The sequence below is a fragment of the Vidua macroura genome, chromosome 13 (genome assembly GCF_024509145.1).
Source record: "Vidua macroura isolate BioBank_ID:100142 chromosome 13, ASM2450914v1, whole genome shotgun sequence".
Taxonomy (NCBI): domain Eukaryota; kingdom Metazoa; phylum Chordata; class Aves; order Passeriformes; family Viduidae; genus Vidua; species Vidua macroura.
This window is the reverse complement of record NC_071583.1, coordinates 4138617-4210705: the sequence shown is the minus strand read 5'-3', so window position 1 is coordinate 4210705 and position 72089 is coordinate 4138617. Positions and strand designations below refer to the sequence as shown.

General features: G+C 42.2%; 1 protein-coding gene across 1 annotated transcript; it reads left to right on the top strand.

The window, feature by feature from the left end:
• Positions 1 to 30021: 30021 nt before the first annotated feature.
• Positions 30022 to 36054, top strand: LOC128814177 (uncharacterized). Its single transcript, XM_053989777.1, has 2 exons — positions 30022 to 34462; positions 34587 to 36054. The coding sequence occupies exons 1-2, from the start codon at positions 34410 to 34412 to the stop codon at positions 35500 to 35502; spliced, it is 969 nt and encodes a 322-aa protein (XP_053845752.1). The 5' UTR covers positions 30022 to 34409; the 3' UTR covers positions 35503 to 36054.
• The last annotated feature ends 36035 nt before the right edge of the window (positions 36055 to 72089 follow it).

Below are 72089 nucleotides of genomic sequence, written 5' to 3'. Positions count from 1 at the left end.
CTGTCTTTAAGATAAACACAAAGTACCATCAACACTGTAAGTGTGTGTGTGGAGCAAACAAAGAAAAAAATCCCATCCTACCAAAGCAAGACATTTCGCTACACTCATATTTTCCCCCCAAGGAGATGATTAAAATAGAAACCAAACCACAAACAAAAATCCACTTTGCAAGCAAGCAGCAGTGGTCCTGCTGCCTGATGAGCAGAGAGAAGGTCTCAACGCACCCTCAGTGCCACCTCCAAGGCTCAACTGATCCCACACATGAGGAAGAGTCTATGCAAAACTCTGTGCCCTGAACAGATTTTACCAGACTGTCCTGAAAATGTCAGGGCCATTCATTACGCGCCTCAGTTTACCCAGTAGCGAGATAGGTAATTGCAACAGAGTTTGAAATCCTTGGATATTAAGATACTTTTCAAAACAGTGTTTGGGCAGGATTTTGGAAAGACATCATCTCAACCCGAGCCAGCGCCATAACCTCTTCCAACAGAAAGGCCCACCCTTGTCCTGGATCAGGCCCTACCTATTTCCCTGGTACCAAGGGACCAGGCAAAGATCAGAAGCTTTGCCACTACACCTGCTGTTGGGCTGGACCTTGTAACTCTTCTGATCCCACAACATTTATTCAATTTAGTGATCTCCTCCTCCAGGGCAGCGAGGTCATTCCAGGGAGGCTGCAGGATGGAGCCCTAACTCCAAGGGATCACTGCAAAGCCAAATTTAACCAATAATACAGAGAGTACTCAGAAACAGAGACCATTGCAGAATGAAAGTCTACTTGAAACTCTAACATTTTTACTAATATCTAAATGAGAGCAGCCTTGGGTATAGCCAAAAATAGATTAACAAGGACCTTGATCCCACACAAACTGGCTCTGAGTAATTTTACACAGGAAAGTAGAACACCAGTTGAGCTGCTCCTCTGCTCAGAATTACGCATGTACATTTTTTTGTCAGTGTCCCAGCCCTCAGAAGCCTACTATTTATTACAGGAAACCTAAAGCAGCAAAGGAATCTCCCCTTCACTACCTAGAAAGCACACTTAAAAAAAATATATATATAAAAGGATAAAACTGACACATGCACCTGATAGCAGAAGAAAAATGATGGGTTTGAAAATATATTTTGATTTATTTTTCTTATGTAAGACCAGCTGAAATATATTTAATGTGTCTGATTAAAATATTTACTAAAAAGCTTCCTGAAAGTTTTAAAATACCAAAACCTGATCACCAAAATAAGCACTTCAGTGCAGTAATTTCTTCTAAATAAAGTGAACTGTAACCACCTAATACAGCTGTTCTTTCCCCTCAAAAGTCCCTGAGTCACATTCAACTGCACACAGGCTGAAATATTAAATAAGTACTATTTATAATATGTCCTATTATTATAATCATTATTTTCTTGTCCTATGCAGGACAAGACACAATCTGTGATTTTATCAACTGCATATTTGTAAGAGAAAAACAAAAATATTTTTTATTTGGTACTTTGCCGATTCTGAAAATACAGAATGTACACTGATTGAGGAGAAAACATCTGGCACCAAGCACTCATGGGCCAATCCTGCACACAGGTTATTTCCTCACCCAGTACACTCAACTGGGTTACTTGCACTAACACAAATCATGTGCAGAACTGTTTTAAGGACGGTCAGTAGTTGTCTCTTCAGCTTTGTTGTACTCATTTTATTTTTAAAGAGCTATCTAGCAACCTGAAAAAAAAAAATTATATATGAAACTAAATACTTCAAATAATCTGGGAGAGATTTTTTTTTTTCTGACCACTGTCAAGCTGGCCACTTTTTATTGTGCAGCATATATAAAATGTCAGGAGGCATGGCACAGGAGACTTTTTATACCAGGAGTCCTTACCACCTCCTCAGAAAGTGAAATGCAGGTGAACAGTGAAACTGTGAGAGACTAAGTGCACTTCTTCCACCTCTCTTTGAAGAGGGGGAAGTGGATTTGGTACAGGCCAAAACACAGGGATATCAATGCTCACTACCTTGCTGCTTCTCAGTGGAAGGAGGGAGCAAATCATACTGTATTTTCCTTTTCAGTCATTAGCAGGCTGTTCAGAATCTCTGGCTGGTGCTTATTATTTATTCCAAACAGAAATAAAATAAAATAAAAATAAATAACAGCACGAGGACAAAGCTATGCACAGCACATTCGCTCTTTCAAAATAATATTACCTTTCAAGTCCACCGTAACCTTGGAAAAGAAAAACTCGGTGTAAGCCAAATCTACAAAACTAATCACGATCCGTTCCTCCCCCGCTTTTTAACAGCTCTTGCAGGGAACACACGGGTGCAGTTCGCAGGCAAGTTGGGAACAGCTCGCTTCCAACACGGGATCTGCACCGCGATCGCTCAGTCCTGCATCTCTGACTGATGGATTGCTTGTTTGCCTCTCACGTGTGACAGCGCTGGCCCTCACCGAATCCATCCCAGGTGAAGGGAACGCGCTCCCGGGAGCCACCCAGGCTGCCAGGTGAGGAGAGGCCATCCCCGAGCCAGACCCCTCTCCCTCGGCCAGATCCCACCTCCCCCAGCCAGGGGCCACCATCTCCCGGAGCCAGAGCCAGCCATCAAACGCCGCCGCCTGGCTCCTATCGCCAGATCTTCCCCGTTTCTTAAAATAACTCCCCGTGCCTCAGTACCAGCCTTAACCATTTTATGCCTATGCTACAACTCTCCTCCCGAAGCTTGACCTCTCCGGGCGGCAGCCGGCGGAGGATGCCCGTGCCCAGCGGCGGCACCGCCGCGGCTGCGGGCACCGGGGCCAGTCCCACCGCGGGGCCCCGGGCAAGGCTGGCGCTGTCCCCAGCGCCACTTTCCGCACACACACACACACACACACACACACGGGCACGGGGACACATCGCCCCTCCTGGTGCCGTGACCCCGGCGCTGCTCGGGGACACTTCCCCGCCGCAGCCCCCCCGCCCCCGCCGCCCCTGTCCCGTCCCTTACCTGGCAGGCGAGTGACACTCCTGGTCGTGGTCATGTGAAAATATTTTCGAGGTATCCTTTAACAGCCTTTAAATATTGAAGCCTAAAAACAATATTTGCTGTTTTACCTTTTGAAGCTTTAACAAAAGCTTTGTTTTAGCATTTACCTCGGTGTGCAATAAGAGTTAATAATCAAATCCGTCCCAACCCCCACAAATGTTAAACAAAAAGATAAAAGAAATGCAAATAGCTATTGTCATGGAAAGTTAAAGTACCTGTCTGTATTTTTAAGTGAAAACTATTATCTCTATCAATCAAAATTTAAGAATACAATAGCACTAATCACACGAGGTGCTTTGACTGAGGTACTTTTCCTCATAAAAAGTTTTTTGTTTTTTTTTTTTTTTTTAACTGGTGCATAAAAGTAATACACTTACAATTAGACACGGTATTTGTAATTTTGTTATTAAAAAACCTCAGCAGTCTTATTGTTAATAAATGCCTCTGAGTCTGTAGGCTGATTCGTACCCAAGAAGACCAAAGTCCCTACATATTTTAATAAGGTTGATGAAATTTTATTCAGATTCTCACACTTTCCAACATGTGGTGGAACAGCACACTCTTCTGTTTGAGAGGAGTTACTCAAACGAAGGAAATAGTTAATTGGGAACCAAAACTACTACTTCTGGCCTCGCCGCACATTTTCCACATTTCTCCAAGCGCTGTCTGTGCTTCAACCCTCAGCCTCCAAGACATGCCCTTTGTCGTCTTTTCTTTAATTTTTGATGCCAATTCCCTCCCGTCGGACCCCGGCGCTCTCCCAGCCCAGCACACATTACGTATACGCTGTGTACATTGTGCAGGCACGCCACACGGATTCTCTCCAAAGTCATTTTTAAAACTAATTTGTCCAGACGGAATCAGAAACCGAGCTGCGCAGTTAATAAGTGCAGGAGCGAGCGGCAGTAATTACGCCTGTACTAAAAGAAAGAGCCCGAGATTAAAATACCTATAAGTAAATAGTTGAGGCAGGATGCCATTATGCAAACTCTGCTCTCGGGGAGGGATGTCTCCCACACTGAGGAGCAATAGGACTGTCATTTTTTTCCCCCCTGCAATATCAGGTTTCCTACTCCACAGCTCTGGTACTCTGCATCATGGCTAACATCTCTAGTGTGCTATTAATATCAATGAAGAGACGATTCAATTTCCACATAAGAAAAACCTCCCTATTACAGCGCAGACATTCGAGTGAGGACCCTTGCAAAGGAAACAATAAAGACCAGAGGGTTGCTTTTTTTTTTTTCCTCCCCCCCTCCTCCTCCATGGTTTCTTGTTTTTTTTTGGTTTTTTTTTTTTTTTTTTTGCTGCTTCTTTTGCAGTTCTGCGTTGCTCACTGTTTGAAAGCTTTTAGCTAACAATGGAAGCATTATCTTCAGGACAGTTACAAAACAGGATTTGTTAGTACAAAGAATAATAACACCAAACTCATTCCCCCCCCCCCACTTCCCTGCCCCACAAATACCTGCCTATTGCAATATGGCATTTAATACTTGATTCAGAAGTATATGCCAGGAACACCTGTATTCTTGATCTAATTCCCTGCAACAAACTCCCTCACCAGACCAGTTTTGTGCAAGGAGGTTTGGACAACTACAAACAAATATTTTGTGCATTTATAAAATGGAACAGAAAAAAAGTATCTTATTCTACCGAGTGCAAACTTACCCATTAAGGAGGAAGAAAAAGGCTTAGAGCTGTACAGTAATTCCCAACCAACTGCAGAAAGTTGAGAGTTTGAAAACACTAAAGCACTTTTGACTATCAAGCCTTTCTGTGCTTCAACACTGGCTGCAGTGTAAGGAAGGACTGAAGGTATGTGGTCTAAACACAACAAAAGCCACTGCCTTACTCTAGATTAAATATGCAGGAAGAGGCCCCTTTGCATAAACACAAACACTCAGCAAATGAGTAACTGGCTCAAATCAGACGCCTGCTGTGCATTCTACCTGTCCTGATCTCTGACAAGCTACACAGCTTGTTTAAGGGGATAGGAGCTGCAAAATCAAATCAAATCATAGCGCTAAACGCTCTGCTTCTCTGATAGTAAATAACAACAGCACCAACAACTCCCCGCCAAACGCTCATTCCTAATCTAAGCATTGCTCTGGCACAGAGCTGAATCGTGTGCTGTGCCCACTTTGGCTCAGCCACCCATCTCACCACAGCAGAAGAAACACAACCAAACACCACCTGTAAAATTAATTTTCATTAGCTGTACTGAAATCCAATATATTCCTGGCCCGGCCTTTTCTTAACAAGGATTTAAAATTAATACAGAGACTTTTGGTTGAGTTGATAGATTAAATCTGGATTTGCTCTTACTGTCCCTGTTTTGTTTACTATATAAAAGACATTCCAGACACAGACCTATTTTAGCTGTTATGAATCACCACATAATGCACACCTATTTACTAGTTTATTTGTGAAAAAGGAAGAAACTTCTGAAGTGTTCCTTAAAAACATTATTTTCAAAATACTGCTCTCATGAAACAAGCCCTCCAAACTATATTTACTTCAAAAACCAACTAAATTAGAGACTGTGATAACCACCAAACATATCTAAACATTTATTATTATAATTGAATATACATAATTATATACTGTGATTTACTCTTCCTTCTAGAGAAATAAATTATTTTTCAGTCTCGTTTATCCTTCCAGTCCAGAAATAGAATGAAGCAGCACGATTTTAAAGCAATTGGAATTCACCAGTGTCCCTTCCTAACTTAAGGAGTCAAATCACATTGACCTTTTATTGTAAGTCCTAGCTACATGTTGGTTTTGGTAATTTAATTATTTTTTAATAACTTGCAGTATTAAATGATTGCCATTGAAACACAAATAAGATTATACTCCTCTGCCTTACTCCCTGGTGCTCCAGACTACAGCGTAACGCGGACAACACGACTGCGTCCGGCCCCGAAATTTCATTCTGAAAGAGCACTTACACACAGGCAGGCACAGGAAAATTCAGCCTTTCAAGATGCAACACACATTTACTGGATTCTCAAGCATGTGTCACAGATTATTTCAAAGGACACTGGATATAACTCACAGTTTTAATAGGCATGTAGCACATTCAGTTCCACTGAGCACTCGTATGGTATGGAGGGAGTTTTTACACCTCCTTGGATAAACTCACCAGGTTAAAGCACAAAAACATTGATAACGTGAGCTAGTCAAGCCTAACAGGATAAAAATCCTCCAAGAAAGAATCCCGCGAGAAATTGTAGAGCCCCTGTGTGGTTCACCATTTTTGCATTGAAATGACCTTCCAAATAAGGCGTCAGATAGTATGGTTCACATAGATGATACTGATCTAACCTTGATGCAAATAAACCATAGAACAAAATTTAATCAGTATATCACTGTGTAAAAGCCTTTGTCCATCCCAATGGACCTTCTAATGACTGTTTTGGCAGTTCTGGCTGGTAGTTATGCCTCCCTGCTCATATATATCTCATACTGGTTGAGCAAGCTAATGGAACTGCTGTTAGTGGAATCCAATATTAATACCCTGCATTGTGCAAAACTGGATGCAACTGAATATATTACATGATTACAGGTAGTATCTAATTCCATAGGTATTAGATACTGGTCTCTAAATTAATATTTTAATAGAGAAAGTGATATAAATAGTACATTTCAGGTAAGATATCTATGAACTCTGGATCTGCCACTCTTCCTGCTGTAAGCCTGCTCTACACTCACACAGCAGACACAGGACCCTGACAAAAATTGGCAGGCAAGCTTTAGATAGTGAGTGACACATACTGATGCACAGAGTCAAAGATGTCATCTTCATACAAGCTCCACTAGTTATGAGCTTGAGAGAAAAATGAAACAAAAAAAAAAAAAAAAAAAAACCCAAAATAAAATAAACAAAAAAAAAAAAAAAAAGAAGGCAAAAAAAAGCAGGGGGGGAGAGTGGAGCAAGACCTCCAGAAAATAAACAGGGTGTACAGTTTCAAAGGCTACAGACACAGACATTTCATTGTTCAAGCCAATTATCAGTGGAAAATAATAACAACAGATGGATTCAGAGTCACTGACTTTTCATATGCACTTCATCTCTGCACAACAGATGATGAAATGCGAGAGCTATCTCGGAAAGGCAAAACATCTTTCAGTAAAAGAACTCTATACTCCAGATGGGGACCTTCTAAGGCAGCTGATTATCTTCTTATAGTGTTGTAAGATAGACTTACTAAAACATTTGCAGAACTGATCAGATTGGATGAGCACAATGGCAGCATTATGAGGAGTAAGTTGCTCCGGTCTCAGACTTGTGACTGGACTACTCAGAGATTTCAATGGGCTTAGAGCTGCCCATCCCCATTTCCACATCAAGTACTGGTTCTAAAAAATGGGCCCAAAGCTGCTGCTCCCAGTCTGGGCAAAACATGGGGCTCGGCTTTGTGTGGAGAGGGGATGAAGACATGGGGCCACAGAATCAGTGTCAGCATGAATTGGTCTCCAATAAAAGTCCCACCACCACGAGCAAGGTGAGTCTCCTCACCTTCTGCAAACAGACATTTCACACAGGGACACAGGCAGAAGACAAAACATGTTTACACGTAGGACTGTTTCCACTATAATTGCCAGATGTAGAGGGAACTCATCATCCAGGAGCCTACAGCACTGCAAGCTGGGAGTAACCTCATCCAAGTCAATGGAGTAACAACACCCACAAAAACTGGTGCGAGGCACAAGAAAGACATAAATTCTTTCTTACAAAGCCTTTACAAAAACCCATCTTTTTATGGGAAATAAAAAATTGCTTTCAAAGGGAAATAACAAACACATGTAAATTTTGGTGGTTCCGGTGATAAGCAGTTCCAACAAATGTCACAAACACCTACCTAGCACAACCTTCTCCCACTCAACCTGAATACCACAAAGTATGTGTTTTTGATCACATGAATCAGGTATGCCACAATCTCAAAACTTAAAATAAAAAAGGAGTAGTGGAAAAATTAGCTCATTAATCTTTAAGACAACATTTCTTTAATGGAAGAACTCTACATAAGTAGTGCATTAAACTGAACTGGTTGCCATTTCCACAGTTTCTTCTTCACAACACCGCAAGGAAAATCTAAAAAATGGCATTCTCTGTAAATCAATACCGCACACCGAGGGGGAGCAATACCAAACACACACACACTCTGAACTTGCACCTACTGCTAATTTATTTCACAAGTTACAAAATATTTCTGAAGTAGGGGGCTGTTGGCTTCACAAACGTGAAGGGAAGAGATAGGTTTGCGGGCACAGCGTTTCCCCTCTTTGTGAACTACTTTGTCAAAAGTAAATTCACAGGGGAACATACGAGCAAAGAGTAAATTTTGCCCAGGGCAAAATTCTGCAACTGCTTTAAGAAGCAAACAAGAACACAAAAGATGTGTAATACAACCATCTGGCTCTACTCATGCTATATCAATAATCCCCAAAATTTATCCCCACCCCCTTAATCAACCCACACTGATGCCACAAAACCAAATGGCATCACTTATGCTTCCTGCCCATCACATTTTGAAAAGATATTTAATATGCATACAGTACATATTTGCATGTTAATCAATTTCTTTAAGAAAAAAATATTTTTGCTTCTTTAGCTATTAGTTCTGCTTTTTTCTACTTATTCACACTGGGATCTCTAAAACCACCAAGAAAGTCCTTGTGGTAAAGATACTCTCATATCAACACAGCATCTCAGGTATCAGGATAACGTACCGGTCAAAATTTCAATCTCTTCCTCTCTCTAGTTTTGTGTCACAGTTTGAAAATAGCAGAGGGTGAATAATAACATGCCAGCAAAATTAGCTGTGCAAGAAACACGGGTAAGCAATCCGTTTTGAACTCGGGGTTGGATGCATTTCTAAGCATTACCCTATTTGGGATGCAGGGAAGGAGTGACAGAGGGAAAGCGGGGTATCCTATGTGTCTTTTATTTTGAATATTTGCACGAATTTTTCAGGCCTCCCCCATCCAGAAGCCAGCCTGCTCATGAAGGAGGAAAATGGGAAACTCCTGGCCACAGAGGGAGGACGAGCCTCTGCCGTGCTTTGGTTGAGCGCTGCTCTCCCTTCCCACCCCAAGCCTGAAGTGGAAGACCACCTCAGGACAGACAGACAGAAAGCCATACATGCAAAGTGTCCAAAAGGGTGGCTCCACGATTGTTTGGGGGAGGGATTGTTTTCTTGAGGGAAAATCACCCCTGTAACCATCGTGATTCATACCAGGAGTGCGCAACGTGAAACCGGTACCAAAAACAACACTACAAAGACGGTCTCTCTCTGGCGCTCCACCGACCGACGGCCACGGCCCCGGGGCTGACTCAGAGCTCTTCTTCTTAATCGACTTTTCTGAAACAACATACCCCGGCCCAAGCCCTGCCTCTCCCCGTGTCTGGCTGGCACACTCCCCGTGCCTGGTGCTGCCCGGGGGACGCGGCACGGCGGGGACGGTGCCCCACGGCCCTGCCGTAACACGAACAGATGGCTGTTACACAGAGCAGGAGAAATACAAGCCCTGAGCACTCATGGCATAGGTGGAAATGTTTTGCAGTTATTTTCTTTGGAAATAAGCATACGTATAGCGGTTATGTCTGCTCCCTCATCCAGACTACCAAGCTGAGATCACAAACACTTTGTTAATTTTTTTTTTTTAATCCACTTTTGGATTGCTTCTGTTGGTTGTATGGCTGGACTTGTACAGCCTCTTTGTAAGAATTGAAAACAGTCTCCCACAAACACGGGAATGGGAAAATGGTTTAGAGAGCTAATCCACACCTGGGCTACGTGAAAGGGGCTCATATTTTCCAAACAGAAACACAACTCCTTTTATATATGAACCAGATTTGGATCCAAATGCTAAACCCTTCACCACGTCCTACGTGGGGCCGTGTGATGGTCACAGGCAGTGGTGGTGGGTGGTGGCTGTGCTGATGGCAGCCACGGGCGAGGAGTCGCCGTGCACTTGGACTTGGATGCAAAGGGCAGACCCATGCTTGGTTACACCACGGTGAATGCAGGGTAATCCCCATCCTGCACACGCCTCTTACAGAAGAATCTGGCCCTGTCTCGTTACTCTTGTTAGAAAAATGAAGGCTGTGACAAAAAATAGCTGAGAACTACATCTTGCCGATGCCAAAATACAATAATAACATGTTCAAAGATTTAATTTAGAAGACTACAAAGTCTAGCTCATACATCATAACACCTTGAAATAACACTTTAAGGTCAAATCCTGTGCATTTTTGGAAACCACCAAAACATAATGAAGTTTTACTTAAACACAGCATTTACATTTATAACGCATTTCAGATTCTTCAAGTAAGCTAGACCACATGCTAGGAAAATGTACTTCCCACAACATACAAATTAAGTCATGTACAGCCTTCCCTCCGCAGGCTGAACAGCCACCGGCACAAATGGAAGTCCTGTGTATGGATCAAAGGCAGCATGTGGACCTCAGAACATGATTTTTTATATTTTGTTTTTAATTGGCAAAACATCAAATCCCACTAGCAGTTTATTTTTGTTGCCTTCCTTGCCCCTTTTCTACCTCTCCCACTTATTTCACAACGGAACATTTTTAAACCACCAGAAGTCTTTGTGGCAAAGATGATGTCATACTGACACAAGATCAGGTGTGAGGTATGGTATGAATAAATACTTATCCGCAAACACATTTAATTTTCAATGGTTGGGCATTGAGAGACAAAGAAGTTCTTATGCAGACATATTAGCTGAGGATTTCATTTCGAATGGTCTGGATTTAAAAGAGCAGAACAACAGAACATAGTGTAAGCCCAGAAGAAAAAGGAGAAAAAAAGAACCAAAACCCCTTGTACCTTCCTTTTTGTTTTTGGGAAAGCAATGCACAGCTCTGCTCTTCACTGTAATAAATATATGGTGCTTGATTATTTTGCCTTTTAAGTCACCGATACCATACAGGACAATTGTCCTTTATACACCGGCAATAAAAACTCTCCCTAGGAAAATAAATATGTATTTTAGAGTAATCAAGCAGGAACTAATTTTGTACTTTTTCACAAGTAGCCATTTACTTTGGCACCGAATGGTAATGTGTAGCAGAGAATGCAGTATATGCTTTAACCCAAGAAAAATTAGACTTGAAAATTAATACACAGTGAAAGACAAATTTAAAGCAGCTTTCTTGTGTTCTGACATAAGAATATAAAAATGACATGAGCAACTAAAGATTAGTTTACATACTTTTCAATCACAGCTGCCGCTCAGTAACCACAATACCTTTAAAATGACATTCCACCGAAACAGATACAGTTTGGCTGCAACAGCAGCAAGACACAGTTAACATGGAATTAAAAGGGCATTTTTTTATTTACACACATCGTACAGCGCTGAGCCCCAGCACAATTACAATGGAGAGATTTTTAGCGTGATTAATTTGGAAATAATCTAGTGATAAATAGAGTGCATTGCAAGTGATTCTGCCCAGCAAATTTTTATCACCAGCCTTAGATGTCAAAACACAGTTTCAGGGACAGAGAAAGAACAAGTCACATCTTCTTGGTTAATATTTAATTGGGTGCTAAAGATTCCTCCTAAGGACCTCTGAACCATCACTGACAGCCCCACAAGATGTCCCTGTCTGTGAAATAGATACCAACCCTTTCTGTATAAACTAAAATAACATTAAATTTAATCAAACCATTCAATTAATAAATCACTTCAGTGGACATTGCAGCCCAATCCCTGTTTAATTACATAATTTTAAAAATATTTGCACACTGCAACCACTAAGATTGGCTCCGAGGTTTCATAATACACACTTAACACTTGAGTTGGAGAACAAATTTATTTAATAAATGCAGAGCTAAGTACAATAATGCCACTCCACTCAAACTGCAAAAATCACTTAGCATCTCCTGCGAGAAAAAGCAAATAAACTTTTTCCCTATTTAAATGCATGTCCCTGCTATCACCAGCTCTGCCAGAAGTCACCTCCTTTCTGCCCTTGTCCCTGCAGTCAGTGGGATGCCCAAGCACGGGAAGAGGTGGCAGAGCTGGTGTCCCCCCCAAGGCACAGAGCATCCCTCTGCTTCACTGTCACATGGACTCTCTGGACTCCTTCCCTCCTTGCCCTCTGCCTCCATCCTTTCCTCCTCACTTTTCCCTCTATTTCTCCCCATGTTGCTTGTCTGCTCCCTGTTCTCTGCTGTTTATTGGTGTTCCAGCTCCCCCCATTTCCATCTCAAGCTCCTGCCCTGAGTTTCCTACACCTGCTCTCTTCCTCGCTGCCATCTGAAATAGCTGAGGTGAAAAAAGCTAGGTGGGAAAAAACCCACAACAAATAGGACAGAGGGAAGAGGCTGGGGAGGAGAGCAGGGAAAGAAAACAGTTTAGTAAGGCCAAGCAGAACTGCACAATTTCCAACAATAGCAAGAGATGCTCCAGAGCACTGGGATGAAAAATAGAAAGCCATGGACCAAGTGTGTATTATGTGAAGCAGGATTCAGGTTCTGGGATGGGTGTAACGCCTGTATTCACAGAAAAGCTCCGTGTCTCCCAAGAAACCTGTGTTACTGCCATATATAACTAGGTGTGACAACTTGGGAGAGGTTGAAATACATATGGACCAAGCAGTGGCCTTAAATGAAGGGGAAAAAACGCAAAGCTAAGGGTTTGTCACAGCTTGGAGGCACAGCTGTGTGCACTCATACAGACTTTGCATTCATTCATATAGAGCACAGCTTTCAGGTCCTGTGGTTCCAGCACGATTTTTGGACGAAAGTTGAGACTCAAAAATAAATAAGTCTATATTTGGCCTGCCCTGGATTCAAGACACTCTCAACAGTACTTTGCATAGAAACAATCTGAATTAATACAGACTAAGTTCTCCAGATTATAATATTCTTTACCAAGCCAATGGATGCACCTCTAAAATTCACTGCCCTGACAAATAGTAGAGCTCTTGAAAGTCTGCTTGTATTAGTTTTATGGATCTATTCTACTGCTTAAATCAGGTCTCATTAAAATTACCATCCACACAAGTTCTCCCACTGGGAAATCTACATGCCAGAGCTACTCCAGTTCCGCAGGCAGTGCTCGGAGGGGGTTGCATATTGCAAAATAACTGCGGACACGGCGGGGGGAGGACAAGGCAGGGGAAGAACAGGAGGACTTCAGGACAGCAAACAAGTGACTCCTTACCCTCCTCTGATTTTAACCACTGCAGCTTTTGCTCAGGTGGTGCAACTTCATCCACAAAAAGCAATGCTATTGCCAGAAATGAAACCAGGACAGGGTGGTGTAAAAAGTGCCCCTCGGAAAGCCAGATGCGGCCTCAAACGTCCGTTTCAGTGCTGGAATGGCAGGCTAAATATGCAAACACTGCACCTGACACTTACACTAAGGCATATGATCTGCACACTGCCCCTCCAGTTTAATTTTTAATAGTAACAGTACTTAAATCTCAGCATTAATGTATTAATGCTCAAATGAATACAATTAAAAGCATCTCTCTTTTCTTCAGTGCTAACGACCTGGAAGATCTTTCTCCCCTTCATATTTGCGGGGATTATTACAAATACATTCTGTAGCGGTTGTTTTGGCAAAGAAGCAAAAACCTTTGCCTTTTAAATATGAAGTAACAGGAATAATGAATAATATATCTTCTGATCCTTGTTCTGCCATGATATATATATAATGATATATAAAATGTTCATTTATTATTATCACACATCCTAGAGAGCAGACATGCAAAATTACTTTTTTTTTTTGTCTTATAAGGTCATTTATCATACAGAACATCCTCCAAATAGGTAGTCCTAAAATCTCAATTTACAAAGACATTTTTTAAAGCTGAATTCTTCAAACAGGGCTTCTCTCCTGATGGTTAAAATAAAAACTTTGTGATATTAACATAGCTGGATTTCTGGAGGTAGAAATGCTCTGCATTTTGTTTTAGAATATTCTGCCCCAACAAATCAACGTCTGCCTATTTTTTTTTACCTAAATTCTGCCACATTTATTAGTAACAAAAGCACTGCATGACCCTCTTAAGGTCAAATTCAGAAAAGAACAGCATTTATTAAGAGAGCACTAATTTTTATCATAGCATCTGTGATCTTTGGGTGGGGAAAGGAAACACCAAAAAGAATGAAGTCTGTATATACAAACTATCAGTCAGATTTTAACACTTATGCAGAATAATGCAAAGCTTTATTTCTTTTTGATGTTAGCAAGCTTTTCCTTTTTCTTTTTGCATTCCATTTTTCAATATGTAAAATGACAAAATGCAAAAAAAAACCAACAAAAACACAAAAATGTGCTTGTTAGGGCTGGCCTAGTTTTTTGAAACATGCACAAAAAGAAAACCCACTCATACGATCTTATTTTAATATGTAATAGAGGAATCTGGCAAACATTAGCCAGAATAAGTCTAGCCAGCAAATGCAGACTAACATACCAGTCTGCTGCTGCAAGGCAAAAGGAAAATTTGATCTTGTTCTTCCAACACAGAAGAACAGCATCTTCCACATGAAGAGCATCAGTGCAGGAGCACAAGCAAGCATCAGCTCCTTGCTGCTCACACCAACACCTCACCTCCTTCTTGGCTGGCAATTTCCAAGCACACCCATCTCAGCTGTCCCATCTCCAGTCTCTCCTCGAGAGTAAATCAGTGTCTTCCCCCCAGAGCAATGTGCTCAGTCCAGCACTAGCCATTGTCATTTTGGGAAGCAAGACCCAGCAAAACCCCAAGCAAAGAACGCTCTCTTTGCAAAATTTCTTTGTGCCCAAAAATCTGCTCCAAGCCATGCAGCTTTGAAGCGGTACCCAGAGAAAGAGCCAGACATAAAACTACCTCCAGGGGAAGAGAAAAGAAATAAAAAGATAATCAAGAAAGAAAAAGGGAAGGGGAGAGCTGGAGTCAGCACAGCTAAAGACTCCGATGAGGAGGGAGGTGGAGGTGGAGAACAACTACAAAGCGCTTAATTATAAACCTAAAAGTGTTTGAAAACCAATCTCACGCTAACAATTTGCGTATTTTGGGATTACCTACGGATGAGGAAGGTTCAGCTTAATCAGCTATCTGTGCAAATGGATCCCCAATGTGCCAGAGCTGAACTCAGTGGACAATCCCGTTAGAGTGGAAAGAGCACATGAAACGCCCTTGAGAAACGTGGCTAATGCCACAAACACTGAGGAAACAACCGTTAATAAATTCTTCCATTTTCAGGCTTAGAAAGCAAAGGGCAAATGCTGAAAAGAGTAGAAGATGGGAAAGGCATGGCTAGGCTTCATAAGAAGTCCATTTCATGTGTGACATATTCCTGAGGCAGGTCTCACTCCTCAGATTAAAACCAGTATTTTTAAGCCACTAAAAAAAACACCATCCAAGAGAGAAACAACTACATCTCTTCTTTAAGTCACCTAAATTTAAGATGTTTCTCCATCTTCTATGATAGGAGAAAACAGAAGAAAAGTCTATAAATACAGAGAATAGAGAGTCTTCATAGAAAGAAAAATAGTGCAGAAAGTATCTATTAAAAAAAAAGTGTGAATTCAGGCATCAGAGGCACTCTGTAAAATACAAGTTAGGACTTTCCCTTTCTGATCAACGCCATCCCACGGACAAAAGCTTCTCCCATGTCAAACCACATAATGCTGGAGATTCACTTGCTCTCTCTGTAAACTGTGTTTACCCAGGAAACACACTGAGGACCACTGTGTATGGGAAGTCACTAGCAGAAGTAAACTGGGGGTGGAGAATTCCCCGAACCCTCAGGTTACACACTGAGACACACGTGAGTTTGACAACTGCTGTAAGACCAGATCTCATCCTGCCACCTGTTAGGCACAGCCCACCCTGGGCACTGCTGGGATGCAGGGTCAGGGCAAGGTCCACGTGGTGGGACCAGACTTGAGGAGCTCTGCACTGCTGCCATTTTCAGCTCTAAGCAGCTACTGAGACTTCAAAGACCCGCCAATGACACTTCAGGGCCCAACCAATCCTAACAGCATCTTATCCATCCTTCCCACCACTGGCAGAGGACTCTGGTGCATCCCCACTGTCCCCCAAGGACCATGCCTGGCTTCAGGGACCACCCTGCACCAACTCCTCTCCTGCTTGGGTCTGATCCAGGCGCTCACACAGCGCACTCATACATTTTATTCTCTCTCCCCGAAGCTTTGGCAACTGAAATCTATTATGATATCAAAAGGTAGCTGACAACATAAAATGTATCCCGCTGAGTTGATGCCGCACGCTGCTAAATTTACAACAACATAAGTATCATAAAAATTATAAGAACTGCAAATTAACCACTGATTTTTTAGTTCAGTGACATAAATAACAGTAAAAATCTGGAAAACTTCCAAACATCTTTACAACTGTTTAATTTGTCAAAATCTATCAAGTGTATTTCAACCACAAACCTGTCCTCTGCAGTGCATTAGTTTTCATGTACTTATGCTAGCATCAAAGGCAGCAAAAAGAAAGCTTCTGTAATTACTGTATTCTGATCCACCTTTCCAGTCACACTTTTATTTCTGCTTTTCTTCCTCTGTACTTCTCTGTTGACACTGACAGTCAGCAATGTTTTAAAAACATTCACACTAAAACAGACAAAAAATCACTCCTGCCTTCCACTCCCCCCAGGTTTGCCCGGGATACTCAAGGCAGCACATCGCTTTGTTTGCCCATTGGAGTGGTTTTCCACTCACGTGCTGCGCGTTCCTCACGACGCTTGCGTCAGCAAACCCTTTTATTTACTCCTTTATTTGTGCACCAAGCTCTGCAAATGCAAAGCCACCTTTCCGGCAGCTGCAAGAGAGCAGGCAAAGATCAACAAAAATAATAAATTTTATAGGCTCTATTTCTTTTCCTAGGGGAGGAGCTCATTTTTATGTAGCTATTTATTTGGTATGGCTAAATAGCAATTACTATATTTTCTAAGACATAGGTTTACTAAAGAGTGCATTTCTTTCACAACCATTGCAAGACTAACCAAAGTCCAAATGTGTTGAACTGCTGATGCACAAAGTTATGGTCTTTCTGAAAAAAATAATATAAAATTTATTTATATTATTTAACTACTCACAGGAGCTGTGAAGCTTCTAAGTCTCCAATGCTCTGCTTGCCAAGAGAGCTTTGACCACGGCACCAACGCAGCAGTGGAGAGGTTGCCAGTGCTGGCCCTAGCACAAGAAGATAGTTTTGCCTTTTTTAGAAAGAAGTGGCCAACATCTTTTCATGTGGTATTTGTTGCCCTACACGTGGGTTCACACCAAGAAAATTCATATACAACTCCAGCTGCTGTGAGGTAGTTGCTCTATAAAAAATAATAAATCAAGTAGGTGCTGAGAACTGACAAGACTTAACTATCACATTTTTGCTTTTACAAAGGCTTCCCAAGGTCGGGGCTTGGCTTTTTTCCCCCCCTTGAGCTGGCTCAGTTTTCCTCAGGAGCCATTTTGTATCTTTCCTGCACGTAAAATATGAAATATTACAGGAACTAATTAAACCTTTTTAAACGGGAGAAACTAATAAATCCCTCCCTCTAATGATACTGAAGTGCACTTATGAGTGACTGCACAGAACAAACACACTTGCTGCAGCTCCACAGGCATGAAAGGCCACTGCAGAGGCTGGCAGGGCGTGGGTTCATAAAGAACTGGTTACTCAAATAGTCCCATGTGCTCCCACCAACCTCAAAGGTTCATCTGCTCTCCAGAGCTGACAACCCCATCATCCCAACTAGCCAAGGTTTGGTGACTCCATCATTTGTGGACCATAAGGGTGACGTGGCTCTGACCCCTGGGCTGAGGGGCAGAGCGCATTGTTTAGAGGGGACTATCTGCTGGGGTCTGTTATTCCCCACAACACAAAATCTCCACATGCTGCCTATCCATATGGAAGCAGGAAAGGGAGGTTAAAGACTAACTTTGACACAATAGGTTAAACTCAGCCCCCATTCCCAGCATATTATACAGTAAATCTCTTTATTCTGTAAGGGCAAAATAGAATTGCTTACAGTTTGTCTTAAAAATGGGATTTATGCTTCAAATACAGAAAACCAACACAGAATGTAGTGCAGCTCTAAAAATTAAGCACCCAGATATAAAAGGAAATTTTAAATTAATTTTCCCACTGTGTTGTTTGCAAGAGCAATACACTTAAATGGCCACAACTCATTCAGTGACACCCAGAGGTACCATGCAAGCGCTATGGAGCAATGCAAGTAATTCAAAGTTCTTTGATTAAATCTCACATAATTGCACATAACTGGAAAAAAATCACAGCAAGTTGGCTTCACATATTGTATTGCATAAATCAGAAGCTATTCCCACAAAATCTCTCCTTTCCAGACTATTTTATCTAAGCAACATATAGCTGTTACAACCATTTTTGAGTGATTTTGATTCCCATTGTGGTATAATGAGTAATGAAGAAAGCACGTTTTTTTATTCTGGTTTACAGTGATGTGTAAACCCTCGGTGACTCAGTTCTGCCGCTTCACAACAAGGAGTTCTCATGTTTCCCTCTACACAGGAAAGAAGAAAATAAGTCTTCAACTATCCTGTTCTCAGCTCAAACCAAAGGGAAGAGCTCCTTCCTCGGGAGCTCCTGTAATTTGCACTGCCCATTGCAGTAAGACCCTAGGCCAAGATGCTGTGCTAACCCACACCCAGCAAACAGACAACATCATCTGAAGACAAAGTGCCCCAAAACTGAATTCTCTGCAGAGAAAGGGGCCCTTCAACATGAGCCTGAGGAACGTTTCTCACTCCACACAGGGGAGGACTGACTTGGCCAGAGTGACTTCCCTCAAAACTCAAAAGCCTGGCACAACAGTCTTCTGCAACCCTCTTTCTCTGGCATTCCCAGAAAGGGTGACCGCAAAAACTGCTGCTTGCACTGCAGAGAGAACTGGCCTTTTTCTGTGCTCAGCACCAGCTCTCCAGACTTAAGTTTCTCTTTCCAGTAACGTGCAATGCTAACATTTTGTGCTGCGTGGGGCCTAATATTTTCAGGCCCAGAGACTTAATTACAATCTACTCTAATTGGCACATGGCACTAAAGTATAAGTATTAAGAACATTAACAAAAAAAAAGCCCTGATTGAGATGGCAAGCTAAGGACCGAATCAATAAATCAACAGTAATCTTTTTCCTTAATCACAGCTGCTACTCCACCCTTTTTATTGATCTTTTTCCTTTTTATTTTTTTTCTTTATTTGACTATAAATCTCCTGATTCATGATTGAATTAGTTCAAAACAATTGCACACCTAGCCAGGATAAGCAACACTTTGGTTTTAAAACCCTTCTCACGGTAGCAGCTGCACAGTGAGTTGTATGATGTTGAGACCCCCCTTTCATTGTGCGGCTTCTCCTCCTCCTGGAGCTCATCCCTGAGTTCACAATCCAGGGGAGATTGGTGATTAGTCAAGGTTTCTTCTGTCTAAGAAAGAGGTAACCATGCTAGACCTGACCTCCCCCCTCAGCCACGATGTTTTCATGCACATATTTAAAGGAACTTTTCATTTAGCTGTCCTGTAATCTGAAAGCCAGTCAGAAATCCAAACCATGTATTTTTCTTTAGGCATATCTGTTGATCAAATATTTTACTCCAATGTTCTCTACAGTGTCATTATGGTACTTGCACATGTTCACCCTAAGTATAAATCTTCAGCATATCCTACCTGACTCTGCAGCAGCTTTACTGAAAATAGCTTTGTTGTGTTCTAGTAAACTTCACTTGTGTTATTTATTCTCCTTTAAAAAAGTTACACTTCACTGTACTCATTCTTAGCAAAGACAAGTTTCTGCCTATCAAAAGACAAGTTTACTGCAAGGACTCTTGTAATAATACCGATAATGGGTAGAAATTACACATTTTTATAAGGGAGAAGACAAAGGACTTCATGTTTTATAATAGTTGTGCTGATATCATAGTTTCACCAAACTGTTCTCTCAGACAAAATTATAGCCTTCCTTCCTGAGTGACCTAACCTGTAACTATTTAGGATAGATATAATGGGACAAACTGTCAACTACAAATCAAGAGATGTACTGGCTTCAGTGGAGATTTTGCAATTGGCTTCCAAAGACTTGTGACACTCTACCCCCCATATTGTCAGTAAAGGACTAAGTACCCCTGTGAGGAAACTAATCAAGCTGGAAAAATCACCAAATAAAACTTTAAAAACTGGCAAAAAAATGAAAAAAAAAAAAAAAAACCAGCATTCATATTGCAAGCTGCAAAGGAGCTAGCATTTCAATAAAGACAATAATCACAAATATTACTGAACAAAGGAAAAGAAAACCGAAACATGCCAAGAAAGATTATCAAGAAATGTGCTTATAGGATGCCAGTCCAACTGATTAAAGATCTTCAGAAAGCAGGATATCCCACCTAGAGCCGTTAAGTCTTATCTGGATCCTTACACACCCACACCCCTGTCAACAGCAGATCTGAGGATGGAGAAGAGGAGCCCATCCTTCTTCCTTATTACTTCTGCCCCTCCTTTTGTCTATGCCCACTGTAGCTGCTTCTCACAGCTTGTTAAATGTTCATTACACAACCTTTGCTTAGGTTAAAGCAAGACAGAAGCTGCACCCAGTAATTTTTTCCCCCATGGAAAAGGAAGCAAGGGAAGAGATGCCAAGCAGAGTGTGTTTTTGGAAGCGGCAGGTCCCCGAAGTGGGTGAGGTGTATAAATGATCCAGGCTTGGGAACACCATGCAGCAGGCAAACAAGCAGCAGTAGCTGGTTAACGATGATCTGCAGTTACGTCAGGGAGACTTGTTCCCATGTAAGTAACCTGCCACGCCGGGGATACAAATTGTCTGGGATTTGATGGCTCCTACTGCAGAGAGCAGCGTTATCAATGTGCTCGCGTGCTCAGATAAACGCAGCACTATTTCCCTGTGTTGCTGCTGTCACTTTCTCCAGTCCATCAGCCCCTTTCTTAAACCGATTGCTATTTTTATTACGCTCCTTAAAATATGAAGCGGGATACTCCTTTTCCTGAAATACACTGGGCTAGATAGATGACGCCTTTTAAATAATATTCCTTTCTTGCTAGCCCTGCTCCTTGCCATGTTGTTGCTTACTTTGGAGGGGGAAACAAAATAAAAGTGGCAAGCCATATCTCTCCATTCCAAAGGGAGTGGTTTCCCAAGAAAAGCATAGTTTTGTTCCCTTGCTATTTCCTTTCAGCACTGCAGACAAGCAGGCAGCAGACCCGCTACTAAAACTGACCCCAGTAGTTATGAACCAATGCTCAATATACCCAGAAAATAGTTTGAGGGCAGCAGGTGGCATTTGGGGGGGATGCAAATGGGATTTGTCACCTCTAAATTCTGGATTTGGTAGGAGAAGAGGAAAATTATCAGCAAACTTTAGAACTTTTTAAAGTCTAAAATTAGGTGAGATACTATTGAAAAGGAAAATAACTTCCAGCTTTATTTTAAGAACTGGAATTGTGCTTCCTGCTTCTATTGCTGCAGTTCTTCTGGAAAGGAAGTTGCCCGCAAGTAATGGATAAAATACAGAAAACCTTGTGGATTCAAAAATGCTCTCCTCACCCTTCTGTAAAAATAAAATCCAGAGGCTGGTGGAGCACACTGGTTCCACTGTAGCAGATACAATGCCAAAGAGAGGGGGAAAAGCACTCCCTGATACAATAGGTCATTGTACTCCCGGATCTACCACATATGTTACTCCAAGGGCTCTCAACCTTAAACTTGGAAAGTCTAAGACACTGGAGCCATGATATATAAAGTAAGACCCAAGTTCCAAATATTTGATTTAGCAAAGTAAATATGGTTGTTTTTATTGGGTGCAACAAGCATTTTTCACAGAGTGAAGAATTATGGTAAACATCTGCTAATCATACTCACAAAAGAGGTCATTGTGTTTAAATCCAAGGTCATATTAATAGCTATATTTAATTAATAAAACCCAACAGTAATATTACACAAGTTTCCAACAACGTCTGCTTCCTGACACTCAAGGACCTATTCATTAATGGACCACTTATATTGGTTTTTCTTGATATTGCTGCTAAACTCTTACAAAGCTTTTAGGCCATACAACAGAGGCCTGACTTAGAAGTAAACTGCATCATGTTATACTATATGTCTCTGGGGTATTATACCATGTGGATGTAGTTTGTGAACACATGAGCTAACAAAAATACTGGAACATGTGATATTCCATGAAGGTGGTCTTGCACTTCTAGGTTCCTGTGTCTTCTCCCATGCAATGGGATAGGTAGGGGCACCACATCTGTTTCTGAACAAGGAGATAATGTTCTTTGTTGAGTCATTCATTGCCTAGGTGGAAGTCAGAGCTGCACCTGCATTTCATGAGACTTTTTCTGCTTCAAAACAATAAAAGGACAGAAATCCCAGCTTTTCAAGAAATGTTGGATTTCTTTCCTACTCCCAACCAGCCCCTGGTTAAATCTGGAAGGAACAGTTTCTCAATGTGTTTACAAGTTGCCCAGCCCTGGTGAATTATTGCCCAAAGTGAATCGAGTGTTTTCACAGTTCTAGTCCATTTTGCCTGTTAAGAAACAAGCTGTTGAAATGTTGTTGAGCTCAAACAGAAAAATGAAGCTGGTTTTCGCTTACTCAGGTGTTAAACAGCACAGCTTTTTTCAAATCTCAGGAGGTGTCCTGGATGAAACTGATACAAATGAGAAATGAATCAGATCTTAGAACTTCTAATGTTTGATTGTTTAAATTTGAGGAATTGAGATGTTTTGAAAAGTAGGTTTTCTTGCACACCCAGACTTTCTCATCTAACTGCAGTCATTGATGTTTATAGATTTTTTTCTGTGAAAGATAAATCTAGCTTGTTGCATGAAAAATCCTCGAATGCACTGATGTTTATTCACTGAATTTCCATATCCTTTACACTTGAAGTTATTTTCTCTTTTCCACAATGTATGCGAAAACCATGACATTTTCTATCTTCTACACAAGTTCCCCACACCATACTGCACCATCTCCATGTTATTATATATATTGCAGTAATGCCATTTCCAATTCATTACAAAACACTTTCATGTACCAGATGTCCCAGCCTTGGTAGGACCGAGTTATTTTCTGCCCAACAAATCTTGAAGGCAAAAATAGTTGTTCCTTTATCTTTGTACACAGCCAGGCCATTTCACCTACTTGTGTCAAACTTCCACCCTAAAAGACTTAGGTGCTTTGTCTTACCCTATTTTTAGGCAAGTTGCAACTGAAGACAGCTGTGGAAGTCTGTATTATGTACATGGCCACACCACTGGCTATGGCATCCTGGTATAAAGAAAGTTGGAAATGAGAAGTTCCGGTAACTCAGTTCTCACACGCCCTCCTATTTTTTATGGCTCCATGTCAAGCCAGGTGGATTCTCTTAACATCTCCTATCCTTAAATCCACAGCCTAAACGTTTTCCAGAAGCTGGATTTGTTCATGCATAATATAACCCTGGCACAGAAGCAACAAAAGCAGCAAAAACTCACCCTACTCACAGCTCAGTTCATATCATGGCCTGCAGTCCCCAAAACCCCTTTTCAAAAGCAGAGAAAGAGTCACAAGCTGTTCAGCAAGCTGTGTAATGATCCTCAGTGCTTTCTCATTATCCTGAGGTCACATGGAGACCTCCGGACAAGCAAAAACGAACCAGAGGTATTTTGGGAGAGGTCCTTGACATGGGAAGCTGAGAAGGAGGGTGGCTGTAGAAGGGCACAGCAGGGGAGGGGAGTAAAGGTGAGAGTGAGACATTATCTGTTACCCTCCTGTGCAAACATACGTGGGGCCAGCAGCTCTGGACACAGCCAGGGAAATACAGACTCTCTGGATCAAAGCCCTCGTGTTCAGTCCCACCCCAAGAATAAACTTCTACCAAGTTCAGAATTTAAGGAAGGACTACACCAGGCTCAACTAAATTTAAAGCTGGACACTCACAGAGGAGCCTCTTGGTGAAACAGAAAGATAAACCAGCAGGTTAGTCTAAACATAAACTCCTGGCTTTGGATAGTACCATTCAAGAGCATCAGTAAGTGGTAGGTAATAAATCTTAGTCTAAGTCATTCATTAGCCATTTTGGCATCACACACTATGTGCATCACTATGATCTGATGCATCTCAGTGCACTCTGCTATCAGCTGCAACTGGCTGTGTTTTGTTGAGATGAAGGGCTTTTTAATCCAAATCAGAAAGTGATGCTTCTGCACTGCTGCTCTAATTTAGAAGTTATAATTAACAGACTTTCTGCTAATCAGATCTCATCATACCTCCCCTAAGGCCCCAAATGGAGGAAACAACAGAAGAAAGGACCAAAGGTGCCTCTCAAGACAGCATCTGAGTTCATGTCTCTGATTTTGTGTGTTCAAACCCATACATTCATACGTGTGAAATTGGTGGGAAACATCATCTTGTGGTTGAAGTAAACGCAGAGAAACAGGAGGCCTGCTTCCATCTCTTTGGGCAAATTACAAGGACTTGATTTTTAAAGCTGGCAATAGTAAATAGCCTGCAGAAAAGTCCTGCTATCCCACGCAGCTGACATTAAATCACACGTGCCTCCTGCACAGATGGCCTCTAACCTTTGTTCAGAACACTATTCCTGCTGCAGAGCTGCAGAAAGTGAGCTCTGCTCCCAGGACCACTGCACAGCCCAGCGTAGTCGTCTGCAAAGTCAAGGCTCTTGGGACTACCTCCAAACATGGGACTACCTTTCCCTGCTTCTTCACACCCACACAATGCACAAAGGCAGATGTGGTGCCCACAAACACATAGGACAGTTTGCTCTGGGATACATTTGTACCATAAGAAAAGAAAAGCAAGCTAGAAACCATTTTTTTACCAGGGTCAAGACAGCCTTGAGCACACACTTCAGCTCCTCCCCAGCAGCCACACTGCCTGTGCCAAGCTCCAGTCCCTGGGTCGGCAGCTGCTGGGGCAGCCACGTCTGAGGGACATCCAGCCCGAGGCAGCTGAGCCCACACAATTAACATTTCAACATTTGTGCAATTGCTGCATCACAAAACCTCAGCATTCATCATTCTGTCATACCAGTTAACCCAAAGTAAGTTAGCTTTAAACATTTTGTGCAGGCTGCCTCCCTGCTGGCTGTCGGGGGTCCCACGTGCCCACTGAAGGATCATTCAGTTGAGACATTCAGTTCAGCACAGGATTTGCTTCTTCATAATCTCTGTACTTGTTTTGTGGAACCCATCAAAGGTCACACTGACTCTTTGGCTTGGAAAACCCATCCCGTGTTAAAGCAGGTACAGTCACACTCAGGGTGCTTTCAAAGCAGAGGAACTCACAAATCATGGGCAGCATGCTCCTGCCCATGGTTACAGAAGGATTACCCAACGTTCCTCCAGTCGCTGGCTCATGCCTGACACCCATTTTCTTCATGCCTGTGGTCAGACCAAAGCCTGTGGTGAAGGCAGCAAACTCACCAGCAGCTGAAGGTTTGCCACCAGCTCTCTGGAAAATGTGTAACTGTCAGCTTTAGGAGCTGGGCAGGGGCTGCTCAGGCACCTCAGATCCAGCCCAGTCCCTGGGGATACCACGAAGCACCACCCTTGTGCCCACCTGAAGCCTTGCTGCTGCCCCACCCAAACACAACTGAAGCATGGAGAGAAAAGGGTTCAGCCCAGAATGTACCCTTCCCTCACCCCTGAAACAGCAGCTGGTCCCAGCCAGCCCTGACCCAGACCTGGATGAGCTGTGCCACACCAGCAGAATCTCTTCACAGGGCTTGCCACCCCAGCACCAGCACAGCAGCCATCAAACCTGAAACACCACTGAGCTTCCCTCAACCCTGCCCATGGATGTTCACATAGAAATACTATTTTCAAACAAGTAGATGAATCATGCCCCATCCCTGGAAGTGTTCAAGCCCAGGTTAGATGGGGCTCAGAGAAACCTGATCTAGTGGAAGGTGTCCCTGCCCCATGGCCAAGGGTTGGAACAAACTGAGCTTCCAACTTAAACCATTCTATGATTTGAAAATTCTAATTGTCCACTACATAACTAGCAGGCTGCATCTTTAACTTCCCAAAAACAGAGTTAGAACTGCTCTAAGAAAATCAAAAGGACAGCACAGAAAAATGCCCAGTGATCACACTGTAGCATCTCTGATTGAGATAACATGTCTGAATGAGATACTCCTGAACAGGGATTCTCACCAGAGACCTTTCCAGGTTTAAGGAGTTTATTCTTTGTGCCCATTTGTATTTTCTACGTAAATTCATGCAGCTGCCTTGAAAGGAACTGCAGGTTTCTGCTAAGCAAAACTTTCTTTGTGAACCAGGAGTAAAATGCATAAACCCTCTCCTTAAGAATTAAATGCATGTGTTTTTATTGCAGCATGAACAGCGTTTTTTGTAAAGGGAACAAGAGCTTGTAGAGCCAGGGAAGTGTTTATAAATATAACACTTATCCTTGTACAATATATATGTTTTGCTTTAATAAAAACAGAACCTGATCATTCAGTATCAAAAACCCAGCACAAAATTCATATGTTTTTCCCAAGACAGAAATTTTCACTCATTTTCCATGCTGTACCCTCAAGCTCTTGTTCACTGCAAACAGGACATTGTTTTCTTGGTTTTTCTTTTTAAACAGCATGAAAGAAAAATCAGCAGAGTGTCACTGCAAACACATCAACATGTACCATAAAAATGAAAACAACCATGATTAACTCAGTTTAACTAAAGCTTCCAAGTTCCTTATCAGTACCTGGGACGTATCTGGAAGCGAGCTTTCCCACCCTAAAAGGAAGTGCCAGGGGTGTTCCCCACTCCCAAGGGTACGCAAGGTTGGGTGGTTTGTCCTGTTGTGATTTAAATACGATGTGATCCTTATTCAGTGCTATAAAGTCTGCTCCGAGCATGCCAGTACATGTCAGCTTTGCCTTCACTCTGTAAGACAACAGCCGCCTCCATGCAGAGTTCAAAAATATTTGATGATTTAATCCAGCTTGCTCCACTTAGGTTAGAACACAAAGCAGACTGCAGTGTTCAATATCAGAATCAGCATTTTCCCCCCCACACTTGTGAATGCATGCATTTAGATCAAATAGGCTTTTGGCATCATTTTCACATGCCTACATGCAAGCCTACTGGTACTAGAAATCCTCTCTTCAGTATCATCATCTGAGGATGAAGACACGAGACTTCCCATTCTCCAAGGACTGCCAGTCTCCTTAAACATAAATCTGCTATTGTGCAAAAGGCACAATCTCTTAGGATTTCTATCGCAAAAGAACAAGGAAAATAGCCCAATAACTGAGAAAATGGAGCAGTTTCACAGATTGGCGTGTTAAAGCAATATAAAGCAATTATGTGGTTGGGTGAAGGTAAGGAAGGGAGCAAAGACACAAGAAGTCAAGGGGGGCTAGAAGTGAAGAAAAAGTCTGATTTGGGACTACAGCAGCTTCCTCAGAAATTGCAGACTAAAGAGAGCTGCTTGGGACAGTTCAACAGCCACGATGTGATGGAGGCAACCCCACTGTGCTCCACATCAACCCAGTTATCACAGATCCACAGAAGCATCCAGCAGTGTTTCTCACCAGGTACCAAGTATGCTGAGGTGGGGGGAAAGGAAAGCAGTCAGTATTTTGAGAAGTACCATAAGTTTGATTTTGACAAAGACCAAAGATATGAAAAAACCTCCCATGTTTTTCTCAACAATTAGGCAATTCACAGTACGTTTAATTTACAATTTTTTTTTTCACAACCAGGAGTGTAATTTTGTCTTGCTAACTAGGCACCAAGTAGCACTATCCCACAGGTATAATTTCATTATTCCCCTAAATGCCACATGTAGGACAACAGCATACACAGCATGTGTGAGGTGGTGGGTGGTCTTATTTCCAATGAAGTAATATTTAAACCACAATAAGGTGGCTAGTCAAACACAAAGTCCCACCTTTAACTCTGTTGCTAGAACCTCAGAGGTTTAAGTTTTTCAAGGTGATGTGAACCAGAGCCCCCCACCGGTGGCAGATCTGGGGCAGCCCTGCTGATTTAGAGCTGCTGCTGGGCATCTGGTGCAATGCTTTGGGGATATATCACATTTATTAACTGCTCAGCTATGAGCTACCAGCTCACTGCAGGCACTTTACATGTAAGAAAGTGATGAGAAACATTAAGGCACGATTGAACTGGGGATGCAGTTCCCAGCTGGTTTATCATATTAGCAAATATCCTTGTCGTTTCCTAAGAGGGGTTGGGAAACCATCCAGGGGAAATGCATTGCCCAGGGCCTGACTTCATAGGGAAAGGCAAAGTGACAGGGAAATATCAGGCTTAAAAAACCCCAAGGTGTTGCCACCCTGCCCATGGGGCTCTGCTACAGCACTGCTGCTTCTGGAAGCTGGGGCATCACCAGGGAATGGGCCAGGCTGGAGGGAGAGGGCTCTGTGCCAGGAGCAGGTCTGCAGGCGTGTGGCAACAAGGAATTCAGAGCAACGAGCTTTAGGGCAGCTCTGGTGTGTGAAATCACTCTTGCCTCTTCCTTCAGTTGCATGTAAAGGACAGCAATGAGCACACTGGAGGGAGAAGAGGAAGACCCGGGAAATAGGCACCGAAACTTCAGAAAAAATAACGTCACAGGATTATCCCTGATAAAGTCCACAGATCTACACTAGTATTACTCAGAACAGGATGGGCCCAGCTTCACTGGATATATAAGCAACAACAACAAGTCTTCTTTCCCAGGATTAACTAAAGAGCATGATTTTCTCTCCTGTTTTCACTATGACTGTACACAAGCATACCCTCCTGCAGAAATTACTTGTGTTTTAAATGTTACTGCTAATCTGCAGCACAGCGTGTTTCCCTAGCAGAGTGATTAAAGTGTGCATGGGTCAGGATGCTGAGACTGCACTCATGGTTCTTTATAGTTACAGTATTAGTAAAGTATTTACTAAATTGACTACCACCTACTTTAAGTTAAACTTGCTGACAGATAAACTGAGCATAACCTCTGGCATTTTCAGACGTTTTTCTTATGAATAGATATATTTTGCACGTTTTTGCATGCTAGGCCCTTTCCAAAATGCTGATTTGATCTCTGACATCAAGGCTTACTCACTCCCTTGAAGGTACAAAAGAAAGGTAACAGTAGCTTGCATGTGGGGGAACGAGACTTTAATATATAGAAAGCACAAAACTTACTCTTTTCAGTTTATTTTAGATTCAAAAGCTATAAAAGAGCACTAAAAATTCAGTACTATTTCTGCATTGGTTAAAAAACGCAGCTGAGAAGAGATTTAAAAAGGGGGAGATATAAAAAGAATATTATTTGCATAGTCATAAATCATTATAAAACAATTATTCTGCAGCAAAAAAGCACTCGTTTCACAAGGGCAATCCAGCTTCAAGAGAGTGCACTATCTGTTAGCATCCTATTCTCAAAACAGACATCTCTGGACAGATTTGTTACAGTTTTGTAGATGCTAATGTGTAAACAGATTGTAAAATTATTTTTGGGCCTGTAATAGGATTTAATGTGTTTAAGAGGTAGTCTTATACCTCTTTAACAAAGAGGCTTACAATATGGTAAGAATGTATCACAAAAAATATAATGCTTTTAAACAGATAAATCCTCTTGGCAAAGGCTGTAATCTTTCAAACTTAATTGGTGAACTCATTAATGAACAACTGCCACTACAAGAAGAAAGACTATTGTCAGCGACTTATCAGGCAATGAGATAACAAACTTAATTATATTGTTTTCAGTGGATTTACATTTGCTTCCTTTAGGACACTAGATTTTCTAAACATTATTTCCTTGGCTGTATACAATTTTTTTATCCCCTGAGAGAAAAGCAAACCTATCTACAACAAATAGGCAAGAAAAAAAAAACAAAACAAAACCAGAATACATCACAGCTTTGAAGTAAACACAACACAGTCCTAAAAATTCTGTCTTTATTATCTACTTGTAAAAAGTTATAAGCCTGTAAAGTAGTTAATTTATGAGCCATGTTAATCATTTGTTCCCATTTGATCTGAGGTTTAGCAAACACGGTTTCCTGGGATGTAGGAGGATAATTTGCAGGTCCAGCTTGGCTCCGGAGGGGGCACTAACTAATTTGACACCATAACATGACATTGATGGCAGACACACACTAATGACTGCACTGCTCGATGCTCCTGTCAGTCTGTCGCTGCACTGAACGGAGAGTTTCTTCTTATTGCCAAAAAAAGTGCAGAGTGGTCCTACTAATTATTCAGACATGCACTATAATGAGAATCTTAGTGCTCCCTCCCAACATACGAACCTCTCACTAAAGCTCCCATTTGTCTGATACGGTGGCTGATTAGAATTTGTTTCTTGAATAGTAAAACCATGGCTTAAAATAAAGTGGAAAGGATAAACAGCCTTTTATTCTGCCTAAAACTCAGAAAGTGGCCATTTTGATTTCAAGCTGGGTTTTTTTTGTCATTTATTTACACCAGAAGAATAGAAAATTGGATTAATTTTTAATAGTATTTCTCAAATAATGTAGATCTTCATGGAGTTTTACTGTCTGGATCACTCAGGACATAAATTTTGTGGAAAAAGGGAGGCTCTGAAGGTATTTTCTTTCTCCTAGGAAAAAAAAATTCCTAGAACAGAAACTTGTACTAGACAAATCACAGGTTAAGAATAAAAGGGCCTCTTTTTCTTAGTTTATATTGTTACAACTGATTCCTCACTAGGTACTCTGAAAGTTTATAAGGGCTCTATGTATCTCTGAATGATCTGGATGTAAAAGCATAAAGAGTAAGAAAAGTTGAATGGTGCTTTCCAGAATCAACCTTTATCCCTCGCTATGGGTCCTGATCTAGCACAGCTGTGGAGCATATTTCAACTGCATATCTTTACCATATTTACACTTCTATACTTTTCTAGTGCCTCTGCAGCAATGCAGAATTGCAATCCCGGAAGAGGCCAATGGACCGACCGGTGCGTGTCGTACGTTAAGCACACAGACTGAAGATACGTTACTACCCTGAAAAAGAGCCTGAATTTCTAAGGATAACACTTAGGTCTTTCTGAAAAGCAAACCCTTCTAAGAGCGTTTCAAGTGGGCCACCAAAAGCCTAGCACACGCTACTGAGTCATTTAGAAAAACGTTATAAACTTGAAAGTGTTACACATAAAGGTGAGGGAGACACACGCTCCACCACCAGCCCAGGACAGTTTGAAAGCCATTACCAGCTAATGGCTCTCTAGTGGTCTCCAGGAATTGAATCAGTGGTCTCCCTTCACATGCTGTATCTGCTCTGCAAAAGCCACAACTCTATTAGGAACATATTAGAAAATCTGAGGTCAAGAGGGATCCCTGGCCCCAGCCAGGGCTCTACAACCCCCCACCTGTGCCCTCCTGGCTGCTCACTGCTCACTCGCACTGAGATCTGTATTTAAGAGGGGTTTTATTTGCATGGATCCTCATAGCTACACAGTTCTCACATTATGGTTCATCACCCTTTTTTGACAGGGTACAAATAAAGGAGCTACAGTGCAGCATTAGAGCTCAGAGCCAAGTGCCAGACCATCTCACGTGCTCAGCACCAGGGTCCCTTTGCACACATACCATCTTTAGAAACTGTGATGCAGCAGAGCACTGGGCGCTTCACCAGTGGCCCCAAATACTCCAAAAATTAACATCTGAATAACTTCTACCAACAGCAGCACCACAAATCTATTGGAGCGGCACAACTTCCGAGATGAAAGCAAAAGTACATGTTTGGAGAGCCAAGCCAACGTAACGTAAATACTGGGTACACGCTGTTACATGTCATTTTGCAGAGCAACATGCGAAGGGCACATGAATCATTAGTGAGAGAACAGCCCTGGCACCTACCCCAGAAATACCTCAGCACTCAGCAGGAAAGAAAAGATCAGAAAAAGAGATCCCAGAATCCTAAACGGAGGCTCAGCTCCTGAAGAAAGATACACTTAACAGTGTTCATCTCTTTGGAAAATAGAGGTGCTGTATCTTGGATACAGCACCACTAACATTTTCCACATGGCTGGGGATGGATTGGTGAGTGGCCTTCTCCTAAACAATGGCATCTCTATATGCCAGCTGTCAGAAAAATGAGGACATGATGCATTTTGCTCTCTGTTCTTATAAACCCCCAATATTAATTCAGACAGAGGAGAAGAAAGTCATCAAGTTTATTTCAAACCAAATTATGCCATGTTCAGCCACGTTGTGTGGACACACCACAGTAGCCTCCTCACCAGCATGCCAGAGTGTGAAGAACAATCCTTTTATATCCACAGCATGACTTGGCCAACTTTAAAACGCAACAACTAAAAACTCCAACGTCCTTCTGTCAGTTTAACTGCTAATTTGCAATGGATTTGGTTATACTTCCCGTTTAAGGCAAGTTCTCCCTGAGCGCTGGCTAAGAAATCTTGGGCAAGAGGAAGTAGCAACCACCAAAGAATTAAAAAAACCCAAAACCAACCAAATTAAAAAAAAAAATATCACCCACAGCTTCAGAGATGGAGGCAGGAGCTCTCCTGCTGGTCCCTGGCTCTGCACTGGAGGGTGGCAGCAGCCCTGCAATCTCAGGGTGTCCCGTTGCAGACGGCTGGGGTTCACCCAAGGCTAGAGAGAAGCTGTGGTGAGGGTAGCAGGCCAACCTGGCCAGCAAGGAGCAACAGCGAGGCAGCTCCCTCCTTTCCCTGCCATCTCTGCCTCTGAGAATGACTCAGAGGTTGGTGAGGCACAAAGGATGCCATTCCCCACAAGAACACAAAGACAGGAGAGGCTCACCCTCTGTCAGGATGAGGATCAGCTCTCGATATAGCTTCAGATCACAAACTTCCTGATCCTGATGATCTGCCAAGATTTCCACAAGAGATAACAGTTTTGCTCCCTGGGCCATGGGCAGGGGGCTGTCTGGGGCCAGCTTGCTCCATCAACCTGCCTCAAAAACCTTCCACAGGTCCCAAAGAAGACAAAGGGAGGAGGATATAAAGTTTTAGAAGTTTTCTGCAAAGCAAACTGCTAACTGAGCTTTATGAAACACATGGGAACAGACTTAGGACTTTAAAACTGGTGAAGTTGTGTGGCTTGCTAAAGGCAATGTCTGGACTATAATTAATCAGGATACAAGTACACTCGTGGTTTGGGAAGAGTCCTCTCACTCAGTCCCACTAGCTCACCCCTTCATGTCTCTCCACTCACTCACAACTGCACTTCAAAGCAGTCTTTCCCTCACCTCACTTTGCTGCTGCAGCAAGACAAGGACCTGCATCACTCAGCTCCCGGTCCCTGTGGATACCACTGTGGCACGTGCTCTCTACACATTAAAGCACTAAACTAGTTTCACATATCTGTTGCAGAGCTTTATCAGAAATGCCATTTAGGTAGCTATCCAAAACTTATAACTTTTCTTCCTCTGTGTACTGTGGTTAGTCACACAGAAGAAGTGCTCCTTTCAGCATGGCCTAGGCTGGACACAAATCTGCTCAGGGATTCACTCAAAAGACCAGCTTTAGGCTAGGAATAAACCACCAGGTAAAACAAAATCAGGAATGGCTTCACTGCACTGATCCGAACAACCAGCAATCATTTCCAACCTTCTGCTCATCTTTCCAGGCCCTGACTGCAGGCTCACAGCCTGAGGAAGGACACAAGGTACAACTGCAAGGTGGCAGTAGGTGAGAGGGCAGGAAGGCTTGCTTTATCTGAACAAGCAAGCCAGAGAGAAGGGAATAGGAGATCACCAGTCCTGTGAAATCCAGCAGAGATATCATGGAGAAAAAGAACTAAGCATGGCAAGTGTGTAAGAGGGAGAGATACTGGCAGAAGAACCAGCCCAGAGGAATGGCCTGCAGCAACAGAGCTCCAAGGGCACCATGAGGTGTTACCAAGTGAACCCTCTGGCCACGCATACCCAGAAACATCTGACACAGCCAGAGCAACCTGCCAGCCCTGGGCAGACACGGCAGAGGCCTGGGGGGCTGGTGGGAAACACCGATGCTGAGCACAAGACAGGGGACGGGGTGGGCAGGGACAACCCCTGAGACATGTGCTGGGCCCACAGAGCTGCCAGGCAGCGCCATGGCAGGGACGGCCCAGGGCCATGCCAGCCCCGAGCAACGGGTTCTGGTGTTGCTAACAGCCCAAGCGATGGGTTCCAAGGTCACCAAGGAAGGAACCAAGGTGCCTCCAAGCAATGACTGTGGTGCCACCTGCCCTGACCGTTCATACCTGGGCACGGAATCTGACCCAGCCAGCCTGCGCACGGACTCCAGCCGAGCAGGACGCGAGGTGCGGAGTGCCAGGCCTTGGAGCCGGCAGTGAGCTGAGAGCTGGTCACAGCACTCAGTCATTCACTCCAGAGCCACTGAAGGACATTCCCCGGCCATGCCAGGTTCAGGCAGCCGGGGCTTGAGGAAGGTGTGCTCACAGCGTCCGAGGTGAGCTGGACAGGGACACGTCACCCTGGGGAGCTGGGCGGGTTTCCTTCCTGAGAGAGCTGGGTGTCTCTTCCTCTGCTCCCTGGGCCCATCAGTGACTATTGTGTCTCTTGCCCTTCCCCAGCATGGAGGGCACTGCTGCAGAAGCAGCAAGGGGGAATGGCTCACCATCCCAAGTTCCCCCCAGCCCACTGCAGCGCGGGGGCAGCACAGACAAAGAGGTGGAGGACCGCTGTCCCATCTGTCTGGACAGCTGGAGGGAGCCCAGCTTTGTGATGCCGTGCCTGCACTGCTTCTGCTATGCCTGCATCCTGCGGTGGGCCGACAACAAAACCCAGTGCCCCTTGTGCAAGGGGAAGATGACCTCCATCCTGCACTCGCTGCGGGTGGATGATGATTTTGAGGAGCGCGCCATCACTCCACCTGTGACACCACCAGTAGTCTTCCCAGCAAGAAGAGCTCACAGAGAGCCAGATGCTCCCAACCTCCATCGCCCTGGAGCACATCAACAGCGGGTGACAGCGGGAGATGTCCAGCATTTCGTGGGCGGCTTCCAGCTCCCGAACTGGATGAGCTGTTTCTCTGCCAACTCAGCAATACAACAGACCCTGCACTCATGGTTCTGTCAGAGCTTGGAGATGCTGTTTGAAACAGCAACCTCCAGGGCCCAGCACACACACATCCCTGAGCAGCAGCGTTGCAGGGAGGACCGCCACCTGCCACACCAGCAGGACACCTGTGGTGCCACAGGGCAGGAGGACAGCTCTTCATCTCTTACCCCTGATCCAGCAAGATCCAGTGTGGATGAGATGCCTAGCACCTCATCTAGTGCCATTGGTTGGGGTACAAGTACACACCCCTCTGCTTCCACTGCCATCCATGTGGAACAAGAGCCCCAGGAGGAACCAGAAAGGCTGTGCCCAGGCCCTCCTAATTTCATTAGGGACAGTGGTCCTTCAGCTGGGGAACCACGTCAACCACGAAAAAGGAGGGCCAGCAGCCCCAAAGGCTCTCCAGCTCGCAGGAGGCCACGTCACTGAGACTGGAGGGTGCCTCCATAAATTAGTTTCAGTTCCTGCCAAGGAGCCGGTATTGGAATCACAGAATATGCTGATCCATCACAATCATTGAGCCAAACTCCTGGCCCTGTGGAGGAGACCCCAAGAATCCCACCATGTGCCTGACAGCATTGTTAAAATGCTTCTTTAACTCAGACAGGCTCAATGCTATGACTTGTTCCAGTTATCAACCACCCTCTGGGTGAAAACCATTTTTCCTGATATCCAACCTAAACCTCCCCCACAGCTTCACATCCTTTCCTTGAGTGCTGCTACTGGTCACAAGAATGAAGAGATCAGTACCTGCCCCTTTGCCTCTCCTCATTAGGATGTTGAAGATCACAATGAAGTCTTGCCTCAGTCTCCTCAAGGCTGAATAATAGTTATATATAGTTATGTATGTATATATATATATATATATATATACACACACAGATAGATAGATTGATAGATAGTTATAGTTACATAGTGACATATTCACAGTTTTCAAAATAAATGAGTTTGTCTTCCAAAAACTGGTAATTGGAGTCTTTTCTAGGTGCATGTAATGCGTATGAAAGTACAAACAGAAGCATTTGACACCTCATTTCATCCTTCTTTCACCACTGGACAAAAGACAGCACACATATTTAAACAAAGACACAAAGTATCAATATACAAGAGGATCTCCCCTCCCTGACAGAACCCCTTTGCTCTTTATTTTTCCCAGAGCTGTGTAGTGCACCAAGCAGCCTCTGCCAAAACCCTTGAGGACACTAAGACCTCCAAAAAGGCAAAATAAGGAGGATCTAAAGCAATAGTACTTATCTGCAAAGCAACCTGTTAACTGAGCTTTATGGATTGGTCTCTACTCACAACTGCACTTCAAAGCAGCCTTTCCCCCACATCCCTTTTCTGCTCTATGGTAAGACAAGACAAAGATCTGCATCACTCAGCTCCTGGTCCCTGTGGGTACCACTGCGGCATGTGCTCTCTGCACATTAAAGCACTAACTAGTTTCACACATTTGTTGCACAGTTTCACCAGAAATGTCATTTAGGTAGCTATCAGATAGGAAAGAATAACCAAAATTCATTGGTTTTCTTCCTCTGTGTACTACAGTTGGTCACATGAGAGAAGTGCTCCTTCCAGTACAGCCTAGACTGGGCATAAATCTGTTCATGGATGCACTGAAAAGACCAACTTCAGTCTATGAACAAAAAAATAAAAAAAACAAAACCCAAAAAAAAAAAAAAAAAAAAAAAAAAACCAACAACAAAAAAGAAGATGATAAAATCAGAGTATTTTATTGAAAATCAGAGAAGGGACATGCATGGTGTTGGGGGACACAGAGCAGCCACTGCCATACCTCAAAGCCAACGCTGGCTGAGGTTAGTGAGGCTCCTGCCTTCACATACATCAGTGGGTTATTTTAAAAGACAAAGAGACAGGTTTGTGGTGATGTTGCCCTTGGGCTTCCAGGATGTTGTTTGTTTGTTTTTTTAAATAATTTAGCAAGTTATGCCTCCATGAAACATATGAAGGTGATTTGATGTGGTAATTACCTATTACATTTGACAAGGTAATTAATGTAGCAAAATACCACTGTACAATGTGTAAATGTAGTTTGCTATCATTAGAATATGTGTCTGCTTAGCAAAGCTGTTCTGCTCATAAAAAGAAGAAAGGGATGGAAACCTCTCAACAGTGCACATTCTGTTATCTGAAGAGTGTAGAGACTGACCTTCATCTTCAACTATGCTCCTGCTCAAATAGCAGGACCAGAAAACTCTAAAAACTAATAAAATTGGCAGCATCTTCCAGGAGCAGCAGAGAACTATGTAGATATCTTTAACACCTCAGCTAGAAATGCCTGAGACTTTGATGTCAACGTTTGTTTACAGCTCAAGAATAAAATATCCTTGAAAACCATTTTCTTTTCAAAAATTCCCCTCTAACATGTCAGGTATATCAACCTGCAATGAAGGGTTGCATTGCTCTTGGAAAATGAAAGCCAACAGCATCACTGAGATGCTCAGAAATTTTCCATCATTTTCAATGCTCTGATGACTCTGTCTCTACATGAAGCCATCTGAGCATGCAATGACGTACAGGAGAAGTCAAAGACTCATTTACAGAGCTAAAGACAACCTAACAGGAACAAAGTAAATATCGTAAATATTATTAGCATTAAATAGCAAAAAATACTCCCAAGTACAGAATATATTCAGATCGTGTACTTGGGTCTATAGAAAATAAAAATACATTATTGACTGAAATGCCCAAAACCAAACAAAAACCCTTCACTGGTTACACCCAAACCTTCCCTGAGGTACCAAGCAGCAGGATTGGCACCTGCTTCCAGCTTGGATTTCTAATACTGCTGTTTTCACCTTAAGACTGCCTTAAATAGTTTATGGTTTGAAATAATCCTGAAGACAATGTACATCTGTTTGCACAGACAGACTAACAAAGAATGAGAAAACAACACAAGCACCCACATATCAAACACAAGTGATTTAGAAGCAAAGGTATCCAATCTGTGATGCCATATTTAAGAGTTTCCTATCCTTATTTTAGGGACAGTATCCTTAGTAACCTTTTAAGAAGAAAAAATATACTCTTTTCTGAAATCATCTTCATTGCCAAAGGAACCCTTGCAAACACAGCAAGGATCTGATGGCTGAAAGTATTTTTAAGTAGCTCTGCCTCTGCACTAGAGGTATTTCCATGGCAGTAACCACTACATACACCAGGAAAACTCTTCAATCCTCCCAAACAAAAATGAAGGCTTTCATGATGACTACCAAGGAATACCCAAGCTAATCAAATCTCCTCCCACCCTTAATTCACAGAAATTTAGAAAAGGACTTTCAGAGGAAGAAGGTCCCCAAAGAAACCCTTAGGAGAACATTAATTAACCAGAAGCAACCGATTTCATCTCGCTCTTGTGCTACAGGGGACAAGGCTCACATTGGGACATACATTGTCTTGAGAGTCTGGGTTAAAAACAGTCCACAAGGATGTTTTTCCAGCAGTTTCCTTACCCGTTTCACAAGAGAATACTTGTTTAGGATATATTTGAATGGCTTGTGACCCAGATCCTGGGTGCAGCTTGTGACAACAGCTGCCCAGCAAAACAATGGATGGCACCAGGGGTTTCATTAGTGTGACTGAGCCACATTCAGGGTGCCCCTCCTCTCCCTCATGCACCTTCCCCTGCCTCCCTACATCCAGGATGCCAGTGAGACAACTGCCAGGAGAAACATGATCCTGGCTCCTTTCACACCCAAGCACGAAGTAGCAGATGAGAGAAAAACCTCCTCTTTCTACAGGTTCTTCTATTACTAATAGTTTTGATTTTATTACATGGAGGTGAGAAACAAAACCAGACATTTGACTGCACTGAGGGAAAAAAAAAAATAATAAGGAAAGAAAAAGAGTGCCTTCTGTGGGGGACACACATTTGAATGATTCAACAGGCTACAAAGTCTTGAACAGAGCAGCTGCCAACCTCTTACTTGGAGAGGGAAAGCCATCCAGGTGCAGCAGCAGAGAAGACAGGAGCACATCTAAGGGCTGAGATTGGATGAGTTAAAAGACCCTTCCCAGCTGGTATTTCTCTTGTGAGAGAAAGAAACACCCAATAACTGCAGAACACCTGTAAAATCACTATGCTGGAGAACTTGAGCTCCCCACAACTGCCCAACACAAACACAATGGTCACTTGGAGTAATCTGAAGTCCAGGTTGCTGGAGATAGTGTCAATATCTCTGATCCAGATGCATTTGCACTGGTGGTGCAAGAGCCTCAAGAACATCACGAGTTTGTTAGACAGTCTGTGCAAAATGGCTTGAAGGTGAAAGCTGGAAAAGTGTCTGTCTTAGCAATATTCAGAAAAAATTAAACTATGTTCACTTAATGGTGTAAGGAAGAAAATAATACTTTAGAGTGACTGCAACTTTATCTAAGAGTTCATACACATTCACAAAAATCTATAAATTAATACTATTTTCTCATTATTGAAATACTGAACTCTTAATTCTCTTTCTCATAAGCCCTTCTTTGTATACACAAGGAAGCAGTGCTACCATTTGCACTCTCTCCTCTTCTTACATGTTTTTACCCATTGCTTTAGACAAAAAAAACCCCACCCTGAAAACGCCACCACACTTTAATCTATCACCAACACTTTAAGGGTCACATAGGACAATCCCAGAAAGCCACTGAGAAGTTCACAAAGCTCCACAACACTTCATATTTTACAGAAAGAGCCTCTCATATAATGAACAGAGATGAAAACAAAAGTCATTCCTTACATTTTTTTCATAAGGGTAAAAATGCTTCACACATATAATTAAGTCACACATGGAAAGATGTTTTTCTTCAGTACTTTAATTATTCATCAGGTATAGCATTGTTTTACTGTATGAAATATTTGATATACAGAAAAGCTTATTCTTTCAGAAGTATAATTTCAGCCTCTGTTCAATTATATTCTTCCTAGCAGTAGCTAAAGAGAGCCTTGGAAATCTTGTTTTCAGGCAGTGAGAAAATTCAGTATTGCACCTCTCCCCTTTGCTCCCCTCCTGAGCCTTAACTATGTTGTTTTCTTACAATTAATTATTTAGGTGGTTCCAGTAATGATTACTGCTGTACAGTCACACAGACATGAGCTGAGCAGTGATACAATTCGTCGCTGTTTGTTTCATCTAGGACACTGTGTGAGAAAAGAAATTTTCCTTCAACTTAGAAGTTGCTTAAACTTAGCGATTCAGCATTTCAGTGTTATTTTTCTAGGACGTAACCAGCAATAAAAGATTGCTATAAATATGTTCTCCCTATATTCGTGCACTGCGTAAATATACTTTAATGGTGGTAATTGAAATTTGAATAGGATGCCAACACCTGAGGCAGACTGACGCGACATTTAATTTATACAATTAAACGTGAGGGTGGGGAAGCACTAAACAAACAATGTTTGTTACTTGTATGTTTCACATGAGACCTGTTTTCTCAGTTTATCTGTCCTGGGTTGGGTTTGGCAGGGTAACATCTAATGGAGCAGAGAATTAGTCTCTGGCAGGGTCTGGCACAGGGGAATGGAGAGATGCTTGCCATGAGCAGGAAGCCAACCACCCAGGCAGGGGACCTGGGTGCCCAGACAGAGCTCAGGAGGGGGAGTCATCCCTTCAAGGATTCACAGCACGAATCCAACAGCAAAAAGCCATTTTAGACTGCACAAATTTGATCACCAGCTCACCAAGTGCAAGGTGGTGCTTCAATCCCTCCATCCAACGGGCCCCAGGTCAGACCCTATACAAGTCCATTCCTAAAGACTCAAAAAGTACCTTCCTGCCCACATAGATCACGGAACTAAATGTGGAATAAGCCAGGTGTGTAACAAGTCACCTACACATAAAATGTAACTGAACTGGGGAAGCAATCACAGCATTTTGTAAGTATGTTTTTCTACCACATCAGCAAAGAACAAAGTCAGCCTCAACTTTTCTGGCAGAGGGGGCAGAGAGGGAGACGTTACAGCCCCACATGCTAAAGTTGAGCAGATTCAGATCCTCTCATCCCACCAGGAACATCCCCTCTTTAAATAAACTATTCCTGGTAATCTGTTTAGTCAATGCTTTGTGTTTCTGTCTGCATGCTGATTCATCAGAGCACACCAAAGGATCTCTGCCATATGATAAATGCAGAACACAGAGTGAATAGTGCCCAACTAGAGTGCTTGTCATTAACGAACTCACAACTATTGCATAAAGGAAATGTGACACAAAAAAAAAAAAATCCAGAAATGAGGAAAAAAGTCTGTTTTCTACATTGTCATGGGTGGAATTCCATCCGTCATGTGTGAGTGCAGAGAGCTCAAAAGTAAGACAGAAGGCTTGTGTGCACACACACGTGCACACCAGTGCAAATGCAGATATTAGCAATATGGGATTGTTTTAATGCATATCAAATCACTCAGTGAGGGGTTTTTCTCTTTCTGAATCTGCACTCTATGACCCATCAGTATTACACTGGCTTTTAATATAACCAGGATTACAAATCAGGTGTCTCCCTAGGTAGTACTGTGACTCTGGGAAAAGCAGGTGCTATTTCCAAGCACGCATATGGGCAACCATTACAATATGAAATATGCACATGGTGATGAGCAAGGTGGAACGGGAGGGGAATGTAATAATCTGAGACAAAACAGGGGCAGAGCTCACAGGACCCAGTTCATACCAACGAGACAAGTTGAACAAACTCTGAGCTTGCCTTGAGCAAGCTGGGCACCGTTGAGCAAACCAGCCTTTAGACATGAAGAGTGAAAACAGACAGGTTTTATCAATGCCAAAGCAAAACTTGCATGACCTTTCCAGGAAGGAGGATTTTGATGCAGGGCTCTTGCAGGACAAGATACAATCTGCAGGTTTGAAGAGACGCTGTGACCACACACACTATGACTGTGCTGCGTTCCCATGTGACTTATTTCACAGATGTTAAAATTCAGCCGTCTCGCAATCCTGATTCCACCAAAGTACAGTGCTCCAAAGAAAGCACTCTCAAAGCCAGAAGGATCTCCTTCCTCCCCCCAAGAGCACCCCTTCTTGAGGGTTACATATCAACTATCATGGGCTGGAGAACCACCCCCTCACAGTAAAAAAAACCCCAGCAGTTCCCATCCATTAGAAGGACCCTTGCTCCTTCTCCAGAGCACACTTCCACGTCGTTATCAAGGAAGTTAATAACATAGCTGACCTCATGGAATCTGCATCATCAGTGAGATTCATCAGCAGGCAATAAACTCAAATAAATTAAACAGAATGAAAATGGAATGTATCAACTCCAGCCATTATTTTACCACAAAACACCTTTAATCCACCGTTTTAATTCTACCTCCAGTTGTGCCTTAAATACATATCCACACCGCATTATTTTTCTTAGGATTATTTTTATCTTTGCATCTTTTCCAAAAAAAATGAAGTCTCATCTTGTTTAATCCTTATCATATAAATACATTCTGTTTTATTACCAATAACTACACACTAATCCTGTTTGGATAATTTATTAATGTTTCTGGGCTTCAAAAACATAAAAAGGTATTATCTCATTTTTCACTATTAGCATCATATATAAAAGACATTTTATATTTGATTTTAAAAGCCGATTGACCTGCTTACTTAAAAGAAGCTTGAGATTTTTTTCTTTTTACTTTCTTTGCCATAAACTAAAGTAACGGTATCCATAGGCTAGTGTTGGGTTATTAATTTAAAATACAGATAAACCCTCTCAAAAAAAAAAAAAGAAAAACAGTGCTTTACCTTCAAATATGTGCTGCAGGACTGAGCCTGTGTTCCAGCAACTTTCTTCAGCTACAACAAAGTCAAGAGCTCCCCATGAACACAGAACCAAACTTGAGAAATAGCTTAAGTTTATTAAATTGGAAGGTAACTGTTGACACATACTTGCTTTCAAGGGGTCCTTGGCAAGAAAGTGGCAGCAGTTACAACAAATTAACAGCATACAATAAAAGCGCCATAAACATGCAGCATACATAATAAATCCAATCAAGTCTACAAGCCGCAGAGATAAAAATGACAAATAGCCACTGTCTGGGAAAATAAAAAAATATACATTTCTCAAACACTGCTGTTCATCATTACAACATGTTTTTTCCCCTAAATCTAAAATACAAATTAAGTGATTTTAATATGAACAGCATTGTACATAATATATTTACTTTCCAGCCTCTCCTCTCCTTCCCCCTCCCTTCTTTTCCAGCTTGCAAAAGCAGGGAAACTCCTTCAGCAAAGCTTTCTTTGGGCTGATTTGCTTTTTAAAGATCTGTGCTGTGTTCCCAGTGTTTATACAGATGTGAACTGAGTGATGCTCAGCAAAACACAGCGAGCATCCCTGAACTGACAGAACACAAATACCACCACACTTACAGCGGCTGTTGCTCCATAATTTACTGGCTGGCTGCATTAATTTCCTGCATGTAATCTGTTTCTAATTCTAGCTGCTGAGTTTGGGATCTGAAATTTGTAGCCAATACGAGGCATTTCAAAGTTTGAGCAGCGTGCACCAAATTTCAGCTCGGAAGACGAGGCCATCCCAAAAGGGAGCAAACGGAGGTGAATCGGGGTCCATTCAACATCTGGATATCTTTAGTGCCAGATTTAAGAGCCCTTCTTGCTAGCAAGTAGCAACTTGGCAAGGTGCAGCTTGGAAGACTCTGCCTGCTCTACCTGCATCAATATTCCAAAAGGAGCTGCCACAGTGGGAAGACTCTCATAGGAGAGGGAAGATTAACAAGCTCTCATGCAAGAAAAATTAAAAAACTAAATATATAAAGTGCTTCAACTGCACAAACTCCTCCTTGTTAATCAAAGGGGGGAAACAAAAGACTTCCTTAAATATCACGTATATGGTAAGTGTAATAACAGAAGTAAATTATAACAATTACAAGTCATTAAAGAGAGTAATTAAAAATAACTGTTTAGATAACAATGACTTTCCTGAAATCCTCATAACAGAGGTTCAACTTTTTAATCACTTTTCTGCAATAACTCGCATAACTTCAGAAAAATTGCAGATTTTTAATTTTTATATACTGAAAGAGCATGAAAGTGAAACCCATAAATTATATGCTAACTCCAGCTGTTAAATGTTGGCATTTTGTCTCAAAAAAAAAAAAAAGTTCAAAATCTGTTTCCTTAAACCAAGGAAATGTGGAAAAAGGCCATCCTGCCAGTGGAAACATTCAACAGCAGAATGCTCATGCTGCGGTTTCTTGCCGAGGCAGCAAACTTCTCTAAAAGGGAAGTTACTGCCAACTCAAATACTGTTTGCTTTCACACCCAAGAACAAACTGTGTGCATGGTGAAGGCTTCCTGAGGGCTCAATGCAGCTGGAGCATGCTGAATAAAGGTAACTAATGTCAAAGCTACTGTAAACTTGTTCTCATTTTTCTATCAGCAAGTTCTCATCAATGAAAACAAGCCTATTATTCCCTCATCCGTCCTTAAAAAAAAAAAAAAAAAAAAAAAAAAACCAAAACCAGGAGAGATATTAACTTTTATTTTTATTTACCCTCATTTCATTCCTCCAGTTTATGGTTTAGGGCATTTTCTTGCTGCTGTTTCTAAGTGGACAAACTTGTTTGCAAAACTTTCCCCTGCCCTTTCAGAGGACAGGTCAAGCTCAACATCATGAGCACAATAAAGATGAATTTCCAGGGCTGAACACAATATGCAACAAGGTTCCTCTCCCTGAGCAGGAAATGCAGAGGGAGGGTTTCAGTGCAACTTGACAAATTAGAGCCAGAAAGGCGAGCCAAAGCAAACATCATTACTGGGAGGGCCCTGCTCGGGCACAGATGACAGTTGGACGGGTGTCCTGTCCTGGCTGGCCACAGTCACGCTACCGTTACGCAAGGCGGGCGGGCAGCTCGAGTGGAGCTGGGCAACAACTGCTTCCGCGGGGCAAGTCCAGCTACTGCCCCCCGTCTGCTGCACGCTGTGTTAGAAGGGCTATCGCTCTCAAAAACATGCCTAGGAGAGATTTTTCCCTCCTCGAGAGCATGCCTGGAAGTTGAAAGCCCAAACTACTGCATTTAAAGAAAAGGGATTTTTCCCCTTGCTCATCAAAGGAACCTGAGAAAGCGCGGCTATTGTGACAGCGTGAGATAATAGCAGTTTCATCGACGGTTCCACTTTGAAATCAATAGTTATATTATTTTGAAATACAATGAAGGAAGGAATTAAGATTCTTGTAACATCTAAGAAAAAACTAAACATTATCAAATCCTGCCTTCCCTCTTCTAGCCAGCTGGCATACCCAGAATCAAACACAGTTAATCATTTAAAGGAAGAATCCTTTTCAAAGTAGAAAATCACACCGTTTATTCCAGAACTCCTACTCAATACTATTTTTTTCTGTGTACTAGTGCCTAACACAACACACTGAAATGGCATAAGGCATAAATGCATCTTTATGAAAGAAACCATGAGATTGAGTGAGCAGCCGAGTCTACTCAGGAGTCAACTCTCTTCCTTCAGCTGAGCTTAAGATGGGGCTGAGGTGGAGTTACCACCACCCTGACCTCACCCACCTCAATGCACCCACACAGCTGTGCGAAGTTCCCAGTCACCTGTCTTCTGATCATTTTGCCACAAAAAAAAAAAAGGGCAAGAAACCAAAGTTATGACACACAACATTAAGCATTAACCCCACCCTGCACACAGACTGAAAAAGCTAATCTTTCCTTTTGAAGATGGAAAGATAAAAATTGGTCAGCCCTCCTCTGACAGCAGAGCTGCAAAATAAAGATGCTTCTCGCCAGGCCCCTGCGATGATTGATGCTGCAGCCTCTCCCTCCTCCATCACTCCCTACCTTGTCTGGTCACTGGTGGAAAACCAGGCAGCCACGGACACGCAGGCGGATCTTGCACCTTCTCAGGCCGCAATCCTCCTGTGCCAGGCTGCTGCCAATGTCCTTGCAGCCGCCGGAAAACAGGCCACAAGGTTCAAGTTAACTGCAGAGTGTTACTACACTGAACATCTGGTCATGAATGAACGGATTGCCCACTAACTCTCAGCGTTGGGCAGCTGATGAAAAATTCAACATTTTCCTTGTTGGCACAGTTGTTTTGGAGAATTCTCTAGAGCTTCCTGAATTATATTAAGAAAATTTCACTGCAGCAATCTATATCTGTGAGAACAGCTGGTGTTGAAAGGGATCTGCTGCACTCGGTGTGCTGGGGGACCTCCTGTTGGATCATGCTACTCTTACAACATTTGTCCTTGAAAACTTAGCTCTGCCGCGAGGTCCTACAGACAGGACTGTTAAACTTTAAAACAAGCAAAAAAAAACCCTGTTAAATTAGGAAAGGGTATCTGGGTGAGAGAAACAAGCTCTCCAGGTCAGCCAAAGACACTCAGCATCTCCACTTGCTCATGAGGCTTGGCTAAGCCAGGACAGGCTCTATTCTCTAAAACACAATGCTGTGATTTCTCACCACTTTCTTCCCTCTCCCAGCATTGTTTTAGTTCAGTAACAGAAATCTCCATTCTGATAAACTCTGGGTCAAACAGCTGAAATGCCTCAATAAATTTTATAACACAGATTTCCCTCCTGCGAAGTCTCTCGCTCAAGTGCCGCTCGCCAGTTGCACAGATAAAAACCAGCTCCACACCATGCATTGAACTTGTCTAAAACTCAGACTTGAGAAATCAACCAAAAAATCAAAGGGGGGAAAAATAAATTCAAGCTGGAGCTCAAAAAAAAAAAAAAAAAAAGAAGTGTGTTTATTTCAGGACAACAAAATTTGAATTTTAAATCTTATAATATTTTAAAGAAATTAAGTTCTTGGTTGTGTGATAGTATAATAATAAAACATGTATATCTTTTTTCTTAAGGAAGTGGTAAACTTAAGTCATGCTAAATTTAGGCTATTATCTATGCAGCATAAATTTCACTTCTGTGTATAAATGCTAACTTGCATATTTCTCCATGGTAACTAAACTATGATTAAAACAACAGTGAAACCAGCCTTTAAAGCCACCTGTTTAACTAGGAACAACCTAATTTACAAAAATACTTAAACTTAGAAATTTCATGGGAATCTAGATCACGTTTTTCCCAATAGAAAGCTCACTTTTCCATGATCACATAATTGTAATATACTTGGCTTTGGTTGGTAATCATTTTTTTCTCCTTTTTTTTTTAAACTAGTGTAATTTTTTCCTTCATTGTTCAGCCTAACACAAGTGGTATTTAAGATTATAAAGAATAAGTCTCTAATAACCCTTTCCGAAAAGGAAGTTATTTTGCTCCTTTGAAGGGATTAATTTACCTAGAAAGTATCTTCATGTTTTACAAAAGGAACAAATGAAAGAAATGAGAAAATCCCAAACTGAAATTCCCATTAGATATGGTAAGACACCTTCAAAACTCATTTTTCTGTTGCGATATCCTTGTAATTTACTAATGAAGAAATGGACTGTTTTTATGGGTCAAATTAAAGAAATAATTATAATACGACCCAGAATAGTAAAAGTGTAGGTACAAGCAATATTTTCTTATTTAATTATAAAGCATAAAAATAGATTTGAATATGAATCATTTTTTAACCATAGAATTAAATTTAGTATTTAAATACTGAAAACCCCTTGAAGTAGAAATATCATCATAATGGGTTTAGTTTGGTGTGAAATACATGACTCATATATTCATGACACATATCTAAAAATGCCTCATATTAAAACTTTATTATAATAAAAAATTGATCACCATTTTTGTCTACTGGTTTTCACATGATGTAATACCTAAGGCCAAATCTCTAGCTTTAAGTAATGATGAGTGAAGTAGTTTCACAGCAGCACCTCATAAAATGTTCAAAGTCCATTGCATTTACACTTGCCCATCCAATGTCATATACAAATGTATGACGGATGCTAATTAGGTAACAATGGTTTTAACATAATGCCTACAAAAATCGACATTAAAACCTTTCCCTGCTATTAACAGCCCTGAAAGGATGAGAGAATACAGCTCCCAAGTCAGAACCAACACAGTGAGAGAAGACCTACAGTGCCTGATCAGACATGAAATAAAGCCCCAGGTCTGCAGAAATTTATGAGCAGGCTGGGCTTTACACCTGGAGATCCTGTCATGGAGCTCAACTGGACAAATACTGCAAAAATTAAAGCAAGCACAGAGATGGGACTTTGGAGTTGCAGCAAACAAATTGTGGAAATGTGAGACCAAGAGCCACATGTGGTTTGGACTGACAGTGACCCTCAAACCAGCTCAAGCATTTTCTCAGGTTTATTGTTTTCTCACCAGTTTCACACTTGCTAATTTGCCTACAAACCTTTTAAAAAACCAAAACAAAACCACTTTGTTCTAAAAGATCAATACTCTTTTTTTAAGAGAAAAAATATTTATGTAAAGTTCACCAGATTCTCATTTGTTGCAGATGCTATCCATCCAAGAACTGAAATCCATTTAAGCAAGAAAGGCGAAATTATTTTATTCTTGGCCCAAGTTTTTTTGTTTTCTAGATCTGTCAAAATTTTGTGAACAGTTTTGTTGCCTTTATGTAACCAGGGTCTCCTCTTCATTTTGTTGCTGAGTTCTCTCCATAAATTAACCAAAAAACACACTTAAAACTAAGTAAAACCACAAGTACGAAGCAAGTGATCTGGAGTTTAAAGGCAGGAATCACAAATAACACAATGTTAAAAACTGATCAAATTTGCAATTCTGTCTGCAAATCAATACATTTTCACAGTCAGATGACTAAATATCAACAATCACCAGTCCTTCAGAAGGGAAATCATTTCCAGAGAGCAAGAGAAATATCTGTGAGTTGGGGTACACAAGTTGAGATGGGACAGGAGAACCAGGGCAGGTGGTGAACATTGTCCAACCCCTCCTATCAATGGGAAGCTACAGAAGCAACCAGGCAGACCAAGACATCCATGAAGTTCTCAGTGCTTCCCTGTGCACAAGCCAAATATTTGGGGAAGGCGGGTCAAGTGAAGGATGAACAGGGCTGGTTACAATAACTGTGCTGGTTCTACTCATCCCATTGGGGCCCTACACTAACACTGGACATTTTAGTGCTCTAATCTGTGTTACAGATCTCTTCCACGCTCAGAAATCAATCACTTGGAAAGCTGATGTTGCTGTGTTATACTAATTAAACTTTGTTTTGCACCAGAGTCCTGCATTTGCAGTGTGTGTACAGTATGTAAATTATACAAATTACAAGAAAAGTTGATTAGCGTAATTCAAATCTCAGTGCAGTTACTAAAATTAACAGTGAATACAAATTATACCGAATCACTTCAGTGCTGCTGAGAAGCTCCTCACACAAAGCATGTTACCAAATTCACAGAAGTGGACACTGAAACAAGGAAAAACAAGCTTGAGAATATTACAGACAACCGTTCCCAGGGAAATTTTGCCCAAAAAACTAACTCTCACCCAACCTTATTAATTGTTCATGGCTATTATTCAGGGTGAAACATTTCTGTGGTGTGTGCCTTGCTCTGTTTGCAGCTGTGACAGCCTCACTTGCAGCATTTTCTTACCATTTCACATTAGGTGAAATAAGAAAGGTAAATGAAATGTTCTGTAACAGTGGCAGCAGCCATTTTCTTTTTTTTTTTTTAACAGGACTCATGAAGTTGTTGAGATTTGAGGTTTGTCCTGCAGGTCTGGGATATCTCACCTGGACACATCCACCCACTGCAGAGATAACACAGGGCACTATACAAGAGGGAGCATTCTGTTCCATTAGGAAGGTCCTGCTGGAGAGACCAAAATTCCCAGTTCCCTTTGTCCCGCCCAGTAACCTCCTCCTATGTTGCTCATCCTTTGACCCCCTGCCCCTTTGAATCCCAGGCCCAAGGAGTCTCCAGCTGACTGGACGCCCATGGGAACACAAAAAGCCACCAAAGATCTTACACAACACTGCCTTGACCTCAGTCATTGGCTGCCCATGAACCTGAGCATAACCAAAGTCAAGGAGGCAGAAGTCACACAGGTAATGAAGAAATATTAGCTGTAGTCTCTTAGACTTCTCCACATTAACCAGTCTGCCTGCCGTTGCTCAACAGTGCAAAACAATCCAGAACTGGTATTTCAACTTGATTTCTATCACTAAAATGCCAAGTATGAAGTTTTGACAATGAATCTGTGATGTTTGTAGCAATAAGATTTATTTCTATAGGAGAGAACAGCAAGAAGGGCTTAAAAGAGGACAGAGGTAAAAAAAAAAAAAAGGCATTTTGTTTGAAAGGCAACAACATTTTAATTGTGTTGGGAGCAGGGAAAAATAACCCGAACACAAAGGACAGCAGAAAATAAAAATTCATTTGAAAAATGCTTCTATAAAGTCATTAGATTGAATGTGTCCAAACCGGACTTGTGGTTATCCCAGACTCTGAGACAATAGTATTTTTCCTAGCCTGCTAGCAATGATAAAGGTCTGGATTAAACAGGAAGACAGGAAATTCAAAGTTAGCTTAAACTCTATTCATAAAAGGGGATGGGCTTAGCAGTTCAGATAAAATAATGATTAAAAAAAATATTAAGAAAGATCTTAAGTTGAAATCTGATGAGAAAGTCATTAAAAGGCTGCAGTACACTTTATTCTATTTTAATATTCTTTTCAAACTTCCTGTGCTTCAGTGAAAACCAGTATTACAGTAAGCTGCAAAACCAGGAAAGTGCCTAACCTAGAGCAGCAGCAGCAGCGGACTCTTCAAATAAAACCAGTTTCATGACATTTCAGCAGAATTCCCAGACCACAAGGCATGTATATAAGAATTTCAGATGCTTATCAGAAGCTGTTTCTCTGAACATTTCTCTTGCTCCCTCCCCACCACCTATCAGCCACCTGCCACGTCAAGCAAGACACAAGACATGTCTAAGCAAGACACAAAAAGACAAAGTGAAGTGTAAAGACCCCTAAAATAAATAAGGGCAAAAGAGGTATTGAAGCTATCATTCCATCTCCCCGACTGAATATCTTGACTTTTGCAAGTTTAGATCAGAGTAACAGCTGAGAGCAACAAAAGACAAGGAAGGATGTGGATGGGCTCTTGAGTAACCTGGTCTAGTGGAATGTTTCACTGCCCACAGCAGGGTTTGGGAAGTGGATGATCTTTAAGGTCCCTTCCAACATAAACCATTCCATGGTTCTATGCTGCCTTCAGAATTCACCCTTCACTATTGATCACTTCACAAATATTAATGTCAATAGCTATCAATAATTATCAGTGTTACATAAATTGATGCACATTGCAATTTCAGCTGAAGCTAAACCAAAACCAGTCATGCCTCAAAACACATCAGCAGCTGGCACAAACAGCCGACCATGGGCAGCACATGGCCCAACACAACAGTGTGAGCAGTTGGAAAATGCTCTGGCAAGCACAAGGTCCTGAGGAGGATGTGGTGGTGGGAGGTCTGCACTGAGAGGTGGTGGGGGAGAGCAGCCAGAGCCACACAACTGCACAACAAGACACGAACATGAAAAAAGCCAAGAGACGGCGCTGCGTAAGGACCGGGAAAGCATTGTAACAGCGTTCCCATGGGAGAGGGGCTGGCCACAGCTCCTCGGCAAACACAGCCAAGCTGCTCAGTGCAAAAGTTCAGAGCTACAGAACAAATTACTTCCTCCTTAATTGCCCTTTCTTAGGCTTTGCCCCTCACTTCCCCACAGCCAGCACACGATGGGCCACGCTCAGCAGCCGCTCTGTGCACCCTCCTCTGCCTCCATAGCCTCCACCTGTTCTGGAAGGATGTGTGAAGACCAGCCTCTGTGGGGGGATACAGGCAACCCACTCCCCAGCTTGACTCTGATGGAGTTATGCTGATTTACACTGATATTCTGCCTGCATAAAAAAAAAATTAATATTCCAGCACACTTGTTTTTGCTGTTGTCAATCGCCTCAGCAAACCCTCTTCTAAGACCTGAGGTCCTTTGACTTAACATGATCTTGAGCTATTTTCACAGAATTTGAGCTTTTCAAGTTATCCACTCCATTTTCAGCATAATTATTTCCTTTAAACATCCACTTTAATAGCACGAGCAATTTTGAACTTTTTATGCTGTTTAAATTCAAACATAAATTTGTACACAACAATAAAACACGCCGCTAATTTGTCATGCCTCTCTGAGCAACTGTGTCACTCACACCAAGAACCACTGACTGTGGTGTTCAGAGCTTTCGTTCTTATTTCACATCACTCAATTGAGCCTTCTGTAGAAAAGCTTTTAACAACCACATCTGGTCTTTAATAAATCACTGCACTTTGTCTTCCTGCCAAAACTCCTCCTTTATCTAACTTACATCTTCATGATGAGATAGGAAATCACACATTATGGTGGTGACAAACAATTGTAATTATGTCATTAGTAGCCATTTAGTCTACAAAGGTTCTCAAAAAGGAAATATAATGCACAATAAGAAATATAGGATAATACATTGATCACAGTTCTAATCCGCTTTTTACTTCCCAAGTGTAAAAAGCTGGCATAATTCATGGGCACAGCAGGCAGTAATAGTATACCACTTTATGAACTATGCAGCTATTTTATTCCCCTATCTACTTAAAAATAAAAAAGCTTTTAATAGCTTGATTTAGACATAAAAGTTATTTATGATGCTTCACTGATTATAATATTTATTTATTTAACTTTCCATGAAAGTGATTCTTTCTGAAATGTAAGCACATATTATGATATCGAAGATCTCAGAGAAGAACCATTACACTAGAAAAGAAAAAGTGAGGAAGAAATTTTGTTATTGGAAAGAATTCAGAAAACTCATCTCTGTACCCTGTATGGCTTGGAAACCAGCACACCACAAATAGAAACAGCTCTTCTACCATTTAGGAATTTTTTTAAAAGCAATTAAAATATAAACAAGGGAAGTTTAAGAGTTCACTCAGAACAAAGGTGTCATTTAAACCAGCTCATATGATGGAATATTCACACGTAAAGAGCAACTGGAGTCTGACTGCACTGACAGGCTCCAATGGTGCCTTTACCATTTCAGTTCAAATCCAGAGTGCTTTTGGGACAAAGTGCATTAGGCTTCACTCAGCGCATTGTAATTCACATAACAGAGCAGGCTCAGCAAACTTCAGCTGGATTCCTCTCCAATGAAACTAGACCAGCTCCAGGAGCACCCCTTTGAACCCATGCTCAGCAGCAAACTCTCAAACCACAGAACTGGATCAAATCTGGGACAGTGTACAACCTCTGGAAAGCTCCCAGGTCTGTGGCACCAGCTGCTTCTCTCCACAGAGCCACTGCTTTTGCCCAGCATTGCTGAACAATGCAGACATAGCTCCAGAAAGCTGCAAACCACCCAAAAGATTTGTTTCTATTGCCAACTGTTTCACATTTTCATAACAATCCAATAATGAACTTCATTTAGGTTTCCAAAATCATCCTCATTTTGAAGACATGCTTTAGAATTATTACCCCCTCCATCACTAAGTGAGTTTGTCCCCCACAGAACCTAACACAAGTTTGGGTATTTTGCAGAAAGACCTGGATTCTAACACCTTGACATATTTTGGCCACCAGCTGTCTGCATCCCTGTGCTGTAAAATAAACATAAGGCTCCTTAAGCATCCATAACACGCAAAACCATCATTATCAGGAAGAGTTATTGTATTACCAAAAAGAGTGGTTCAATTTCCTTTCCACATCAGTTGCACAAAGGACCCCAAAGAACTGCAGGGAACCAACACACAGCACCATGGCATCAGCTCTTCTACACCAGTCTGAGCTACAGTGCCACAAATTACTGCAGGTGCTGTTCTGGAAAGTTTATCTCTCAATCTCTGAACCTTCTTCTGCCTGGTGTATTCCCCACCCCCTCATCCCACCAAAGGAAAACCATCTCTCAAGATATCCAAACACCCACTCCTGCTTTCATGCTTGGTTTGGTTTTTTACAGTCTCCAGTGTTTCCTGTTAACCATGACTACAAACCTTCCCCTACATTCAGCCAGGTGAGCATCACGCTCCTCTGTATCTGGCCAAGGTACCTCCAGCAAGGCAAAATCAGCACTAGAAGGACCAAGTAGTTCAAAGCTTGTTGGTAGCATAACCTGGAGGAAGTAAAATCGCCACCAAAACCACGCTCATACAGTGAGGCATTAGGCAGCAGAAATGCTATGAATTATTGCAGATGCATACCACTTTGGAATGCCTGTTCCTGTACAGGGTGGGAGAGCTACAGCCAGGCCTGAAAACAGTCAAATCAGAAGTCCATCCAAGTCAAATTCCTGTACTTCCAAAAAAACCCTGAGTCAGTGTTTTAGGTGATGTATCACCCATTATTTTTTTGTTCACACCAAAAGCTGTGCAGTGCAAACACATTGAGTACTGCAATTTTGCAGCGTCCCAGGGAGAAAAATGATGCCTCAACCCAAAGGAAGAGGAGTATGTGACATTGCACGGTGTTTAACTTAGACAAAAATAATTAACTCTTACTGGGAGAGAAACTTCAAATCATGCAAGTTGCATGTTTCAAGTTGTATGTTTCCAACCAAGGGCCTGCAGAACTGAGCAGCACTGGCCAGGCACTGTGGGGAAACTTCGGACAGGAGCTGTTATGAGGAGCTTTTGTGTGAACTTCTTTGTGTGAACAATGGAGACGAGACTTCGAGTGAAAATTATGTACTAATTCCTGGGAAACTCTTCCACACCAAAACCACAGGATAAGCCCTTGCCCTTGGGCTTGCTACCTTGCAGCAGCATGGAACTCAAAGCCAGTCAACTGGGTCACAAGGCTAAAAGCATTTCTACCTTCCCCAGACAAGAAAACCACTTCCCGGTGGTACCTTTCATCTCAGCCCTGCTGCAGCACTCCCCACCCTCCTCCTGCAAACAAACAACATTAACCCTTGCCTCCTAGAGATCCCACTGTCTCAAGGCTCAGCAGTAAGGAATCGGAAGGCTTAGATAAAAGGATCGAGGCAAGATGGGAGAAAAGGGAAAGAGAAATAAAAAAAAGAATAAGGGAGAAATTCACTAGTCTGACATGGGCAGAGCTCATCGCTGCCTACCTGGGAGCAGCACTTAGCTGCAGGGGAGCATCTTATACTTCTGTAACTCACACTACCACTGGGTAGATCATGAAAGTAGGACACATCTTCCATAGGTCTGCAAGAACAATAGAGAATGGCACACAGGAATTACTCTTTGAAAGCCTTTCACCTAAACCATGAAGGAAAACAAAAGGAGGGGGAATGCTTCAATGCCATTTTGTCCTCTATTTGCTTCTTAAAATCCTTCCTTTTTTGCAAACTTAATTAAAATTAGAAGAGTACAAGAGCAAGTGAGAATCAATCAGACTGCCTGTTCTGCTCTAAACCACCTACAAACACCTTGTCTGGAAAAATATGAACTGAGCAATCAGTCACTACTGGACAAAACAGGAAGATTTCAAGACAACCAGCTTCAGGTTACTACTAAAGTGGTTACAATTGTGCCCCCACAGGTACACAGAGGCTGGATTTTTATCCTTGACAAGGTTGCAGGGACCTTTTGCTTACATTTAGGCAGTTTCAAAAAGTGAAGAGACAGACTTTCATTTGACCTGGCGCAACAGCCTGGCTAACCTGGAGTGCAAAGCTGTAGATGATTTCCAAAAATACCACAGCCATTGATTAAAAACATGCTGCAGCTAAGAAAACCCTGATGAAGATTATCCACAGCCCTCAAAAAAAAAAAAAATCTACATTTCCCAGTACTAATAGTTTAACACTAGCTCTTTGAGGAACCATTCCTTGGTTTTACCTTAGGAACCCAAATACAGACCAGACCTAGAGGGGCTGTACTGGAGTGAGGAGCACAGTCAGCTCCATGGTGCTGCTTGGATTGACCTTCAAGCTTCAAATACTGTATTTTATCTTGCACACTCTTATAGGAAGAGAAGGAGAACCACATTGACCTGGTCTGTTCCTCCAAGGCCCTGGAGCTTCTCAAACAGAACTAAATAAAAAAATAAAGATTTTCATGGACCTGCAGGAACTCTGGGTATCTTGTAAGAGAAACCTCTACTGAGGGAAACTCCGGAAGGGCCCGTCCAAGCTCCAGACTCGAACCTCTAGGAACCAGCTCTTGTTTTCTGCAGAAGCAGCCAGGAGAAACACTGACACCCATAACACTTGCCAAGCTTCACTGAAGAATTCAAATGAAGGTCTCGTTCTCACAGAAAAATCTGTTCTTTGTTTAGCTAGTCCCACCTCGCAACTGAAACTGCCAGTGAACCAGGCTGTTGGGTCAGATATACTACATTATGCCCAGGACAGTACCCTCCATGCTTCTTTGAATATCTTATCATCACTGGTTTCCAATTTACTTGCTGATATAGGTGACTGCTCTGACATTTTTCAACCTTGCATGTAGTGCTTTACCTTCAAAGGGAACCGAAACCCAAGGACTTTCAAGGCAGCACTTATTTCTTACTTGTTTTGCAACACACCTTTTTCAAGGCTCTTGGACCATCCAACTTTCCACCCCTGGCATTGAGAACCACTTTCTGACACATGGATCATGTCTCCAGATAGAAAAGATTTCTCTCACCAAGCCTTGTTTTGCAGTTCTGCAACAACACAGTTTTCTGCTTATCGGGAGAAGAGTTTGTGTTGAAAGGAAACCTTTTTGCAGGAAGGAATCTGCAATTGTAATTGTATAACTGTAATCAAGAAATAAAGATAGGACTGTCTCAAGGTTTGCCTGTCTAATCCAATATAATAAATCAAGGACATTCACTCCTCCAATTAATGCATTTAACAAAAGCCTAAATGAACTAGCAGTTAAGTGACCATGTGGATGGTCTATACTAAGCAGATAAATCACCCACTATAATGCACACACCTACTTAAAACCCTCTCTAGCACATCTTTTGTCTTGAAAGCTGGTGACAGATTCTCACCCTGACAGCAACACCAAACTGCAACCAGGTTTTTTCAGGGAATTCAGTACCCAGCAAAGGCTAATGCTGTCCCCAAAGAGGTCGTGGTGATGTTTAACCAGAGGTGGTCACCACTGCAGCTCATAAATACTTGGGGCAGGTAAGTGCCATGCAGATCCAAAGAAATCTAGGAAAATCACATGTAGTAGAAAGGCAGAAGAAAACACAAGGACCCATCTGCATCAGCCTGTTTTCTCCACACTATAAACAACACTCCATCACTCGAGGATAATCCAACTGGTGACACTTACTCAATGAAAATGGGAAGGAAAAGGGCATCCAAGAAAGCAGCAGACCTGCTAAGAGCTCAGGATTTTCTTTGTGCATTTGTGGAGAGGGCAGGGGGCACATCACCACCTTCACTGGGATTTGTAGCAGATTGCTTGCAAGGCTGGCTGTGCCACAGCTGGAAACCTCATTCTCCTCAAGGAGTGGTACCTATCCCATGGGATACAGCCATGGAGGAGAGAGCAAACACCATCCACATCGCTCATGTGAGCCACCACTGACCTATCCATCTGCAGCAACTAGCCCACAACAGACCCTCATCCCTGGTGAGGACTCTGCAACCCATGTCCCCACGAAATTTATCAAAACTTTAAACTTAGTATAACAGTCATTGATGCAGCAGAGTAACAGCATTGTGAAGTTATGCCTTGTGCTACTTAACACTTTCTGAAGATCAGCATTAGGGCCACCAACTCTGAGAAAGAATTGGGCAGGTTTCTCAAAATAAAAAGCCATTAAGAACCAAAAGGAAGCATAATTTTTGACTTTTAATATCCAGGCAAAATCCACAGTAAATAACAATAGTTTGCTTGAAATATTGTTCCATACAGTATGTTCACAGAAATCCAGCATACAATTTTCAAGAAACTGCAGGCAAATTAATTGCATACTTTCACTTTCTGTGCTCTGCTCACACAATAAAAGAATAACATTTTGCCACACATTCAGTAACCTATACATGTTTGAAAGGAGTTGTCCTAATCAATAGCATTCATTTAATTAGAGATTAGATTAAATATAGATAAAGGGATCAGAGAAGCTTGTAACACCCAATTTTGAACCCACTTGTGCCAGCAGGTTGTCAACAAGGCAGAGAAGTAGGGGAAAAAAAACAAACCAGCGATCACATTCACAGCCATGCCAACAAAAAGTTAAGCATAAGAACTTCAGAAACTGAAAAACATTTATCTCTCTCCAACCCATCATTATGGCGGTTACTGCAAAATTTAATACATGTAGATAAGACCAAGAGAGGATTTTTCCCTCATTTTACTCTTACAAATGAAATAACAGCAGATCATCTTACTTGCTAAGGTTTTTAAAAGCAGGTACATTCTGTGAGCCAAATTTCGCAGCATTAACCATACAGCACCTTTATTTGTGTTGCCACACACACCATCGGTGCACGACATTTGGTATAGAAATTTTTTTTTTTCCCTTTCCTGACCACAACTTTGATACAGTGACTCATTACTGCTGTCAGATCATAAACACTGGGGAAACAGCTCCAGAAACAAATATAATAAAGGAAAATCTCCATGTGAGCATTCCCCATGGGCTTTAGTGCACCACCACCCTGGTTAAAGGATTTTGGTTTTCCATAAGGAAAAGCCACTTGCAAGGATTACCTGTATCACTCTACCCTCTTTGTTAAATGCCATCCCCACTGCCTGTGTGCATTCCATCCTTCCTGTCACCCCACGATTTAAATTCTGTCCTCAGTTTAGTTCACACTCAAGCACTCAAAAACATTTGGTTTCTGTATTTCTGTTATGAAGAATGATTTACATGCTCTTCTTTTTCACATCCTTAGTATCCATCCCTTCAGCAGAGGAGTGATATACAAAAGATGCACAATGACTGTACAAGGGGTAAGAAAAAGAAAAACAGATCTTTTTCCACCTGAATTCCCTAGACCTTGTTGCTCCCCGGAGGAGATGATGATGAGCTCTTCTCTAGTGGAACAGCACTGACTGAGGATGTATTGGTCTCTGTTGCCAGGCTCTGCCATGGGGTTTGTGCATAACTCACTTCATTCATCAAAACACCACCTCACTGGTACAGAGGCTTTAGTCTGCCTGGGGAAACATGTACTGGGTAGGAATCAACTCTTCTTTACCTTTTGTTAGATTTTCTTTGTGCGGATTTGAGCTGACATGCCTGGGATGGAGGACCACTGGTGTGCATCCTCCCAGGACCAGCAATCCCTCCAGTGCACTGCTGCCAGACACACAGCAAGGAGCAACCCACCTGAACCCTGGGACAACAACCAGATAAAGGAACAGCAGCACAGAGAGGAGCACAGGGGAGTGGTCAAGCTCCAGAAATGCTGGAAACATGGATTTGATGGCTAAGCTAAACCAAAGCCCTCACTTACACTAGGCCAGGTTTAAAAGAAAGACCATGCCTACGTACAAGGGTTACAATCTCCCCTTCATCCCTCTACAGAGACAGCCTAGCAAAGTTATCTGTTCTGCAGCTATTCTGAAGAATGTCTTGTAGATGACTGTCTCTTCATCAGCTTCTCATGTTGAGCAACCAAAGGAGATACTGTGATTCTTATCACATTTCACATAAGACTTCACATAGTCTTAGAGAAGATAAACAGACAAGCTGCATGTTCTGTAACATTTGCTTTAGAGGTTTCAGTGGTGAAATGTTTGAAGCTGTTTCAAAACTAGACTGATGAATTGTCTGAACTTTTTCCCAAAATAACCAAGATGCTCAAAGATCATTGCTTTTTCTGTAGATACGAGGCCCCATACTCCTGCCAAGGGGCTCTGCCCTGGCCACAAAATCTGGAATTTTGTCACCACAACCCTTCTCTTGAAGCTACCAAAGACTCTTTAAACGTTAAAAATACTTATCCCTTTGTGGGGTGCGTTATTCAGGATGCAGCCTCTCAGCTTTCCAACATCCAAAGTCCACAGTCAATTGCAAAGCTCCAAAAGGCAATTCCAGTCCAGCTGCAGGCTTGGCTGATGTATAATACTTAGGAAACTGCTACAGAAAATAAGCATATTTGAAAAACACATGGAGCTCATGTTACCAGCCTCATTTACGTTACTAAACCACCCAAAGTCATGACATACCAATATCGCAATGTGTCTCTGTCAGTGATTACACAGATCTGAAGGTCAAATGATTTCCCAACTTCACTACTATCCAGTTTATGCATACAAACGAGCTCAGCCGAAACCACGCTCCGACAAAGCGAAACAAACCATTTACAGGAGAAAAATAACACAGTGAAGTTGTTCACTTCATCACCGATCTGCACTTAACACCGCTGTTCGCTGCAGGGTTATTTTCAGACATGTGACAAATAACAATCAAGGCTATTTTTCCTTGTATAGATTCTTCCACGAAAACCCACTGTCAGCTCTTCATCCAAAAACGCTTTATGTTCTTACATCAACACTACAGAAAGGTTCTTGAAAACCTTTAATAAACTTGTAAACTAATTCTTCTGGGGAATACGGAGCACTTGGTTCCCAGTCCACTCTATTTTTAAGACCACCCTTCTCTCAGGTGCTCAGTACCCCCCAAAAATCCCTGCTGTCACCAGTGCCTGGGAGTGGCTCACTTTAAAGTTTTTTGTGCATGTTTTTCCATTCACAGACGTTTAGTAATGCAGAGAGACACCGACTAAGTGTCACGGACAGGTGACACTCCAGGTGTCCTGATGCTCATGGCACCTTCTGAGTGCCCACCCCTCAGGCAGCTGCTGCCTTCTCCCCCACAATTCAGGATTTCCCATAACTGCTGAGTTCATTTTTAAGATCATTGAAAACAGCATCATCCCACACTCCCTGTGCTGTGTCAGTCCAGGCAGAACTTGACCGAGCCTCCCTTTAGAAAGGGATGATTCTGTCCCACATTGTTCCCTGCAACCAGCTACTGCTCACATTTGAAACATTAATAAATACCATGTTTCACTTGTTTCACATTTGAAACTTCTTTCTATTATTGTTTAGGCTTTTGGAGAGGTTGGGGGGAAAATTGGGCACTGTCCACAAGTGAAAGTAATACCTTGTAGTTTCATTATTTACTCATCTGACAACCACATGGAGTCAGCGAGGCTTTGGCTAACACAACCCCTAAAAAAACACACTTTACAGGCATTTTTTATTTTGTTTTTTTGAATGCAGATGACATTTAGTTAAAACTATTTAAATCAAAGTGGTTGCAAACTATGTATGTTTAATTTTCACTCCTCAGCTCTGCAAATAAGAATATTCATGTCAGCACTGCTCTCGGAGGGTGATACAGGTAGACTCCAGGCTTTCCAAATCCCTTCCTTCTTCCTCTCCTTTTCTTTTTTTCCCTTGACCACAACAAAAAGTTTCTGGCCTGAAGGACTGTACAGGGCTCCACATTAATAAATACACCAGTAAGAGTGCTTGCAAAGACTCTCCAAATCATACAAAGGCTGTGGAGAAGAAATACAACTCAGTTCACTCTTCCCACTCCCTGCTTCTAGGCAATTTAAAGTACTCTTTATTTATTTAAAGCACACCTATTAAAAAAAAAAAAAAGGCAATTCTCATGACCTTTACTCCATTTCCACTCATTTTCAACTTAGGTGAGCACCTGCAGATCATGGACGTCAGCAGGAATTCTGCCTCACGAATGAGCAAAAAAAAAGGAATTAAAATAAACACACAGGGTTTCATTCTGTATACATGAATCATCATGATTAAAACCAAGCTTGTTTAAAGAAAAATGTCCTCCACAAGCACTTATTTTGCCACATGGAACATATGTAATAAACTTCTTAGATTTGTTTGTCCCCATTAAGTGTGAAATTTAATATTTCCATACACTAACAAGTGTATATAATTAAATATACAAGATACCCAGTACAGCCAACTTAAGCATTACAAACCACGCCAACTTGTGCACTTCCCTTCACTGTTACTGTTCCAACCACGGCATTTTTAGTGAAATTTTAATTTCCTTTTTCCCTCAGAAAAAGGAAAAAAAAAAAAAAAAAAAAAAAGGAGGCATGTGTTAAAAACATTATTTTTAAACTCTTCAATTAGACTTTGAGTCTCCACTGTGGGCGGGTGAGCAGCACGAGGGATGTTGGGGTGAGGGGGTAACACCCAGCTCCTGCTGCAGCTCCCGTTTGGCTCGGGGCAGGGAGCTCCCCTTGGCTTCCCAGCCCACATCTGCTCCCACTGCAATCCCTGCAACCCACCAGGGAACACAACTGACTTGTTTTATTATTTTGCAGGACCCCTTGAATTAACAGCATGCAAATGTTATGCAGGCTCTAAAGTCAGCTAATTTGAAAACAGTATTTCTCATTTCCCCAATTTTATTCTTTCGTTCATTTGGTTGGGTTTTTTGTTTTTTTTTTTCAAATGAAAGTGTTCACTGGGAAAATATCTTAAATTTCTTTTCTGCTTTTTATTATGAAAGTCTTGCTCTTCTGAAACTATAGTTAAGTGTCTCTATATAATGCCAATTTTAGTTTTTTAGGCTCTCATTAATATCATATTATAAATTATGCAACTACCATCTTAGGCAAAAGATTCATTGAGAACAATAAGTCTGATCCAAACACATAAGTCAAAAGAAAACTTTTTCTAGGAAGTTTAGTGGTTTCTGGGTCAGGTATTTTGCATGTCAAGCACCAAAGCTGACAAATTTCCGACTCTTTTACTAGGAAATAATCATGGAGAGAAGTTGTTTTCTGTATTAAACAACTGAAATAGTTGAATATTTTTAACCGAAATAACTAGAAAAAGCATAAGTTATTTTGCAGCAGACCAAGTTTGGAAAATACCAATCCAAGCCACGAATACCGAGCACAAACATAACCATGCAAATAAACCAGTTAGAACCAGCAGCAATCACTGTGGCCATGCTGAACAAAAAATAACCTCTTCCAGCTCCTCACCTTTGAAGGGTAAATACAATTTCTGAAACTACTTCAGCCCTAAGATTTCTAAGGCGACAGCAGTTTCGCTCACCTTAAATCCAAATTTAAAGACATTTTGTGTTGTTACAGGCACCCTAAGGATGATTTTTGCATGGTAGCGAGATGAAGGCATATGCACGTATTCTCTTAAGCACAAATGGAACACGAAACATGGCAGAGTAAAGGTTAAGTAGCATTTGACTGATTTTTACCTCATGGGAACTATAATTTACACGCCGCATTCATCCAAGGTAAGAGGGTTCAAATGGCACAAATTAAAAGCCTGCAGTTTCCTACTTCTGTTTTTAACATATCATATTGATACACGGCCAGTTTTTAAAGTGATAAAAGGTTTCTATCAAAATATCAAACAGCAAGAAGATGCACTATTTTTACACTGTCAGCATTGCTGTGTTTTACTGCATCCTTCCTCACTCCTTACAGCCACTGTCGATGATTATAAAATAGTAACAGTCCAAGTGCTGTCCAAAAGGACAAATTAATCTTCCAGACACCCAGCTCTTACAATCAAATCCTGGACAGAAATTTCCAGGAACAGAAATAATTAAATTAATGCAGGTGAAAAGAAAAAAAAAAAAAAAGAAATAACACAATAAAAAGCAACAAACAAAAAAGGCAGCACAGAGCACCAACAGCTACTCCAGAGAACTCTTGTCTCTATCAAAGATCTTTCTGGAGGCAGGACTAGGATGCTCTTGTAAACATTCCCCAGCATCTCTTCAGCACACAGCAAGCATTTACTTGGAAAACCCCACAAGCTTTTATATCTCTTTTTTTTTTTTTTTTCTTTGCAAGTAGTCATCAATGGACTCAGGGCATCACAAAACCAGCTACAGATACTATTGCCAAAAAAGCATGAATGATTTTTATCAGTGAGGCAGAGAGATGCTCAGCAGAGCTTTGGCAAAACGCCTGCTCCCCATGGCTACTACCCTCAGGACTCTGCAACCCCTCTCTAGCATGCACATCAACGTGCCTGGAGTGCCTCTGGGATTCCAAGCACTGTGCTACCACAAATCCTGACTCCGGCCACCTTTCCTTGACAACCAGAGCAGGGACCTGCAAAAATTGGGAAATACAGCTTTTTCTGGGTCAGTAAGTCAGTGTTTTTCCCATGTCTGATTGGCTGGGGCAATTCCACTTCAGCGTTAGTGTTGACAGAAAATATGTGCTGAGAATTTCAGAGTTCAGGATGTTCTTTAGTCATTTTGGTGATTTGATGTGGCACAGGAAATATTAGTGCATATTCTGTATTTTCAGTCACACTCACTTCACCATTCTTATTAAAAAAAAAAAAAAAAAAAAAAAAGACAACAGAGTCAGATCACCGAGACTGAAATTATGAGCAATCTGACAAAAGTCAGAGATGGGGGAGGAAGGTGATAAAGACTCAGCCAAATGTTAAACTACTAGTTCAGTTTAATATTTTAATTTCTATTCAGCTTTTATTAAACCTGTCTCCACATTAGGCGGCTGATGAAGAACAAGCCTTGCAGTGATGCTGCCTGTGCTCCCCAGCCCCTCACCCCACGCTGTGGGTCCTGACTAATCTCAGCACTATTGGTATTAGAGACTTTCGATACCTTGGCCGTGAATTTAATATAAAACTAGATAAAGATAAGCTACCTTTCACCAGCTAGGACAAATCAAGATTTTACTGCTCCTTTCAGCAGGACTGTGAGTTTTGGACTTGATCAAAGTGTAATTGCAACTAATTATGTACTAAGATCACTGTATCAGCTGCACTGGGCAGTGTTCCCCTCCCCTACTAATCAACACATCTCTGGCATTCTCATCCCAATGCAGAATAAAGCTGCTCTTCCTCTGGCAAAAGCCCCAAAGTACAGCTGTTGCCACTAGTATATAATTTACAAGGCTCTGAACCACCAACAGGGAACAGAGCAAATCCCAGATGCAGGATCTCCCCCAGCTGATTTCTGCAATACAAATTACTGAAGACGAGCTTCACTTTTCTTTCTGTTGAACTGGCAGAGTGCTCCACATCCTTAGGTGCCTGTTTTTGTTACAGCATGCAAGGGTCCAGATAAAGGAGCTCATCAGAATCAATATCTGAAAATATCATGAAGTTTAGTGCACATCTTCTGTCATTTAATAGAATCACAGGGCACTTTAGGCTGGAAGGGACTTTAAAGATCATCCAGTTCAACTCCCTGCCACAGGAAGGGACACCTTCCACTGTCCCAGGCTGCTCCAAGCCCCATCCAACCCAGCCTTGGACACTTCCAGGGATCCAAGGGCAGCCACAGCTTCTTTGGGCAGCCTGTGCCAGGGCCTCAGCACCCTCACAGTGTTCAGTTTCTTCCTAAAATCAAATCTAAATTTCTCCTTGCTTAGTTTAAAACCACTGGCCCTTTCCTATCATGATCTGCCTGTGTAAGTAGTTGCTCTCCCTCTTTTCTATAAGCACCCTTTAAGCACTGAAAGGCCCAATGAGGTCTTACCAGACCCTTCTCTTCTTCAAACAGTACTTTCTTGCAAAACGTACTAAAATCCAGTACAGGACAGAACTGCACTGCAGGTTTCTCCCAGAAAATTGCACTTAAAGAGCATTGAATTTAAAAAGCAAGCATTCTAATTATGGCCATAAATAAGCACAGTGGAAACCCCAAGATCACAGTTTATTTCACAAACCACTGGCATGTGCTGGTAGCCTGTGGAGCACCAGCTCCAGGTGGGTGCTCCTGGGTGTGCTGCCACCCTCCCATGCCCAGCACATCCCATCCCCAGATATTTTTTCTTTTAATCCTGAAACTGTGAAACCCAGTCAAACTTACAGTCCTCCAGAGGGATGCTGGCTGGGCTCTGCTTCCTCCTGCACTGCTCTTCTACCCCTGAGTTTCGTGGGCTCTACCCTGGGGACGAAGCATTGCTCTTTGCAGGATGCCCAGCTCTAGCTGGCTAACAGAAATAATAGAGAGTAATTGGAACAGAAACCCTGGGCACCCACGTATCAAGTCAAGACAGTGCATTTTAATTTTTTCCCCTCCGTTTCTGCATTGCTGTAGGTTAGCCTAATTGATTCGTGTTCTCACCAAATTAAAGACACAGCACGCAGACAGCATGCCAGTGAAAAAATATGGCAACAGCAAAAGTTTACAAATTTAATTTGCAATTGTTTTAGCAAAACAGCTCAGTCCACTCCTTCAGTTTTGGAAAGTAATCAGCTTGTGCTAGAGGAAGTTACCAGCTCCCAGGCAGGAGCACTATAACGCAGACGTATTTCATCAGAGATTAAGACCAGTTTTTCAGTTAAGAAGTGGATTTTGCAAGTGTGGCAATACTGCAAGTTACAGTTCTGTGGGCTCAGGATCCCAGAGGAGGGGAATACTTGAAAAGTAATGCCAGGGAAAAGATCTTGTGCCGAATTTCCTTTTAAAAGCAACGCTGGTGTAAATCCCAGCGAAGCCCCGAACTGTCACTTTGGTGCTAAAAGGGATCCCCAAAGCAGCTCTTTTTCTCAGGCTGCCCTCAGAAGGCACAAGTGGAGTTTCCACTGCCTCCAGCGAAAGGGTTAAGCCAAGCTTTCAGTCCCCTGGTTCAAACCGCCCAGCACTCCCTGCCCAAATTACAGCAGCGCACACATCCAACAGATGCCGTTCAGACAGGGGCTTTCCTTGCCCTGAGGTACAGTTCAGTTTGTCCATTCTACTGTGCAATTACAGAATCAATAAAACATCCCTTTGAAACTCCCTGGACTAGTGCCGACACGCAGACAGTAGTCAAGCTGACATTTTTTGCTGTTTCCGTTATTACCACCGTCAAGCCTTCTGAGAAGCAACACATCAAAACCCGGGCGCCGCAAAGCAAAGGAGGAAAAGCAAATGTAGAGCTGAGGTTTTGTTCCTCGTATCGCTCCCCAGGCGATCACACGGTGCCGGGCATACCTGCAAACAAAACCTGCTCAAAGCCATCAAAACAGGCAATGGGAAACGCAGAGCTTCCGAAAAGCGCGCGCACCCCACCCTCCTCCTCTTCCCGCACATCGATATCCCTGTATTGCCACTTTCCTGGCGAGAGGAGGGAATCTCCTCTGAGTCAGATCACCTGGCCTAAATGGGGAAGCTCTGATTTGGGGATGAACTTATCAGAAAAGCAAATACCAAGCGTCCTGTTGCTTGTATGTGCTCATGAATGCGGCGCGAGATGTGGACTGTGTGTGGAAGTTGGGAGGTGGGGTTGAAATCTCGCCATCCATCTGTTTCTGAGCAGTGCCTGAAACACTGAAATAGAAATGGGAAGCTGCAGAGTGCCAGGAGTGGAACCTGGGAAGAAAAAAATGCAGGAGCAGGACAACAAAGAGGAGGATATTGAATTAGCATGCTCAGAATGATTCAAAGGACAATTGGATGACCAAGGACAGGCTCAGCAGAGATGTATCCACTGTCCATGAAAATGCAACCTTTTCTGCTGTAAGAATTAGCAAAATCTGCCCAAATAGAAGGAAACGGTAAAGCTGAAGGTCTTAGAAGTACTTCTGAAAATTACCATCTTCAGATGTTTATTTTCATACTCGCTACATAAATCACAAATGATTTTATCATTCATTTTGGAGCTTTAAAGCCTGGTGTGTATGATCAGTATCCCACATACCTACGTTTCCAGGGAAAAAAAATGGAAATTCCTCCAAAGTACTACTTCTGTACTTGATAAACCATAAAACCTGTTACTGAGGCCAGAGAATTCCCTCAGTTCTTCTCCTCACCAGGCAGGGCATGGGAAGCAGAGCGACAGACTCCCAAACAGACCTGCCACGATGATCACTGATAAGGAAAGCCCACCCTCGGGATAATGAGCCCTTCCAATTTCACAGCAGATTCCTGAATCTCCCTTAAACACAGGCATTACAAACCATACAAACCTCACACCCAGAAATAACCCATTTGTAAAAGTTTGTCAGTTGAAAGAAGGCAGCAGCACCGGAGAGTTACACCCCTATAGGAGAGTTATGGGGATATAACACCAAGCCTCAGCAATGTACAACTCTTAAAAACCTTCAGCATTTATAAAGTTTTTTAAAACTGCCTTATTTGAATCAATCCTTGCCCCCTCAAAGGTTATGGAAAGATTCAACTGTTTCCAAATAATAATAAAATCACCCCTAACAGAATGTTAATTCTGATTGCTCTTCACACACTGATGGCCCAGGCCTCCTGACAGAAGGAATATGCTTGCAAGGCAGTGGTGGGGGTAAGGAGCTCTGCACCCACTTCCCAGACCTGAAAAAGGCAGGTTAAATAACCTCCCAGTGCCCTACAAAGCAGCTGTATAAAAACCACAATCCAACTCTCCCAAGTTCAAAGGTTAATTTATAAGATTATATTTCCTCCCAGAGGATGCTCACGTGTCTTCTATACCGACATAGGCCAAATAATAACTCATTTGGAGAGCAGCTTATTTTGAAGAGGTTTCACATTTAGTGATGAGCACTAGGAGGAGAGAGGGAGGATGTCTCACGTTCAGACTCTGTCTCAGGATATATCACATCTTTTTGCCAGACCAGTTCCCTCTGTGGTATAAGATCACGGGTGTGTTAACTGTAAAAACTCCTTTTAAAGTGACCGAAGCTGAAGATAATAAGGTTGTGTCATCTGCACAAATACTCTGTACTGGAATGAGCATGCTGGTGCACCAGAGGAAGAGCTGGCTGAACACAAAACAGGCAGAGCAACAGAAACTGAGAAGATCCTCGAGCCTGGCTTGTTAGGAGTGACCTAAAATGGCCCATTTTGACTCACTCCTCTCTACCTCCTCCATCAGAGGATTCAAAGGGAAACTGCAATTCAACCTTCGTGGCTGTAGCACGACTGCAACAAAACTATCTTTTGTCATGAAAGAAAAAACAAGTTGCGGGTGCCTGAATGCTGATAGATCACTTTTGCTTTAAGAGAACATCATGTCAATCAAAACTAAATTCCTTATGCTCATCACAGGAGCTTGCAACCAAGCAATACAAAAATCTCATTCGAGTTCAACCAGTAATGTGTTCAAAGGCTTCCCAATCTGCTCTGTCTCTGGCATCAGCAGCAGACAGAGAAGAGGCAGAAGAGATTGCAAAAAAAAAAAATTTTAAATTTTTTTTTAAAAATTGCTTGCTGTGCAAAAGTAGAAAGACCTCTAAACCAAAATAAAAATAAGCATTAAAATGTGTGTGTTGGACTAAAAGAATATACAGCAGGCTGAAATGTGCTATATCTTCCTCACTGGTGAGGAAAGACCTCTATAACTCACCACGAGCTTTGATCACTCGTGAGCTATCAGCTATTTCTTTGCTGCTTGAGTAAATATAAGTCATTCACAGCTGAAACATAATTTCTCTCTCTTTCCCCTGCCACTATATGTTGTGTGCGAATATGTCTTGTATATAGGCACACTAACACAGCGTGCTGTTCAAATACACATCAGAGTTCACCAGATGGTGGGGATTGCCAGACACTCGTCGTTGCCATGAGCTCGGAGCCATGGTGTAACTCATGAATGATGTGTCTAAGCTGTGTAAGTGGGTTTTGCATAGTTACATTCCCCTCACCGACACAAAACTCGACATCAAACTCTGTTTTCTGATTATGTCCAACCTGCAACAGTTTAGAATTGTGAGAAGGCATAAGGGAGTGTTTGGTATCATGTTGTTTTTTTTTTTTCCCTCCTCCCAGAGACACGGCTCTGAAGGAGCTATTTTCATCTCAGGGTTATGATTCACACCCATACACGCAAAATTATAGTTTAATAAAGCTGTGGCCACAGTCAGTGCCCATGTTTGGGCACAATCTAAAAACCCCAACCTCAGAAAAACAAAGGTGTTTTACCAAAAATAAGCAAGGTTTTAAGAGGCAATCATCTTAATTATGCATAGGAAAAATATATGAGATTGGAGTTTAAGTTTTGTGTACGGGCCTCAGCACGTACTTGGGCATTAAGATATTTGGGCAATAAATTATGTGAGCATAGTCTGGTAAGGATGTGAATGTTGGGTGAATTGGCAATTTCCTAGTCTTTAATTAATGATGGTGTTGGGAAGGAATGTGGCCTTCCTTCTAAATTAACAATGCTTTTTAATCAGCAAGTGAATCTGCCTATTTGAAGCAGAAGGTAGCTCTAGGCTTGCAAAGAAAGGAACAGAGGCTCCAGGAAAAGAAAAAAAAAAGCTGGAAACCTGGCAATGCACACAGGGTCCTACCAGACCCTCTTTACTGCCTCCAGCAGAACCTGTATCTTATCCAAGGTCTCTAACAGCCAGTGGTGAAATAAAACCCAAGGGAAAAGAAGAAAGCTAAGAGCCAGGAAGAGTTTCCATCTGATTTGGAAGGGCGGGAGATGGACAACTTATGTCTGCTGAGCAGAGTCAAGGAGAAACTCTGACCCAACAGCAGGCAGATGCCAGGGCATATGTAACTCCAAGGGGAAGGGGCCTGTGTCCTTTAGACATTTCCACCTACAACACAACCATGGCATGCAGAGAGGTTGTGGTTCTCTATCCAACATGAGGACACAGCATTAAACTATCTGGTAACCCTGTAAAGCATTCTGGAAAACTGTCCTTTTACTGTTGCTTTCCTAATTTATTCTAACAAAACACATTCTGCCCATCTAGTTACTGAATATAATTCACCTTCCTTATTTTTAGCCCCTCACAGAAAGAAGTCTGTTGAACAAAAGCGGTTTCTGTGCCATCAATGCTCAGGAGAGACAATTAAAGATCAGGGATGTATTCTTACCTATGTATTAGATTTTAGAATGGCCTAATGGTTTAAAACATTAAGGGAAAAAAAAAAAGAGTAAGAAGAAAGATTGTTACAAGCAGCATTTGTTATTCTAAGGTTTTAGTAAGGATTGGATGCCTCCAAGGGTTGAGGCTTCAGCTCCACTTAAGCACACAAGTTCGCTATCCAAAATTTCTTTGAACTAATAAAATCCCTGGAGGTTATCAGATTGGGCTGAATATGGACTACAGTTTTCAACTCCTCCCCTTTTATCTGTAAATACCATGAGAGGAGCTCTCTAGCACCCCAAGTCAAATAGTTTCCTGTCTTGGCTGGGAACCACTTCAGCAAGCACTCGAGGCCATGAAAAGCAGTTGGGTGCAGGCTCTGGGCAGGAGAAGCTGTGTCAGTCACTGCCGGCTCACCCCGGCCCCGTTTCAAGGAGCGTGTTTCAGCACGACGTGGCTGGGTTCAGTACAAACCCTGCACATTTCTCACTCCCAGACAACTCTCTGAGGCCACGGGGAACACTGTCTCCCTTCTTGCAAGGCAGCATCTTCCCCTGTTGGCCCCACGGGGCAGATATGCCCCTAGCACTGCATCCCCTTAAATTCAAAGTGCAGGGTCAACCCTCACAGAGACAAACATTTCCCCCCGTCCTCGCCAAACCATCCTCTCTTCCTCAGGAGTGTCAGTGAGCACTGAAGAGCCTGAGCCCTCTAGATATTCAGTTCCCCTTGTCCAACAACAGACATCTCACCCCCAGCCACAGCCTATTCAGATGGAGGAAGAAAGCAGGGAATCAAAAAGTCCTCTGTCTGGCACAAACGTTCCTGCTGGGAGCTGAGCACACACTGAATAGCCTGTTCATGGTGTCTGTGCTAAAAGTAAGGACCTGGCTTTATTTCTTTGTTGATGTTGATATAACTTAAGAAGCTGAAATAGCTGAAACTGGGAAATCTTGGGAATGGAAGGCTTGCACAGGGGGCAGGGGCATCCCACACATCCTGCACCATCCTTACTGTTATTTCCCACTCAAGGAGCAGAGCAGCACTTTATTCTTTCAAATGGACAGAATATATGGTGGTGGGGAAGCACAAGTGTACAAAGCAACAATGAAAAAACTATGTTGTGCTCCTGACTGGAGAGACTGGCAGTCTGACAGGTACACACGTGTGACAGTAAAATAAAAATGCATGTAAGCTTTGTTTGGATAAGAAGTCCAAGTTTAATTCAGGCTAGTTACTACTAGTAGCCTCAACCCCTCCCAAAAAATCAGACTCAATTATTCAATTAAAATGTCTTTTTGCCTTTTTTTTTTTTTTTTTTTTTTTTTTGAGGTGAATATTCTTGATTTTTTAAGCTACTTTTTAAACAACTCTTCCCTGGCTACAG

Coding starts and splice junctions, on each gene's coding strand:
- LOC128814177 (XM_053989777.1), top strand. CDS start 34,410: ATGCCAGGTTCAGGCAGCCGGGGCTTGAGGAAGGTGTGCTCACAGCGT. Junction 34,463..34,586: donor GTGTGCTCACAGCGTCCGAG/GTGAGCTGGACA, acceptor GCCCTTCCCCAG/CATGGAGGGCACTGCTGCAG.